This window comes from Passer domesticus, chromosome 1 (assembly GCF_036417665.1).
Source record: "Passer domesticus isolate bPasDom1 chromosome 1, bPasDom1.hap1, whole genome shotgun sequence".
Classification (NCBI taxonomy): domain Eukaryota; kingdom Metazoa; phylum Chordata; class Aves; order Passeriformes; family Passeridae; genus Passer; species Passer domesticus.
The window spans coordinates 151,535,191-151,599,453 of NC_087474.1; the positions used below are offsets into that span (position 1 = coordinate 151,535,191).

General features: G+C 40.9%; 2 long non-coding RNA genes across 3 annotated transcripts; both read right to left on the reverse strand.

The window, feature by feature from the left end:
* Window positions 1-4,811: 4,811 nt before the first annotated feature.
* Window positions 4,812-16,084, reverse strand: LOC135285037 (uncharacterized). The gene is made up of 3 exons (XR_010350054.1): window positions 16,028-16,084; window positions 9,241-13,877; window positions 4,812-6,488 (listed from the first exon to the last, which is right to left on the reverse strand). It is a non-coding gene; the product is annotated as an uncharacterized LOC135285037 (long non-coding RNA).
* A 19,159-nt stretch (window positions 16,085-35,243) lies between these two features.
* LOC135290003 (uncharacterized) lies at window positions 35,244-60,724 on the reverse strand. Of its 2 annotated transcripts, XR_010352766.1 has the most exons (7): window positions 60,587-60,724; window positions 45,751-45,839; window positions 44,131-44,204; window positions 42,682-42,792; window positions 38,940-39,061; window positions 37,340-37,437; window positions 35,244-36,057 (listed from the first exon to the last, which is right to left on the reverse strand). It is a non-coding gene; the product is annotated as an uncharacterized LOC135290003 (long non-coding RNA). The 2 variants fall into 2 exon arrangements; XR_010352764.1 differs by lacking the exon at window positions 42,682-42,792.
* Window positions 60,725-64,263: the final 3,539 nt, after the last annotated feature.

The following is a 64,263-nucleotide window of genomic DNA, read 5'->3' on the forward strand; positions in this document are numbered from 1 at the left end:
CACTCTCCCAAGAGAGTAAAGAGTTATAGGATGGAAGAGAACTGATCCAGGACCACAGCATTACTCCAGAGGACCTTCAGCCATTATTTCTTTCCCATGGGATCTCTGTATAACCTAGTCACAATAATTTTGTACCTGTGCCTCATTTCTACAATAACTATACTACTACATCACAAATTTCAGAGTGGAGGCATGGGAGAGGGGCTGACCACTAACCGTCCCAAATTGTGAGCTCCTAGGATTGTAATGCAAGAAGAGTCTCAATGAAAATTGCAAGTCAAACATATTTGAAATTTTATCTTTATTATTTTATTGCAAATAATTTTTTTTTTAATAAGACTTTTTTTCCCTACAGTTGTGTCACTAGACAAAACTAAAGTATGTACTCTGGCTTCTCTCCAGGGCTGATTACAAACCTGGATTTGCAATATAATTAAAAAATGAAATAATTACAAGGCTTAAACATGAAGAAAGGATTTTTAATGTTCCACACCCAGCTTTGCTCCTGATCCGTCAGTGACCTCAGGCAACAAACCAAAACCTGCTTAAACTCCATGGAAGCTTCACATCTGGAGGCATCAATTCAGTAGAAGTGTTCTTGTAAAGTCAGACTAAAGGTCCATCTAATCCAATGTTGTTCTTGAAAGCATGGTTGGACACCCAGGTGAAAGATGTTAGAACCCAGGAAGAATGTAAATTACATTTTGTTCTGTAAAGCTCAGTCTCTGCCTGCCTATGGTTCATGAACTTGCTCAGCAATGGAACTATCTTTGCATGTAATAACCCTCCATGCATCTTTCTTTCATAAATGTAGCTAATTATTTCAAAGCCTATGTAAACATTTGGCTCCCACAACCTCTTCTACCATTAAGCTTTTTAGGTGCTGCTAAAACAGAAGCCAATTCATAATTTTGATTACCCACATTGTCCAGTCTCTGCTTATTTTCCCATTCTAGGCTATGGTTTTAGTGATTGGAATACCAAAAATGCATTTTGTCCTCATGAAGCTGCCTACACCACACCGAATATTTTACTCTCTATTCCTCTCCTAAATATTTATAACATACATCTTTGGTTTCTAGTTAACATTAAGTTTATTTTTTTTCATAGAGCTCTTGGGTTTTTTTTCTCCCAAGTTCTTGATTATAATCCCAAGTTTTCATTCCTGATGAGCAATATCTACTCCACAGCCTGCTCTTCATAAGTTTTTCTCCGTATGTGTTACTTTATATTTGTTCTTTCTTGTTCAGTACCATGGGAGTTTTCCTAAATTCTTTATAAGGAGCTTTCATTTTACAGCATTCAATAGTTTGGTATCATGAACAAACTTTGTCATCTTACTATTTACATCCTTTCCTAAACCAGCTGTGAAGATACTGAACTGTGCATGCTGACTGAGAATGTCTGTGGGACACCAGTGGGGCTTTCCACCATTGACAAAACTGACAGCTTAATCCTTCCCTTTTTTCTTGTGCCTTTTAACCACTCTTTCATCTATGCAAGAACCTTTCCTTTTATCCTTTTGCAGCTCAGTTTCTTTAAAAGTCTTTGATGAGAAACCTTGTCAAGGGCCTTCTAGAAACCCAAGTATTGCCTGGATCTCCCTTGTCTATGTGGTTATTGACTTCTTCAAAGGATAGATTTATGATGCACAACTCCATAAATGCCACAGAGACTCTTCCTCAATAGATCATATTTACCCACATGCCTGCTAATGTTACACTTTATTATAGTTTCTATCATCTTACCTAGTGTGGATGTTTGCTTTAACGGGCTGTAGTTTCCTGCGTCTTCCACTTTCCTTTCCACTGACACCACAATAGTTTTATGCCCAAGGTTTGGCTAATAACCAGTGACAAGATGCCAGACAGAGTCACGGAATCACAGAGTATCTCTGGTTGGAAGGGATCCATAAAGATCATCAAGTTCAACTCCCTGCTCTTTTTGGTACTTAGAGCAGAGCAGATATATCTGGCCCACTCATTTCAGGTACCAAATTTGATCTTAGCTCAGAAAAATCTTTAAAACCTCAAAATTCTATTGAGACTAAGGAATACCTAATGAATAAAAATATTCCTCACATTCAACTCATTTTATTTCACTTGTCTCAGTAAGACAAAGACCAAGCCATTTTATGAGGAAAATCAAAACATCATGGGAAGGAAATCCTATTTTGAGGAGCAAAATTCACATTGATTAATGCAAACCCAGTTTTTAATGTGCTGAGCTCAAGCAAGAGACTGCAAGCCAGAGCAGCCAGAGCATGGCAAGCTCCTCTTGTTGTCGTGGGGTCAATGACATGTAGAGAAGGTGCAAATGTTGTAGGGAGGGTAATAATTTCTTAAAAGGACTACAGGACTCTTTTCCAGAAACCATCTTTCAGATGGCCTCAGCACTGAAAAAATTAGTCTTTCCTGACTTTGTTGACCATAGAAAGATTTGGAGCCAGTCCTAACAGTGCATAAACTGCACAGTATGACCAGAGAAATGTTGTCATTGTATTGCATGAACTGCACTTCCTAGAAATGTAACAGCACCTGCAGGAGTGTAAAGTCTGGCAGGTTTGGGATAAGCAGGAGAAAGAAGCACCAATATGATGAACTCCATTCCCTGTGATTGTCCCTAGATTTGAAAGGGATGACAGGCAGAAAAGACATTTCACTCCACTTCTACTCTGAGATGATTTGTAGGTACTATTCACTGTGCTATTGCTGTTTACTTTTACTCAAATGCCACTGATGGATACCCAGGGAAAGAAGCAGTTACAGTAACAGCTTTGCCTTCCAGCAGCATTTCAGCATCATTTATAAACCATCAAAACTCCATAAACCAGCTATTTTTACACTTGATTTTCAGTCTCTCCATACACTGCAAGAACAGAATAGTTACTGCAAATATACAAGCTGAGACTAGTCAAGCCAATGGATCAACAGAAAGTAATTTTTTTTTTTTTTCATAACAATGGCTTTTTTGGGTTTCTTCACAATGAAATACCAGTCTGCAAATTTTCAGGAAAGTTCCTCTCTTCAGAAAAAAATGGGGTGAGGAGTTATTTCCAAAGCGATTCATAGAACAATTGAGAATTATGAAAACTATTTTCTAAATGGATCTGCTTACAAATACTGATGAGAAGAGAACTACAAATCCAATGCCAGCTCACTCTATTGAAAATTAGACTGGGAGTGTATGTCTACAAGGCTGTTTCCTAGTGTGTTTAATGCATTTTGCTGCTTTCTGCTAAGACAGATAGCATACTAAACAGATCTGAGGCGTTCTTCACTGCAGCTCTGGAGCATTCTTTTTAATGGAGGGTATAATCTCATTACAAGCTCTGGTAATCATCTAGATTACAATCTTAATTACCAAAGTAGGTAAAATAGATAAAACATATTTCATCTGTCCCCTCCACCTCTTTTTTTTTTTTTTTTCAAGTTTCAGCAAATGAAGAGTGGAATTTTTTTCTCTCGCTCATGAGCTTTTAAGCACCAGAAAGGTTTCTTTGTCTTTGTTATCCTCCACACAGATTCTCCGTGAGATTACGTTTCAAATTTCAAATTTATGGTTATAAAGCCAGGTTCCTGTGACAATCCTCCATCAGGTACTGAGAGCTCTCAGCATCTCACAGGAGGTGTTCAACACCTTGTAGGATTCACTTCTCATTACACTGAGTCCTGGAGCACACCTCTTGGTGGTTCAAAAGGTAGAATCTCCTGAATAGAAATCTCATTAACTCCACCATCCCCCTAAGCCTGTAGTAACCTACACCACAGGCTATCTACATTTGCAAATAGCTGTATAAACACCCCTAAATCAGCCTCAAATCACTCTGGGAAGGAACATGATGTCTTCTTGCTAAACTTAGTTTATGTATGAGTAAATGAAGGCAGTGAGATGAGAGATGAGAAAGCCTTAATATGAAGGGACAAAGAAATCTTGGTGTCCCAGCAGTTTGCTGCTGCCATAGCCCTGTCCTTGAGAGGTCATGTATTTAAACAAGCATCCCAGGTCTTTATCTCACCCCAGCTGAGCTTCCAGCTGTGAACAGATGTGAAGTTGTGCCACATCAGCACAGAATGAAGTGTTCACTCAGAAAGAGGAGCTGCTGAGAAAATACAGGTTCCCAAGCCTATCAAACAGCAGGAGGAGAGGGTCTCTCTCCAGCCAAGCACTGCAGTTCTGCACAGTTTCTTCAAGACAGCGCTTCCCAAGCAGCTCAAATCCCAGAGCAAATGGTGCTACTGATGATCAGCACTAGAATCTGATTTCCAAAATAAGCTCTTGGGAGACATTTTATGTCTTTGTAATAGAGCTGCCCACTGTGAGCTACTCCATCAGAAGAAAGACCATCTGACAAGTTTTCTAAATCCTGTCATCAGACTGCTACAAAATGTACTTTAAATTAGCATTAGCCCAGACCATGATTTGCAGAGTATCTGGAAAGCTGTTGCCTCTTACAGTGACATGGATGGAAATTGACCCCTTGAAGCACCCTGGCTGAAGAGGCGCTCAGACAGAGAGGCCTTGGGATGACATTTGTTCCAGAGAAAAAAGGACACTCAAGTCAGCCACAATGAGTCCTCAACTTCCTTATTTTCCCCTGAGAAATGGCTTAGCTCTGTTTTCATACATAAGATTCAGCCATGGTCAGTGTTAAGAAACAGAACTGGGCAAAAACCCTCTTTGTTGGGTCCCATTCCTTAGAAGAACTGAGCTTCTGGAGTATTCTGTCCAGGGAAAGGGAAGTGTAGGGTAACCCATCTCTCCATTACCAGAATCATGAAAAATTTGTATTCTTTCTCCACTTCACATTTATGATAAAACACAAGTGGCTCAGCTCCATTCTCAGACTAACCCAGCATGTGAACAATACTTACATTTTGTCTGTAACCAGCTCATACAGAAATGTCTTTGGCCCTGATGTCCTACTCCAGAATATCATACAAAATCTGAACTCTGCATATTCACATTTGTGTTCCTTCTGGATTCATGGGTGCATTGGTTGAAATGCTGGTGTCAGCATAGTTAAGAGATCAGAGCAAACTTGATACACTTAAATACTGCTCACCAAAAATTACATGATATATGAGATCCATTTACAGCTTTTTCACTTGTTTCTTCTTGCTGCAGCTAAAGCTGGGATTTGCACATGTAAATGACAAGCTATTCTGCCGGGAAGGTGTACCTTTAGAATTATGTTTCAAAATTAAAAGGAAAGAAAAACAATGAAATGCCTTTCAGCAGACAGGAATAATATCTCCCTTTGTAATTAAAATTTAAACAAAAGTGCTTCTAAAATATATTTATTAAAGGGAACTCAATACTTTTCTTTGGTTCACACATCAGCATAGAAAAGTATTTAAAGTCTTAATAATGAATTGTATCTCACAATTAAAGCTTGCACCACATCATCACAAGTTTGACAATACTCCTGCACAACTTCAAAAGCAGATATTGTGGGTATATTTGAAGGGGAAAGACATAGATATGTTTTTCATAGGCAATAATTCTATTACATTTCCAAACTACAGTGGCAAGGGTTACAGAGACAGACATTAGGATGATTCTTACTTTTCTTTTAAGCTACTGCATGTATAAGTCACTATCTCTGAGGGACATTTATTGTTCGTACTCTCTCATTTAGCAACAGGACAGGAAAGTTGGTATATTTTACAAGTCTGGACTTAAACCATTTTTTTTGTTTGCCATACTACCGATAAACCAAATTTCAGAAAATTATTTCCATTTGTGATTCTTGTTTTTCACTCTGTGCTGGTTAGCCTGTCCTTCATGCAGCATATAAAGGTCACAAGAAGGTACAGGCTTTGCAGTGCTGCAGGCTCTACGAGCACGTTGTGAGAGCTCGGTCACTCCAAAGGGCTTTCAGGGCTGAGGAGCCTGTGCAGATCTGCTGTACCATCTGCCACTTTTCTTCTTGTAGATAACTATTTACCATGTGACTTCTTATTCTCAGGGACTTGACATAGCTGAGATCCCCAAGGAATTCTGAAAACTTTCCATGTGGAGGTCAGTATCTTCTTACTTTTGAGTCCCACAAACAAGACTGGAAATCGTGCCTTAAGGTGAATTATTGTTATCCACATCTGTCTAGTAAAGTGCTCCTAATGGTCCATTTCACCCTTGAATGTATTACTGGAATTTACTTTCAGTCTAAGGTCCAACTGTGCCTGTGACAGTCCCACAAACAGGGGACTAAATTGTCCCACTCCACCAAGAACTGCAGAATTCCATGTGCAGATTTTCAGGAGACTACACTTTGCTCTGGTGCCAGGAAACCTGCACAGAATGTGCACTTCCCCACTTAAGAATCACACAAAAAGGTTGTAGACCTGCCTTGCTCCTTTGTCTGTAGCACTGACATGATGTTCCCCCTCACAGTGTGCCCACAGGGTGGCTTGGATTGCAATTCTGCATCCAGGCTGGATGGAAGCTGAACACAAGGCACTGCCTCAACAAGCCTGCTCTTGGACCTGTGGATTCAAAGAATATGTAAAGCTGGAACAGCTCTGTGAGGTGACTCACTGAACTTCACAAGCTTTACAAAATGACTGGGGCAGGAATAGATGGAGATTGTGCCATTTATACACTAAAAAAAAGCATTTCTGCCATTTTAAATAATTAAAAGTCACCAGTCACTTAGCTTATCTACATTATCCCTAGGAAAGGTTTAGGAGCAAGCTGGAATACTTTTGTTGTGTATAACATAAAAAACTTGCACATGCATCCCAGTGCATATATATATATGTGTGTGTGTGTGTGTGTACATGCGTGTGCACCTGTGAATGAAGGGGGGATAAAAATTCAGCAAGAAATCTGCTTCATTTCTCATTCTGACATGATCCTCCTGAATTCAGATGCAATGCAAACAGGACTTACTGGGAAGCAGTGTCTAATAAAATGCTTGGATTAGTCTGTCAGTCAGAAGCTGCAAATCTCAGTCAGCACTAAAGATCAGTTCCTGCCAAAGGGCTTTTTTTCATACAGTAAATTCCAAAGAGATACAGCAGTCCTAAATAGATCTATTGCTTTCTAAGAATATAGTGCAGTGTGCCTGCTAGGCAACTTGCCTAGAAATTCTTTTCCAATGAAGTACTGGAAGACACAATTTCATTTGCTCTGATCTCTGTTCCTTGAGTGGCCACAGCTCCAGTGCACTGCTTCAGTTTCCCATATGAAGGCATTGTGCATCTAGAAATCATTTCATCTGAAGGCGGCATAGAGTCCAAGGGCTAAACTCTGCCACCCATAATCCACCATAAACCATTGAAAGTGGTCTTGTTAAAGATCAAATTACACCACTATTTGTGATTTAATTCAAACCCCACAGGTATCAGTGGGAAACACTAGCAGCAGTACATTTTTCTGGGGACTGGTCTGCAATGCGGAGAGAAGAGGCTATGGACCATTGTGTGCTCTTCTGCAGAAAAACTCAGGAAGGAGAGCACAAAAACCTAGATATGTTTGAGATAACTCCCCAAGGTTTTTTCCCAAACCATGAGGGTCAAGAGCAGAAACAAAATTTTCTTAGCATGGCACCATGCAGTAGCACAAGTCAGCATTGCATGTGAGACACTCTCTGTAAGACCTCCTGTGGGTTGGCTTGGGACCAGTTTCAGATCTGGACAACAGTTTTACAAAACCCCAAACACAGATGGTTCTGCACATCAGGAAAAGCAGAGGTTGCTCATCACGCATGTCGGGAAGTTCAGTCCTATCATGCCTTGCCATATCTCTCCACAGCTGCACCAAGCCCCAAGGACTCACAGTACTCATCAGTCTCCTTCTTTACAGCAGCAGCTACAAGACCCTGATGATATCTGAAACCGCCCAAATTCAATGCTTAAACCCAGAGACAACCATTATGACAATTATAGATTTTCAAAGCAAGGCAGCCAAGAGAAATACCACACACTGGATGCTCCTAGGGGGAGAAGTCACTCCCTGGAAAAGCAGTGATTTCTCCTAGGTGAGGCTGTCTGACACATGCACAGTGCTTAGAGAAAAATAAATCACAAGAAAGTGCTACTGTCGGTACCTCTGTCCTACCCTGCTGCCAAGACAGCTTCCTACCAGGATTGCAAAGTCACTTAAAAAGACTGAGAAACAAAAAGTAGAACTAAGAGTCTAACTCAGGTTTTAGCAGCTTTCACACCACCACTTTCACAAGTTTTCTTCTTTCCATTTCCCATTAATAGGATACACCCAAGACAATAGTTCCTAGTTTCTTAAGTGGAAAATCTCAAGAAAGATGAAAGCATAGATTGAAAAACCAATTCCAGCAGTCCAAAGTGTCTGAAAAAAGCTCCCTGGAATGCCTGCTTAGGAATTCCCCTTCCACTCCTGGGTGGCATGGTGCCAAGTAGTGCTGGAAGCTACAGCTTCTCATCAGCCACGAGAAGGGGCTTCAGATCGCACTCAAACAGCTATTTTTGCCCACAGGCAGACAGGTAAAAAGTAGAGCTGTGTTCTCAGTCTCTTAATTTATTCCAGGGAATTGCCCAGGTACTTTTGTTTTTTATCCTGAGCTACAGCCAGGACAGTCATATCTTTGCCATGACCTTTTTCCTCCAAATGAAATTTGTGTAGTGGTTATGACTGACGGGAGGGAAGAATTGTAATTCCACTGTGGTAGCTCATAAGAATAAGACATATCAGCTGACAAGTGACAATAATTCATATAGAACATCCTGGCTGGATACCACCCAGCTTACACTTTTTTGATTCCAATGCCAGAACCATCTTCATTTTATGCATTATCCTGACTTAGTGGAATGTCCAGCCAAATCACAGTAATGTGATCCTGGGGAATTATTCAATGCTGTGTAAAGTTCAAAACTCAGTGCCAAAAAGTAACGCCCCATAATATGTTAAACACACCACAAGCAATGTAAAAATACTGCTCTGACTTCAAGGAGGGCTGAGCCCCACAGACTTCTGAGGATAAAAACCACAGTCATCAATTGCAAGAATCAGTCTACAATAGCAAGCAAATATCCTTACATGCAGAGATCCTTACACAGCAGGCATCAGCGCTGCTCAGCTGGCAGGAGGCTCATGGCAGTGGTACATCTCCAGGGGAGTAGACTTGTAGTGAGGACTCATTAAAATGGCAGGCTAAGGTTTTGGGTTTTTGTGTTGCCAATCATCAGCTACCATTTAATGAGATGTTCATCCTTTTATATGCAGCCCACAGCCATGCCAGCTCCTAGTGGTATATCTTACCTGGTAGAGAACATCAGGACAAAAAATCAGCTTCCTCTTCATTACTGTCTCCTTTTGTTGGTGGTTTGGTTTGGTTTAGTTTGGTTTGGTTTGGTTTGACTTGGCTTTTTTTAGTGCTCAGAAAATTCCTCACAAGTTTGCAGGAATTCAAGATGCATGAGCCTGGCAGGATCAGATGGCTACTCAGTTCAGAAGGAGATGGTGAGAAAACAGTGCTACAAAGAGGAGAAATGGGTTTGTGGTCAAAGTGCTGGCCTGAGACTACAGACATCTGGATCCAGTTCCTCATCAGTGACTTCAGGCAAGTCCAGTGGGATAAGCTGACCTGTAAAAATTCATACCCACACTTGATCTGCCATGTCCTGGACTCTTCCTGCACCTCTCAGCTGGGCTTGTTCACTCAGCTGACACAGGATGCCCGTTCAGTCACTCTGCCTTTGAAATGAAGCTGCCACATGTCTGTGCATGAAGCACCTGTTTGCACCCAGGTTAGTCATAACCTCCATCTCCCGTCTTTCCAATGTCTCTACACAGTCCAGTTTCTCTTCCTTCCTCTACTTTGTAGTAAGATAAAAAGCTGGGAAGATGGGCAGATTTTCAGCACTTATCTGTCCCTTTAGGGGCCTAGTATTAGGGCACATGGTATCCCTAATATGGAATCCTATTCACTTGTGAGACTCTGCCATCAGCAGCCCATCTGGTTAACTTTCCAAAATCAGGGTGGGAGTCTTTTTTGCATTAGACCAGCAGTTGAGTCTAGCCTGGAATCTCTGTGGCCATTTTAACTCTGTAACCTTTCACAGCAGCTTGTTCCATTGCCTAATTGTTTGAGTAGCTGAAACACATCACTCACATATGTAGCTGGAATTTTCCTTTCTGCAGCTTAAATCAGTTTCTGCACTCCTTTTCTCTCTGGCTAATGAGAATAACTGGCCCCTGTTCTCTTTATCACATCATTTCATGTATTTGTAGACAGCTATTTTGCCTTCCTTTAGTCTTTGTAGACTGAACATGCCTGTCTCAGCTGCTTCTCATACATCTGAATTTTAAATATTTTATAATTTTTGTTATTGTCCTTTGAGGTTTCTTCAATTTGTTAGTGTCTTTTCTTAAAGAGCAGCATCCAAAACTGAATTCACTATGCCAGCTGAGACTTTCACCAGTGCCAAGTGGAGCAGAAAAGTGACCCTGCTTGTTTTATACATGATGTGCTCCTTCTTTATACAGTCCAGAATATTTCACAGTAAATATGAGAAGATATAGATGTGGAACAGCTAACAGGAAATGTCTATGAGACTTCAACAGGTGTTAAAACCAAAAAAGAGGATTGTTTGGGTGCACTTGAGAGGAAGGAGGAGACTAAGAATAATGGGATGAAATGAAATGGTAGGCTAGATATCAGCAAAAATATCATAGCAGTTCAAACTGTGGAAAACTCTCTCCCTGGAGAAGTGGTGCAGACTCCATAAGTTGAGTCATTGAGAACTAGACTAGACAAAGCATTGCAAACTATACAGCAAGATGACTTAATAAATTATTGGGATCAGGGCTAGATGGACTGATAAACTTGGCATTTCTAAATTTCTTCTTCTACAGCACTCTCAAATAACAGAACTAACCTTTTCGTATGTTAATATTCACTTTCTGTCCCCAGTAACACCTTCATGTGTTCTCTATTGACACATAAGTGTCAGCAACGCTAATTCAGAAGGGCTTTGAGAATTTCTGGAAAAGTTTGAGGGAATTTAACATTTTTCCTGTCTCTGTATCCATGGGCCCTATATACTTGCCAGGTTCCAGTCACAGTCAACTAAACAGTAACAGATCTCACATGGTGTAAATGGAGAAAGCCAACACATCCAGCAGAGAATATTATCCATGCCTAAACTGACAAACCTCTACCACCACCATTAGCACCATGACCTGCCAATGCAAGGACTCACAGTGGTGCAGAAACACCAGTGGCTGCTAGCCAGTGGCAGTAATCAGGGCAAATCCCCAGTCTAGACAAAGCTTTAGTTATCATGAGCAAAACTCTCCAATTTCTGGTTCTAGTTTTCCTTTCAGTAACACAATTTTAATAATGGTGGAGCTCCACAAGCTTCAACAGAATTGCTCCTGACTCACATTCTCCACAGACAAGCAGAATTTTCCCTTGTTGAGAAGGTCAACGTTAAGTGATATTTCTTTAATGCTCTGATGATTGAAGAACAATGTAAAGTCAAATTCTAAATACGACCTTTGTTCTTTTGCCTCTGGAGATCACAAATATAATGTCCAGTAACTTGGGGAAAACCAGTTGGAAGGTTGTGTGTCCACCATTGGATGTTCAGCATCTCTTTTTTCCTGGTGTCAGAGATGCTTGCCTCTAAGTCTTGTTATCTAGATTAGACAGTTTCAAGCTCAGATATTTTACCAAACTCAGAAAAAAGGCTAGAACAAATGTAAATTTCAGGTGAAAAAATGCAAATTGAAAGGGAGAAAGTTATTGATGTATGATATGATCTCTATATCTTAGAAGACAACAGCTGTGTACAGCTGTTCTTCATGGCCAGATCATTCCTAGTGGAAGTCTAGAACATACATTGACTTATAAAAAAATTTAATTTTCTATTAATTTTTAATATTGCTGTATCCAAATGGCTGATGCCATAGTAGCTTTCAGACCAGGTCTTTTACAACAGGGTGGTCCAATTTTGAAAGTCAGAACTTTTATAAAAGAATGGTTCCTGCTCCAGAGAGTCTACAGTCTAGAACTGGCAGATTAGTAAAAGGAAAACAAAGAACTATATTATACACTAAGATGAGCAGCATTATTTTAACATGGGGAATGTTTTTCCACCAACAAATGCTTCATAGATGCCAGAGTAAAGGAGAGTCTCAGGGGTGTGAACAAAGCATGACCTTGAAGAGCTCTGAAAAGCCAGCCTGAGGTTAAATGACAAATTATCACATAGAGAAGAGAGATCTGGTGTGCTTAGTTGTGTTAGTTGGTAAGTGCTGGAACCACTGGCTTAAAATGCCAAGTGGCTATTACATTACTGAGATTATAGTAATTTAGTTGGGGCTGTTGCATAACAGGCTAAGATGCCTAAATTTGGCGAAACTCTTGTCTGGCAGGAAATTGTCTACTTGTAAAAGCTGACCAGCTCAGTAGCAGGAGCCTGGAATGCATTTGCTGATCCAGTGCCAGCACGTCACTGCCAAAGCTCTCTAGGAAGGAGATGCCTGTCCTTCCCCTCTTCTCTGTCATAATGCTTGGCATCATTACTGGCAGGGTGCAGAGACACGTCAGTGACAGCAAAGCCAGGCAAGAGAGAAATGTAGGTTTTTGTGAGGACCAAAGAAGCATTGCCCCATCATTTGCTGAGCCAGCACAGCACCAAACCACCTGAGTCTGATAGAGGACCCCTTGCCTCATGGCTGGGTGTCCTGAAACCTCTGCATAAGTGGATCTTCACTAGTATTGGCATAGACTTTCAGCATTCAGAGTCTTCCAGCATTATAAAGAGTCAGCCAAAATAGAAGTCAATCTAAAGAAAGTTTTTATGGGTTGCTTTATTTTTCTGTGTTTGTGTTCTATACAATGTGTCACTCTGCCAGTATATTTTTGGGAGTCAAATCTACCTTAAACATTCTGGAACATATTAAACAGCCAGGATAAAAGTGCAGCATTTTACTCCTTAGTTTAAGTATTCATAGTGACACTTTTCAAAGTGTGAAGAACCTCATTTGTCTTTACTCTTTGTAGTCTACATGTAGTGTTTTCCTTTTCACTACAACGTCCACCTATGAAGTATTCCTTAGAAACCTAAGCAGTCCAAGTCTAGCAATAAAGTAGTAATACATGCCTTGTTTTCAGAGGCTTGCACAGAAATGCAATGAAGGAGCTAACTTCAGGCTTTGGTCTTTTTTACGCAGTCTTTGTAGTTAAACATAGAGCTCAAAACTGTTTTGAACTTGAACAGCACTGACTTGAATTAAACAAAAACAACTCAGCATTGTCTCCATTTGCAGAAGTTTGAACTTGATGACCCCAGGTGTCATTTATTTTTAGTCTAAAATACTCTGCTCTCACTCTTAGTTAGGCAAAAGTCTTGGAGATGCTGTCTGAACCACTGAGAAGTTCTACATATCATGATGATCTTTGACACCACCAGCTGTGCAAAGCACAGAGTACATGTAGCAAAATGTGTAAGACCCTTTGCTTCTTTTAACACTAAGAATACTTCATATTCATGTATTAATCTTGTAACCCGTGCTATAGGTACTCATGGTCTAAAAAAAGACAGGGTCTTGAGTTACAGTCCTTTTCATCACTCAAAGAGAGGACAAGTGGGTATTCCCTGACCCCATCTCTCAAAACACAAGGAAAACACACCGCATTTAAAGCTTCAAGCATTCATTATTCAAAGCATGAAGAAAATTATAATTTCCTGGTCTCTTAGCTTCTAGCAAATGCTTCATCTATGCATTCACTGCCAACATGCTGCCATCCTCCAGGTTCCTGTTTAAGATGGCACTTTGCTCAAGGAGAAACTTTGCTTTCAATTGAAGCATTGCAAAAATCCTTGTCGTTTCTAGATGTGGAAGTCACAAATTTTGTCAGCTTGAAGGATCTGCATCAGTCCTTTATTCTATTAGAAAGCATAACAAGCAAAACTGTTTAACACACACTGACAAGTTCTTATTATGTCTGCCTAAAAGATTTCAATTGAAATTCAATAACAAAAGTCTTTGTGCACTTGAATTCTATTGCCATTAATACTAGCTGATCGAGTGAAAACAAATGGGATACATCAAGCATACCACTAAACAGAGAAAACAGCAGCACAAACTAATGAATTTGGAGTTCTGCTTTATCAAACAAAAGTTTAAAAATTAAGAAAAATAATCAGATTTACTACAATCATGCCAAACTAAGCATTTTGTAATATAACTACAAAGTGCTGCAAAGTTTGTCAGAGCTTCTCCCCTGAAAGTCTCCAGGAATTTTAGAAGATTTCAAAGTGGTTTAGTTCAGATTTTGTTCAACCTTATTACCTGCCTTTAATAAATATGGACCAATATTCTTGCCTGAGGAGGTGGGGGCAGCAGTGGTTCTGCCTCTCGCTGCTGGAGGTGCCTCCTGCCCTCTTTCACTGTCAGCCCCTGGAGGAGTTTGGGGCTGCTCTTGCACCACTGCTTGGTGCCTTCACCTGTGTCCTGGGGAAAGGCAGGCTGGTAGACAGTCCCCAGAAATTTCTGACACACTTTTGCTCCTGCACAGCAGGGTGGCATTTCACTGGCTTAGAGGGATTTTCTGCCAGGGCTATTTTGCCTATTGAGATCAGAATCTTCTGCATTTACTTTCAGGTCTTTCACATGTACAACTACTGCTGGAAACTTGATTCTTAGCAAGTCATATATTTAGGAAATGAGTATTCCTACAATGTCTGACCATAGGCATTTAAAATTTCCAAAGATCATGTCCACTATGCACTTTTAGGACATTAGCTTGCTTGTCACAAAACAAACATTGAGAGGAAAATAATTATGTGTTGTTGTACAGAAAACATGTGTTTCTAGCACTGCATCTTTGACATCCTGAAGCCAAGGATATTAGTCTCAGCTTAAAAGAACACTTAGACCTGCTGCCCTCAAAGCTGGCAGAGCACATACTCCCTAATCAATAGAGAGCTCTCATGAAGGCCAGATGGAAATCAGACACAAATCAAGAGATGCAGGTAATGAATAAGCAGCTCATTATCCTTTAACACTTGTTTATTCAATGGTCTAATGTCATATACAAGTGGGAAAGCATCAGAAATTAAGGCAATTCTACTCCTCCTTAAGATGTCCAGAAGGAAAATTGTACTAATGGAATAATTATCCTTATGCCCCTATGGTGCCAGTAAATTTTCTGGTGTAAATCTTTATTCAGAAAGTCCTAAGGACTCCTCAACAAATTCTTCAGGCCAGAGAAAAGGATTCTGCTCTGCCAGACATGGGGGTTCAATGTGTGGAAAAATAGCTTGGCTGGCTGCAAACTGTGGACTTTGGGCTTGCCCCAGTTGTCAGTGGCCCCCACCTCACCTCCTTCCAGCAGCCAACACTGATTTGGCCTTTCTTACCTGTCCTTTCCTTCATCTCCTTTCTATTTTGGAACCTCATGTGACATTCCTGATTCCCCACATACATTCACAGTGCTCTGTCTTGTCTTCCCTTCCCCCTTCCTGCTCCATCAGGCAAATTCATTAGCAATTAAGCAGTGCCTCCTGGGATGTAAACCACCAGCCCTAAACACAAGATTGGCAGTAGTAAAAGGGCAGGTTTGGGCTCCTTCAATCCCTGCAATATCTTCTCTATCAATGAAGTACCAGAAGTGCTACCAGACCTCTCTCCCCAAAGATGGAGCTCAGTGCAGGATAACCCCACAGATGTGAAATTTGTTGGTGTACCAATCCCCACTAGGAAGGCTCCAAGTGTTCCTTAGGGAGCTGTGATCACCCTCCAGTTTGAGCACTGCTTTAAGCATAACAGAACTAATAATGGCTTTAACTTTTTTAAGGCACAGATGGACCTTCACAGTGAGCAAGTGAGGGTGCCATGGTGGCATCTCTCACCATACAGCTGGGGTCCTCGGTGAGATGCTAGAATTGTGGCAAAAATCAAAGAGACTGCCTTTTCCTGGACTAATTGGGTGCCTCTTTTTCTTCATCCCCAAGGAAGTGGAAGGAAAGGGTGTAGAAAGCTGTCTTGTTCAAACTGAAAAGGGACAGCAGGTAATAGTAAAGGTATTACTCACACCAAAGACGGCTTCAAGCATCAGCACTTTAGTTTCCAATATAACCTTTTATACCCTTCATCTTGCATGCATTACACCTGTGTGCCCTCTGTACCCTTTTGTGATTGGTCAATACACCTCAGTACACCTCAGCACTCCATGTCTCATTACCTTCCATACTGTTCACCTGTCCTGCACAGCCCATTGGGGATGAGATTCAGCTGCAGCCCCACTCCCAATCACCACAACCCTGTGCCTACAAGCAGGTACAACTGCTCTGAACCCTTACCTGAAATGGCAGAGGGTCCCTCATCCACTCCAGGAAAAGCCTCTGTTTCCCATCCATCCCATGATGTCTCGCAGCCAATTCACAGAGCCCTCACTCAGCACAACACCTCACAGCCCCTGTCCTGTGCTGCAGTAACTTTCATCAGAAATCTCACTTTGCTTCCTACCAGCTACAGCCTCAACTCCTCACCCTATATGGGCCATGTGTCTGAAGAGACATATGGGCTTTTCCCATGGAAAACCTGCAGTGTCTTTCTTCCCACACCAGCAGTGACCCCGTGGTTCTTCCTGGGAAGAGGCAGCAGCAGAACTACTGTGGTTTCTGTGTCACTCAGGGATGGCTTGCAGGGATAAATGTCTTTGTATTGTCCCAGTGTGCAGCACTGCACACTCAGTTCCTCCTTCAAAACACTGAGATTTCTATTAGATTGAGTCTGCAAATCTGTCTCTTCTACTGACCTGGCTTGTAACTGCAGCAAACATGTGAAATCATCTTCCTATTTCAAATTCACTTTGAAACCCTCTTTTAGTACACTGGCCACTTGAAGGGCAAAAGCTGGGGCACAAAGGACAAAGGAAAAAGCAAAGTTCATTATTGTGCTAGACAGCCAAAGGCCGCAGTGCTCTGCCAGTCACACAAGGATCTTGCCATGGTCTCTGGATGCTCCATCACCACTTGGCCCTCAGGTTGTTTTTGCCTCCTTTGGCCCTGTGCTACACTCATGTATGAGCTCAGCAAGCTCAAGCAGTGAACTCTCATAAAACACATAGCACCCCATGACAGCCCCCTCTGCTGCATACTCAGCCAGGGCTCTTCAAAGCCAGACTCAGGACTGTTGCCTTTTTAGCTTTGTCTTATGGTAGGGAAAGTAATCCAGTGGAAACTCTGCTTGGGGTCTCTGCATTCTCCATTTGTCAAGTCTTTTTTATTTTCAGGTCTTTGAAGAGCTCCAGAGGAAATTATACAGGTCTCTCACTCTGTTTCCAATGCCTTCTGCATCAGAGGAATTTGCCTTTAAAATAGACTTAGTAACTGCCAGCTTTCCTGCATTCCTTTATCCCTGAGATTATTTTCCTCTGAGACCTTACCAGTTCCCCAAGTCTGCTGAAGTCTACTTTTTTTGAGTCATTATCCATTTCAGCTGGACTAGCTTTTTCCCTTAGAATAATGAAGTTTATCATTTCATGCTTGCTTTCATCCAAATTACCACCCAATCTTTAGATTGTCAGGCTGTTAGTCTCTGCTAGTCAGAAACAGGCTTAAGGCAGCTGCTCCCTTGCCCGTTTCCTCACACCTTCTGAAACATCATCATCTTCACCACATCCAGGAACATAATAGATCATCTATATCTAGCTGTGTTGCTCTTGGTGGAGGTATCACAGCAATTATCACATCTTACTACCGAAAGAACTGTCCTACTGATGTCTCTTCCTATTGCTTGGGAAGAAAAAATAGCCACTTCCTGTACCAATGAGTTGATTAGAAATAAAAATCCCTGATTATTGTTCCTGGTTTTCTTCCTTTACCAGAAATGCTCATCCAATCTCTCTTCTGTTCTTTTCCAAGCACCAGAGCTTGGTACTCAGTGCCTCCCTTGTCCTCAGTTGCACCTCCTGCACAAATCTTCCAAACCATTCCTGAGTTCCCATAGTGTGCCCCACAAGACTGCCATAAAGGTTGAAATTCTGCCTCCATGTTATACAATATATTTTTTATTATTATTATTTTATTTTAGGAGTGAAATGGATAAAGTTTAATAGATTAAATAATGTAAAGAAAAATGGTAAGACTTAGAATCACAGAATATCCTGCACTGGAAGGGACCCACAAAGATCATTGAGTCCAGCTCCTGAAAGGATATAAGAAGGGCTTGCTCTCCGAAAAGTTGCATGTGGGGATAAAAGAAATACACAAAGTCAAAAAAAAACCCCCAAAACCAAAATACAAACCAAAACAAAACAACAACAATGACAACAACAAAATAAACAAAAACCAAAACCACAAAAAGCCCCCAACATCCTTAATTATGGCATGTAGATTGCTGAAAACCTGGAAATCCTGCATTGCAACAGGTAAACAAAAAGACTACATAGTTTCATGGATGGACCCCCACATACCGGTTTCTCCTGGCTTAACCCCAACATGACTGTGGAATCTCCTTGTATATTAGAGAGAAGGAGAAAGCTAAAGGGCTGCAGCTCCTCATTGACCATATGAGGAAAACCTCATTTTTTCATTACACATTTTTTCCCATGAAAGGGGAGAATGAAAGCTAACAGATGCTTTCTTCATGAAAACTCTATTTTCCTTAGTGTTTCTTTTCAGAAGTCAAGCGTGCAATTCCTTCTGGCCAGACAGACCTTTCACGTGCAATATAAATCTCCTGCATCTCTTGGAAGAGGATTTGGAAGCCTTCCGGGCAGGGAAAATATCTACAGCAGTTCCCACTGGATTAAAATTACTTCTATTCTCCACTTCAATAGATTAAAGTGATCTGCACAGTCTGTATAGGTTTTATAGGTTTCTATAGGTTTTCTAGATGCCACTGCTTTCATGGCCTTATAGAGATGCTCACTTTTCCTGTGAGCATTTCTGGCCCTGCGTCTTCACACATATTTGATCTTCCTCTCCTGTGCTCCACCCCAGAAATGGCTGCATTGTGCCGGGTGCTGACTGTAGTTACGTGTGAAGTACTTGATCTCTTAGGATAAAAGGTGCAATTTGAATGCAAAACACTCTGAAAGCTTCCCACTTCTAATGGTTTTGCTTTCCCACGCTGGAAAATATCTCGGATGTTCATTTCAATTTTTATTTTGTTTCCACTTTTGTGGTCCTTACTAAACTGAGGAATGCATATCGTTTGGGTGAGGGGAAGGGCTGAGTCTCAATCCAGACTCCCATCTGCCAGATAACTTCTGGTCTGAGTAATGGTACCAACCAAATTCCAAATTCGGAATTAGCCTAGCCTTAGAGGGCCATCCAAAGATTGCCATGCAACCTTTGTAGTGTGTAGGGCTAGAAGAAATATCTGCAAGTTGAGTGGTCCCACCCCTTAGCCTCAGAAAAAAATTAACCCTCTCTTTGACTATTGTTTCCTATCCATCCTGCCTGTTTGCTACCCAACAGTATTCTTTAACTGGGTTTATAGGTCACTAGCAGATGATAACCAAGATAGCCAAGTCCATATTCACAGCACTCCGCCCTTTGCACACACTGCTTGAGTTTGCTATAGACATTTGGTACTCTGGGATGACTTAGCAAATATCCAGACAAACCACCCAGAGTGCAGCAAGAACCATACCATCTTGGAATTTAGGAGTGGTATTCTCCAATTTAGTGTTCCTACTGAAACCACTCTAAACCATGTGCCTCTCCTCACTGCCCCCTCCCATATGGCAGGCTTGAGAGGAGACTTGGAGACAGAAGAGGTAAAAATAACAGGTTGAGACAAGAACAAATTTTCTAGAAACAGCAATGAGATAAGAAAATAAACAGTACGGTCAACAATACTGTCATGTACAAGAAATAAATTATTCACTTGTGGGTTGTCAACCCCACCAACACCCAATCACTCACTCATCAGGCTACCCCAAACACAAAGGGACCCTTTCTCCCATTTCTGGAAAATGATGTGATGTGATACAGAATAATCCAGGTTCCCTGGCTACTCCCCACTCCTGGCTAATGCAAAAATTGACCCTGTCCTATCTGGCACCAGGACAGGCTAGCATTGCCACCCTCAAGGAGACATGACAGTAGACACCACTGTCATTTGGAAATGATCCTTGCAGATACTCAGCAATTGAAACAGCCTGCATGAAACAGCTCTTTTACCATGGGGACAGTGGTGGGATCTCCCTGTGCAGCCCCAAACAGTGTTGGTCTGCCAGCAGAGACACCAAGCATGGCCATGCCCAGCACCCACTGTCCTCGTGCCTGCACAGGGCTCCCTCTACTCAGGAGCACTCTCAGCAGCCAGGTTTTGGATTCTGTCTCAGATTGCTTGGTGCATAATGATCTTTAATCACAAGCAGCCAAAGCCACTCTCAGATTATTTCATTTGCCTGCCTGTAGCTCCACAGTAAAATACATATGTTATCATCGTCGTTTTCTCATTTTGTTCCATTGCAAGAGTCTCAGATGGGGCTGGGTTCCCTGGGCTTTGATGTGTGTTTTTTTAAACTGCATGAGAACTATATTTAGTTTCAGTTCACTTGCAGTGTCAGGCTTCCCTGTCGTGGCCCTCTGCCTTTACCTTGGCAGTGTTACAAGATCCAATTATGGCTTAAAAATCTGGCTGTGGAGAAGCAAAACTGCTGGCTTTTTCTTCATTACTAAACAAGGACCTTCTGTTGTCCACAACACGTGCCTGACGTGAAACCATTTAGGGGGCCCTCGAAGAGGCAGTTCTGCTGCTGTCCTGCCTTCATGATCTCTTGAAGTCCTCAAAGTCTTAAAGACTTTCCTGCTATAAAAGCCCACAAAGTCTTTGGTGTAAAAACAGAGCTCAGTCCCCCTTTGCTGATCTCTTCTTTCACTTCCAGTCTGACCTGTCAGACAGAAATCCTACTTTACTTAAAAAAAAAAAAAAAAAAAAAGGATGGAAGTGGGAACACTCATTTGAAGCCAAATGACCTATTACAGACACATCCACTTACCCTATGGGCTGAATTGTAGTACTCTGCCTTGAAGCCAATACAACAAACCAACATTTCTCAGGGAATATGAAAGGAGGGGGTTTTATTCCCTTGGTTTTCCAGTACCATTTACAGTAGCTTTTATGTTACTCTGGTTAACAGTCAGCTTCTGGCTAACACATATTAGATTCATCCGCAAAACAAAACATTTTCTTTTCTGACATTGGATGTGAATAATATGTTTGTTTTAAAATGACTGTCTCATTAATATGTTTCATTGAATTATACACCCTATAAAGAAATATTGTCCCATTATTAATATATACTATAGCAATATCCAAGAAAAACTTCTGGAGGAAATAATACAGTGAAAAGCCAGCTCTGTCTGCACTTTACATCTTTTTTTTTTTTTTTCTTGTGCAATGCTTTATGTTTCCTTGAACATAAAGGAGATATTGTCAGCCCACCACAGTTTTAAGAATTTTACTTTCCATGTCAAAAGAAAAACAAGAGAATTTGTGCTACTTTCTTCTCAAAAATGGGTTTGGGGTACTTTAAGTTATGACTATATTTCTCTGATTGAAATCCACTACTAATATCTTGCAATAAAAACTTTTGTTGTTTACTTGACACATAATTGTCACAGAAGAAGCTCCTAAGTGACACTGACCTCCAAAGACATTACAAAGTCACACATTAACAGCCCTGTTTAGGACCAAGAACAAGCCATGATCCTGATGTTGTCTTCCTCAAGGTGGCTGTCCCCAGGTCACCTCCACCAGATAAGTGGAGCAGCACTCCCTGGTCACCTCACCATCAGAGGACACAAGGATGCTGGGGATATCAGGATACCCCCCAGCTCACCCAGGCCTGGCTTACATACAGAAATTGCCAGCCCTTAATGCTTTGAGTGCTTTATGCTGATTTAGCTTAATTTGGGAACAAACTCAATTAAGCTGAATCAATGTTAGATACTAAAGGGGTTGTACTGACTAAACTAAATTAATTTAGAAACCTATTTAGTTAAATTGTAACAATTTGCGTATGCAGACAGACTTCCATTTAGCACACACTATCATTGGCTTTATTTGAAAGAATAAAACCCTTTGCAGAAGATGCCTCTTTCTACACTTGCACAAGGCACTGCATCTTAAAGGCAGATGTCTCTACACATATGGGCTTATATGTGCACACATACACACGTCATTTCTTACAGACTCCTCCCTCAGTCAAATTTTCCCACATTTTGCCTAATATCCAGCAAAGGTGACTCAGCCCAAGTCCTTGACATTTTAAAAAAATATATGGTAAAATTTATGTTCATGCTCGTGAACACAGAGTGGTTTTATTTTGAGTTGGACTTCACAAGTAAGGCATCAGCAGCCTGGAGAAGGGGAGACAGAGGGAAGATCTCAGCTGTCTACAGCTTCCTCCCGGGGGAAAAGGAAGGGGCAGACACTGATCCCTTCTCTGTGGTGACCAGTGACAGGATCCCAGGGAATGTCATGAAGATGTTTCAGGGGAAGTTTAGGTTGGATATTAGGAAAAGCACTGGATAACACTCTCAGGCACATAGTATGATTCTTGGGACTGTATTGAGCAGAGCCAGAAGTTGGACTCAATTATCTTTATGGTTCCCTTCAAATTCAGGATATTCTATGTTCTGTGCTTCTATGATCTTCAGAAGACCTATTTTCTCTTATTTCCACATCTCTTTTCCTCCAGCACAGCTGAAGGTGCATGCCCACCATAACAGGGCTGTGGCGTCTGTGATCCCCCAGCTGCTCTGCTCTCTGATGGAGGATGCCCCAGTGGGCCCAAGACAGGACAGGGACCTCAGCCCTCCCAGCACCTCAGCTCAGGACAGGGAGCAGCCAAGGGCAAATTCACTTAGATTAGTCCCTGCTGTATTGGCTTGCACTGCCACTTTATGCTGCTTTTGTATTTGAGGTGGGGTCAGGAGCTTCTCTTCACCACTTCCCAGCCTCTGGTTACAGGACAAGGAACAAAGGTGTGTTCCCCCACATCAGATGGGGCTGGTGGGGAAGAGGAGGAGCAGCATTCTGTCAGCCCTAGCAGCATTTCCAGGGCAGATATGGGGACTGACAAGATTTCTATTGTCATGAAACCACATCCAGCTCTCTTTCTGCATTGGCCATTCACACAAATACAGTAGATCTCAAGTCCTCTTTAAATGGATAATTTTTTTCCTTCATGCCATGCCCATGCCAAATACACAGGGCATTGCAGAACCCATCTACCTGTACTATGAAGTCACAGCAGTTTCCTAAAGCAGAGAATTGTTCTGGTGGCATAGTGGTCAATGCATCATCCCTTCATCTTCCTCAAAAGATGTCTCCCTAAAAGAAGTTCTAACCAAATAAGTTTAAATATAAGTCCCAGACTTTCTTTTTGTTTCCTGTTTTATAGCACAGGGAAACTAAAAAGAAACACAGGAAACATGGTCCAGGCTCTCTTCGTATTCTGCTGTGGCAGAAGCCTGGGCAAGCATCCCTCCATCACTCGTGCTGCCTCCCATGTCGCACACTTTGATACAGCTGGGTGCTGATAAAATTGCAGTTTGCAGAAGCAATATCCCTTCCCTTTCTCTGTGATTTCGCCTTCCCAAGGATTAAAGTGGTTTCTCTGAAGGAACCTCAGTACATATCGCAACACCAAAGCTCAGCAAGGACAGAAACTTCCTTTGTTGTGCAAAGTTATGACAGGAAATAACACTGGGTTGGACTGATAAGCCTTTCACATTCACCTGCTGTGTATCAAATGTTTGGAAAAGGTGTGTAGCAGGACATTCGAAGTCAACCATTCACTGCCAAGGCTTTATAGCAGCTTTGTAGATGGCAGGCTTCTGGATGCAAATAAATGTATATCTCTTCCACAAAGTAAGTTTGAAAAGTGTATTGATAATGCCTCTGTAACATGACTGCCTGACTGACATTAGTATTACAGCTGCATCCATTGCTGCCAAAAACAAGCCTACGACGAAACAAACACCACTTTATTTTTAATACCATGGCAGTTCTGTGCTGAAATATTTTTTTGGATTGCCAGACACCAGCACTTGTGATCAGATCCTGTTGGATCACAGAGGTTTCCAAGTTCCCCGTCAGTGTTTACATAGTGTGAGCGTCTGTTGTATTTCATATGGGATTAAGTGTAATCAAAATTCATGTTACCCTTTGCAAGCAAGCATCAGAGGAAGGCATGCATATTTCAGCTAATTAATTAACAGGATGAATGTGTTAACGTGAGCCTCTTGAGACTCGGGTTAATAACCCACTAAGGGTCGTATTTGCAAGCGGCAAAGCTTCTGTGGCTATACAGTGAGCCATAAATTATGGGTGAGGCCATTTTCTTTTCCAGTCCTGACTATCTAGATTCGGGGGGTTGTTGTGACTCTGCTTTCACAGAAGGGTGAGGTTTGGTGGGTTTTTTCCCTTGTTTTACTCCTAACTCTTTCTGTGTAACCCATCAAAACTCTCTGAATGGCACTGATCGCAGTGTGAGGAAACACAAGTTTCTCTTTTCCACCCACCCACAGGAGACACGATGGCTGTGTTGCCTTCATTATCTAATGCTTCCCTGGTGTTTCTAAGACAGGGACTTAAATTTGTAAGCATCACACCAGCCAAGCCCATGTCACTGCAAGGAAAGAGTAAAATGTTGTGTTGTTCAGAGCCATTCCCTTTGCAGAGGCCTTTGCCAGCTGAAGACCAACCCTGTTGGAGATCACTTTCCCACCTCTGCTGCAGTGAGTCTGTGAGCACATTAACCTACAGAGACAGGATAGTCTGGCCTGTTGCTTGATAAAAGTCTCTCCCCACATCTCCTACAAGATAAACTGTGGAATTGGGAACAAGCTGAGCTGAAGGAACCCACCTTAGCATTCCAGGACCCACTTCCCAGCTGGGCACACTAAACTTAAAGCCAAAAATTAGATTCAGCTACAAAATTCAGATGAGAAGGTAAGAACCACTGTATCACCTCTCCACACTCCCTGTTCTACAGAATATTTTACAGATCTTCAAGATTTTGTAAAGCCCCTGCTAGCCAAAACTTTGTGTGTCTCTAGAGACAAGCTGGTGAAAGCCAAGCATGAGATCACAACAGACTCCACTCTGCTTTCCTTCACACAGCCCACAGCATGAACACATGGAAAAAAGCCAAGACCTTCTGCAAAAAGCAAGGAGCCTGCACATCCTTTCTAACACATTTTAATTACAAAGGTGGCACAAAATAAATCCTGAAAGGGCAACATGCAGCTGACAGAATGGGGAGCTGGTTTTCCTTGGCAGTGGTAGGTTAGCAGTTGGAGTCAATGACCTTGGAGGTCTTTGATGATTCTGTGACTTTATTTTCCTGCCCCCTTATTCTTGGGGGTGTCTGTCACAGGTGAGGTGCACAGGTTGCCCACAGAGCCCCCCCACACACACAAGGGCAGGGGGCAAGGGGAGGCCAGACAGCTGGGAGAAGGGAGTCAGGACCTTTGTAGGGAATCTGGCTCATCAGTTGTCTTCAAGGAAGAGAAAAGCTGGAAAATGGAGAAAATAGAAAATCTTGGATAGGGACTGCAGTGCTGCCCTCCTCTCCCCCAAAGAGCACAGTAGACACAGAGCTGAGCCATGAGCTTGAGCCACATCCCTCTCTGGACTGATGGGTTTGAAGTTACAGCTGCCTGGCAGTTTGTCCTGCAGTGGGGTTGGAAGGGCCAGGCGTGTTCCCCACTGGGCTGGCTCATGGGCAGGGATCTCAGGCAGGGATCAGTGAAACTCTCTGCTGAAGGAATCTCACAGCTCCACACCAGGTGAGCTGTGAAACAGGACTGCCTTATCACCACCTCCCTCTGCGGAAATCCTCCAGGCTCGCACACACCCTGGCTGTGTGGGAGATGGGGTATTTGGAATGTCGAGTTTCTCAGGCTTCTCCCTCCTCCAGCCCAGCTCTTTCCACCAGAAAGTCCTCATTATTTGGGGAAGTTGCAAATCCATGGTGTAACCTCTTCAATGACAACACAGGGGGAGGGAACAGCCTCTAATAAAACAGGAAGCTCCAACATATAATCTGAGGTGTTCATTTCAATTAGGGATGAGCTTCATTACTCCTCAAGTTTTATAGCTACTTAGTTCTCAGCTCCTATGAAGGGTGAGACTACACAGGAGGTGTCTGAAAAGTCTGATGGAAAGAGTGGGTGAAATTGCACAGTGCATTCACCAATGAAGTGCCCAGGGTCAGGGTTTATTTGAACAGGTCTCCGGCTACATCCAAGACGTTTATGGATCTTGCCCTGAGGAACAGAGCAAGTTAAAATGCTACTGAACACATCTTTCCCACACCATTTAATTCCTTCTTAGTCCTGTTTGGTGTTGGTGAGTTAATGGCCTAATCACTTGTAATAAAATGTCCCAGCTTAAGCACCAAGGAGAGTGGGAAATCATACTGCTCATCACTGCTGAACTGGCATTTCTCCGTATAAACAGGAGCATGATGGGTTACAAAGACATGCCTGAGTTGAAAATTGAGGAAAATCAGAGCTTAATCCTCTCATTTACCTACACTTGAGCTATAAGAGCAAAGATGTTTATCTGCCACGGAGTGGCACGCAGATACACATCTGCCCCGCGAGGTCATGGACAGGTCATGGACAGCTCCCCATTCTTCTCTAGGAGTGGGGGGAGTCTGAAGATGCAGGGCATAGGTAATCAAACCAATTCAAATATTGTCATTAAATTCCATGGTTACTATTCCTCCCTTTCATGCTCATCATCACTTCTGGAACAGTTTATATTTGCAATTCACTGGATCAGCTGTCTGTCAAGCTACTCCCACCTGGCGTGGGGAGAGGATCCAGGCAGGACCCAGCAGTAGATGCTTGTCCTCATCCCACCAGAATCCCATCAGACCTCAAAGAAACAGGCACTGTTGAGGTGCCCCTCCAACGAAGCAAGCTCAAGACCTTTAACCAAACAACTTCCCATGGTTCCAAACACATGGTTTTCCAGCTGCAGCCTGGACAAGCTACAAACTCCTGACTAGTTTCTCAAAAGGCTTCTTTTAGTGAGCTCTACCTCCCTGAACACTTTAGTAAGTTGCTAGATATCCAGAAGCCTTGGTAGGCAGGTCATCAACTCATCATCAGTCTCTTCCCATATCCTTCCCATTGCCACCCCTTCAGATCTAGCAGTGGAGTTGTACAAGAGATGCTCCCTGCAGCTCCCAGGGTTGCCTCATCTGCTCACATCTGTAGGCATGTGCTGTCAGCAAATGATTGTAGTTTTTTGTCACTGCCCCAACTGCACAGTGCAGTCCCTTCCTTCACCAGTTCTAGTGCTCACTTTATCCTTCTGGAGAGCTGAGTCGGCTCATTCAATTAGCAAAAGATTCATGCGTGTGTGTGATTAGCACCTGAGCCTAGCACAAGAGGAACAGCAGGAGTGTCTGGCCATGTTAGTGGTAAAAGTGGGTCTGTCTTCACTTGGGAAGGGTAAACTGGTAAAAAACCTCACCATCCCACTGGTATAGACCAACCTTAAACTACCTCTTCCAAAACCATGCCATTCAGAAACCCAGTCAATCAAGACATAAATAAAGATATAAATGTTGCTTACATCATTAAGTTTAAGCACTCTCCCCATTTGGTGAGGAGGGAAGCTTAGGGTAGGAAGGGACTCCATAAGCAGTTATTTCAGGAGGTATAGGGTGGGAGTACCCAGAGTAGTAAGGAGAATCATGGCAGGCAGACAGGGACGATAACCTCTTACCCTGGCTCAGTTCTATCTGGAATAACATGCCTGATCACAGCCTGAGACCACAAATGAAGAGATAGAGGTATGAGTTAACCTACCCCACACATCGGTCATTGCACCCAGCCACACTCTGCTGCAAGAACACCTCTGAGAAACCATTATAGCCATGCTGCAGCTGTGGCTTTGTAGGCTTGAATTTGTAATTGCAGGCTCAGCATTCACTCTGAAAGTGGCCTGTTGTATCTAATTACAAACAGAGCCCTGCCTAACAGTCACGAGCGAGGTGCCAGCCAAAGCTACGCAGTGAGGTTATTGTTAGAGTGGAGAACAAGGGGTGTTGCAAAGAAAAGACCTTGGCAGCCCCCGTGGATGGCTACAGAGGCACACAAGGGCATACACAAGGCTGCAAATAATCACACTTACTACAATAGTCCAGTTTCACTGAGCTGCCACTGCACTGGCAGAGGCTTTACAAGCAAATCAGACCTTTGCCACACTTTCAAGTCAGCACAGAAAGTATGCTCCTCTTTCTGCTATATTTTTCCACTTGTTGCCATGATGAGGAAGAAGCTTAGATTTTCACCACCAACTGATTAAAGGAGGGTACAGGGACAGCTCCCACCTCCTCTGCCTATCAGTTAATTAGCACACAGGAGTGTGCTGTCAATAAAGGGTTTTCTTCCCTTTGATTGGACTCTCAGAAGCAAATTCTGAATATAGATTTCTTACCTGAAAGAAATTAGAAAGTATAGCCACAGATGCCCTATGTCACAGAGTACCTGTTTGCAAGTGACAGAGGAACAGAGGGACTGTTTCTGCCTACCCAAATTTTCAGGCACATGGGTGATAAAGAAAGCCAGAAAAAGAGAACCTTCCATCTATTTCATAGTTGGCTGTGAAAAGTGAGCACCATGCTAATGGCCAGTACAGGTTCAATGGAACAAGGTTCCAAAGATCACAACTGCTTTTAGAAAGAGCCAAACATGTGATTCAGTAGCTCTGGCAAAACTCCAGGCACATAATTTCCATATGACCCTCCACTATCTTAGTGTCATCAGCTTGATAAGACATTCAGAGCTGTCTTGAAGTGCCACAGCAGAATGTGTGAAAGCGCTTTCTTTCACCCTGGAAATAAAATGTTTTTGTGACTAATGACGGCATTTTGTTAATAAATAAATAAATAAATAAATAAATAAATACATACATACATACATAAATAAATAATTAAGTGTGCCACCACCCTTTACGTGGACACACGTGTGTCCTGCTGCCTGGATGGGCCCTTGCTGTCATTAATGGAATTCTGTGCACCCATGAAAGGCTTCCCACACAGATTGGATTCCTTGACGTGAGCCTAAATGTAACATAAACTGCATGCAGATATAGGGCTCACCATTTGTAAAGCTGCCTGGAAGGGCAATGCATCATACTACATAGTCTAATTCTGGTTGTTCTCTCCATCAGTGCGCTTTAATTAATCCCAGTGGAGTTAAATCACTGTGAGTATGTTAAACTTTTTTTACCTAGTTGACCTGATAAACAGACTTGGATGTCCATCACTAAACTTAATGGACACTTTTATGCTTCCAAAATATGCAAGGGGTACCCAGTTACAGGTGTGTATACATGTTGTTGAACCCTAGCCCCAGCCAGCAACTAAGTACCACACAGCCACACACTTAGCCCTGTCCTTTCCTCCCACCCCCAGTGAGAGAGGGAGGAGAATCTGAAAGAGGTAATATCCATTGGTTGAGATAAGAACAGTTTAATAAGTGAAATAAAGTTGTCAGTAGCAATAATAATGAAAATTATGATGATTAGAATAATAATAATTGTAAATAAAAGTAAAAAGCTTGGAATAAAATCCAAGAAAGGCAAGTGATACACAATACAATTGCTCTTTACCACTGACCAATGTTCAGCCCAATCCCAAGCACCAATCAACCTCTCCTGACCAATTCCCCCCATTTTATACATGGAGCATGACATTCTGGGGCGTGGAATATCCCTTTGGCTAGTTCAGGTCACCTGTCCTGGCCATACTCCCTCCTGGCTTCTGGTGCACCTCATCCACTGGCAGAGGCCAGAGACTGAGAAGTCCTTGGCTCAGGGTAAGCACTGCTTAGCAACAACCAAAACATCAGTGTGTTATCAACTTTATTCTCATACAGGACCCAAAACACACCAGCTACTAAGATTAAAATTAACTCTATACCAACTGAAACCAGGACACATGCCATGAAATGCAAGCTTGGTTATTATCAAGGTAACATCTGCAGATTTTGTGCCCCAGAGTCCTCTTAAGCTGAGTAAGGCACAACCAAGAATCAGTTCCCACGCTGAACAGCTAATGTAATATTAATTCTAAATGGACAGAGGGCAGATTTATCAGATATAGAAAATACCAAGAGACAATTGAACAAATAGTGGTCTGAGGAATAGGAGACCTAGCTCATCAGCTGTTTAATGCTCCCATGATGAACAAACCCAAAAAAATTAATGTCTTCAGAAGGATAATTGTCCTGCCCTACACATGGTGTGCACATCCATAAATAAGTAAAGTCATCCATAACTAAGACAATGGTGCTTAATGGCAGGTGTCACTTGCTAAGTCAGAGAAAATCCAGGTGGGCATGGCCAAAGCTCCAAGAAGAGCTACAGCTGCACAAACAGTTGGCCAGGTGGAGCCTGCAGATTTCTGCAGAAGATTATGCAATCTTGTTGTAAATGTTTTGGAAACACTGTTCATTCTTTTTTCTGTTCACTCAGCAGGGATTACTGGCATAGTAACTTCATCTATCATTTGCACAAGGAGATAAGAGCAAGGAAGGTGTAGGGCAGATCAAGCATCTCTCCTTTCCCTGTTCTCACACTTCCTCCACTGCAATTTTAAAAGGTGTACAGTTCAGCTAATGTGAGCACCTCTTATCTGGTTAATACGAGCTAGGAGAATATTGAACTAGTTTATTGCTTCCTGCAGCTGTACCACCTGAAGCTCAGATCTATCTCATCAAATATCATAAATGGCTGTAACAATGGACAGACATGGTCCTGCCTTGCAGAAAGGCACATCTAGAGAATGTAAAACAAGCATGGGGGGCTCTATAGTTGGAGGTCTCTGTAGATGGAGGCATTTACTGCCACCTTTCAGAAGTCACAAGATCAAACATCCAACAGGGACATTGGGCTCATATCCTGGGTGAAGAAGTGTGCTCAGCAGCTTGAGGGAGGTGTTTCTCTTCCTCTGCTTTGCACTTGTGAGACCCCATCTGCAGTACTGTGGCCACCTCTGGGGGCTCCAGCATAAGAATAATATGGAGCAGTTGGAGTGAACCCAGAGGAGGCCACACAGGTGATCAGAGCCCTGAACACCTCTCCTAAAGGGTCTGGGGCCATTCAGTCTTGGGGAGGGAAGGCTACAGGGAATCCCCCTTGCATCCTTCCAGTACCTAAAGGGGGCTACAAGAGAACTGGAGAAAACGTGTAATGATAAGACAAGGGAGAAAAGCTTCACACTGAAAGAGAGAAGATTTAGATTAGATATAAGGAAGAAATTCCTTCCTGTGAGATACTGGAACAGGCTGCCCAGAGAAGCTGAGGATGCTTCATCCCTGGAAATGCTCAAGGCCAGGTTGGATGAGGCTTTGGGAAGTCTGGTCTAGTGAGAGGTGTCCCTGCCCATGCCAGGGGAGTGGGAATGAGATGATCTTTAAGGTCCCTTCCAATCCAAACCATTCTATGATTCTATGACATAAGCAGACTGCTCATTACAAAAATGTTTTAGTGAGTTTGGCCCATATATCACCAGCTAAGGTAGGGAAGATTTTCACATTTATTCAAGGAAATTTTTGTAGAAACACATATCAGGCCTTTGAGTGTCTTCACCGGTCCTGATAAATATTTAATTCTTCTTAGTTTAAATCTTAGTTGAATAGAGCTAAGAGGATACCTGCAAGGTACATGAGGACCCTAACTTTACCTAATTTTCAATTGCCTAATTAACAATTCCTAAATTCACTATATAGTCAAGGAAGAGAAGGAGTCAAGAGGGAGATGCTGCTAACCAAAGTTTCCCGCTTGGCTTTGTGCCCTGATGTAATTTGATTAAACTGACATCTTCCCCAGTCTCTGAGACGTGAGGGGCCTTTGCCTTGGAGAAGGTGACTGTGTTCATCTCAAATGCCCAATTTGTGAGAGTGTCAGTTCTGGTAAAGGCCACTGCAACCCATTATGCTACATGCAATACAAGTGTAAAGTACCAAAAATGCAAAGTGTGATTAGTTGTCTAATTGCTTATTGACAAACCTCTAAACCTTCCACAGTGATGATAAAAAGCATACGGTGAACAGCGTTTTCAAAAAACCCAGCTATATTTTCTTGAACAGCACGGTGTCTACACATTATCTGGTTGATTCCATCCCCCATCCCCAGAGGCTCTTCTTTGAGGGTGTTGAGGAACCCATAGTGCATGAACCACTGGCAATATTTACTAAGAGACTGGTTGCAACTGAGCAACTTATATGTCTGATTCTCGTTATTAAATATTCCAAACTTTCATTGAGATTATTAGAACCTATTTAATGGCTCATTGAACTTAGAAACCATACAATTTTCCCATCAGCCATTTCCATCTAAATATTTATGATACCAGTTCATATGAGAAATAACAAAAGACAAAAAGAATTAGGAAGAGGGTGGGATTTCCTCAGATGCCTGGGAGCAAGATCTCTCCGTAACTCTAGCATAAACCAGTGGTGCAACTTAAAGGAAGCTAACTGAGAGACACAAAGCAAATCTGATGATGATGAAAGGAGAACCTGGTCATGTCTTTAAGGGAGTCTGCATAAATTTGGATACAAGGCTCTTTTCCATGATTAAAGAGAATATTTGTAATTACTCATTTCATTTTCTTTGGGTGTGGTAAGGAGTTTTCCACTCGAATTACTGCCTGGTATAAACTGGTGTATCTATTTCATTCTAGAATATAAGTCAAAATTCCAACATATTTTCCATCAGCATACTAAAAGCACAGCTGTGGCAGAGGAAAAAATCATTATGATTTCTTCTTTGGATGGAGTATTGATGGAATTATGAGAAAGACATAAGTTGTGATAGCTTGGTAACAAATCAATGCAACCTGTATCTTCAGATCCTCTAAACTTCCTGTATTTCTACATACTCTGGGGTCTGAGTTATCAACAGAGAAGAAACAATGAAGACAGAGCTGTTCTTTTTATCTAATTATCAGAAAGGACAATCCCACTGCCAGAATTCTTCAGTCCAGGTTGTCCGGATGTAATTCTGTACGAGCCAGAAGGCACAAATAAAGTCAGTGCGGGGCAGAACCCTCAGAAGAAAGTGAAGAAGACACAGGTGGTCAGGGCAGACACCTCCATCTTGCCTCTGCCCCGTGCATGTGAAAACAGACATGCTTGAGTCCAGTTGCAACAACGCGGCACCGAGCCCGAGTGAGATGCCTTGTCACTAGAGAGGAATTTTTAGCCCAGGCTAATACTACGATGCTTCCAGACAGGATCTGGCTTGCATCCAGCTGGCTTGCAGTACTGGGAAAAAGTACATGAAAACTTTCTGACCCATCCACAAAGAAGCACTGATGTTCAAGGGCATAATCTTCAAAATTGCTGCCTCATTGTACAAACACCTCTAGTTTTCAGCTTAAGGTTGTGTAGGCTTCTAATGTTCTGCTTGAGGGCTCTGTAGGAGTGTTGCATAATACCAAGAAGAGCGAAACTTGGCTCCTAGCTGACTCCTAAACCTGATCAGGAATGTCAAATCCAGCTGGTTTTTATTTTGGAAGAAAGTGATAGTGTGCACAACCTACTACTATCAGAAAGGTGAATCAACAACAAATAAAAATTATGTGAGTTTCAGTGTTCCCTTGTCTTTTTTTTTCCTTATAGGATAAAAGGCTTGAGCAGAATAGAGAGCAATTCCCCTAGACTGCTGTGAAAGCTGATGTGGGACTGGTTTTGTGCAATATACATAAGTATGACTGGGAATCTAAATATAGGAGTGACAAATCACTAGGCCTGGGAATTCTCCACTGACGTAGCCATTGTGATGCTAAAGAAGAGCATGGCTCCAGCTAAATTAGGTCATGAGATATTAGCACCTTTCTCTTTATGTTCCTTTTTCATAAGGAAATAAAATAACACAGGACCCACAGATAATAAGATTATAAGGCCAGTAATTCGAAAGACAAATAATGGAAGAACTGAAGTCATGTAAGTACCTCCTCATACCATCCACACATATATTTAAAGGACACTCCTTTTCCAGGAAGTTTAATCCCCAAAATTATTTCTCAGGAATCCCGTCATGGCAATGCAAGAAATAAAAAATATCCAACTGTCTTCTCCTCCCTTCTGGTAGAATTTGCTGCTCCCAGAGTAAAACCACTGGGAAATGCACCTGTTTACATGTAAAACATAGCAGATTTAGTAGGAGCTGTTTTAAACCAAAATGCCATGTCTTGCAGAAAACAGCAGGATATAAGCACTCATTTCTGCTGCTAATTCTCACCAAGCTGGGGAGGTGTAGAGTGTCTAGTGGCAGTCAGCAGCTTAAGTGACTCCGGGGTACACAGTGACGCGTTGCGCTTGTCTGAGCGCCCCAAGTGAGTAAGATTCTGGGCATGAGGAAACCTGATCTTTTCAGAGAGGAGCCTCAGGCAGGGGAAGGTGGACTAGCAAACTAGGGTACAGCGTGTTCCCTGACCTACACTCTGCATTAATATTGCCAGCTAAAGAACATTAGCAATTAGCTGCCTAAAAGCTCCGAAATTATTTGCTGCATGCATGCAGCACTGGAAGAAAGAAGCCCATCCCACTTCCCCACTTGGCACGAACTCTCTGATATCACAGGATGGCACCCTGGTAGCTCAGTTGAGCCAGCACCACTCTAGTTATTCCCCCTGTGAGCAAGTGTACCAGAGTGTGCACTGTGAGGACAGGGGTTTCAAGCTTGAGTGTGGAACTTGGTCTGCACTCCAAGGGAAGTCTATAGACCCTACACTGACATCAGAAGAAAGACTGTGATGTCAGAATACAAAGTGTCTCTCTGTGAAACAAGTTCTTCTCTTTTACACCCAAAATTCTCAACTCCATAATCAGGATGACATCACATTAACTCAGGATAGGGCCTGTTTCTGTTAAGGTTCCCCTCTGTCCATCATGTGTTGCCAAATCGCCCTTTTTCTCAATTAACTAAATAATGAAGAATTTGCCACAATCTGCTTTCTTTTTGAAATACAACAAAGCTGAAGCAACAACTTTATCTTTCCTTTTTTGCCTATGACAAATGACAAACTTGAGTAATAATCTATAGTATAAATAAAAGCAGGGTATCATAAGCAGCATACTGAGTAACTACTGGTTTTCATGCTTTCTCTTTATTAGATAGTAAATTAGATATAAAACTATTTAGTTGAAAGATAATAAGGTTTATGCAACTAATAAGTACGTCTTGTAAGGAATATTGCTGACTTCATTGTCTGTGTTAAGTCAATATCTACTTGTTAAACCCCTGACTCTCCCCTGGGTCTCCTGTAACCTAGGAAGAATGATTGGACTTTAAAGTACCTCCTCCTCTCCAGTACATTTTGAAAATAGAGAGATTTAACATAACAAAACACAAGAACATAAAAACAGCTACACTAGGTTAGACTAGAAGTCTGTGGAGTCCTAGATCCAGTTCCTGGCAGGGGCTAAGAACAGGTAGAAGAAAAAAAGAGAGGACAAATTGTGCATATGGGAATGCCTTCTCTGAGCAGTCCTGCAGCCTGAAGATTTTTACCTCAGGAATTTCCAGACTGAAAATAATGACATATTGTTCCGAACTGCTCCAGCACTTCTGGTCCTCATTTCTTTGTTATGGTGGCACTGCCTCGTCATGTTCCAGACCACCTCTGCTCAATCTTGGACATACACATGACAAGACACCAGAAAACTGAGCACCTAGCCAGATGAGAGATTAGAGATGAGATCCAGGATCACCTGAAGACCTGGAAGCAGAACATCTCCTGACTCCCTGTTCCATGTCAGTGTAGTCCTTCCCAGCACCCTCACCCTCTCCATGCTTTTGCAGGAGCTGCTCAGCAAACACACATGGTCATTTTCTCTTCTAAAGCCTCTCTGGTACTTGACACCTTCAAGACAAACACAATAAATCTCTACTGACAGATACAGTGAGCAGTGCTTATTCCTTGTACAGATCCACTGAAATCTAGGCAAAGCATTACCGACATTGATGGAATTTCCCCTTCTGCTTGCTGAGTGGAGGAACAGACAGAGCCCAGCTTTGCTACAAGAAGTTAATTTCTTGACACCTAACTCCTGATGCTTTCTGGGGAGAGAATAAGAGAAAAACACATCTATCACAAGAAAGGAAAGACACAATTTTCTGTATTCTTGTATGAACACCTGTGCCGGAGCAGAAAAACGGGGAAAGCAGGAGATACAAGTGACTAAAACCCTCCAAATACTGCATTCCATGACATACACCTGCACAGGGTTGTATATGTTTGTGTCAAAATCCAAAAAGTGGCCACAGCTTAACCTATTGCATTTTCTCTCCTATCACAGATTAATATTCAAGTTGTGGTTGTTCCAGTCCTTTTGCCTCTCTGACAGCTTTGGAAAGTGCCAGAGTTTGCATTGTGCCACAGTAGCATTCCTTAGTGGATCACAGCAAACAGCACTCTGATTTCAAATGTGATTAGGCATTCAAATGAGATAAAAACTTTAAAGAGTTTGGAGGCTATACGTTACAACTGGAAACTAGAAAGTACCTTATCTACCTCTTTCCAAGTTCTTCCTCCTGATGTAAGATTTTTCCAGGCATTTTAGGATCAAACAGATTGGAAGTAAAATGGTGAGTATAATTTCTGCTGTTTTCAACTTTCCTTTTTCTTTCTTTTCTAGGATATACTATATAGACTACTATTGATAATAATAATATAATTTTAAAGCATAACACAGCATTATATGAGATAAAATTGTGAAAAATCACAGGAAGCATAAACACACAGCAGTGATAGTTATTGCATGATGTTTCAGTGTACAGCAGAGAGCACTGTTTGTATCTCTGTTAGATTCAGTTTCCTTGCTGCCATTGAGGAGTTTGCTTAACAGCACCAGTTAAGACCCCCAGCCTTCAAAATCTCTGTTCCCGTTTGCAGAAGAAGGAGAAGGGGAGGAAGATCAGCATGGAGCTTAAGTGAGAGGCACGCATGTAAGTTCTCTGGGATGTAATTTTTGGGGGTGTGAAAAATGCTGGAAAGATAAAGGAAAAATATATACATCATATATACATCAGCAAATGAGCTCCATCTTTTCAGCTGACAAGCATTGGAATTAAGAAGGAATAATGGAAAGCAAAATAGAACAGGACTTTCACCCATCTTTTCCTACATTTTCAGAAAATAGACCTTATGAGAAAAAATTGTCATGCACAGGAGACAGCTTCACTCTCTGAGCAGGCTGGCTGTGATGAGACAAGCCATGGTGCCACTTGCCTGAATGCACAAGTGTGACCAGAGCCCTCTCACAGCGTCCTTGTTGGTAAATCAGGACCTCGAAGCACATTCTGCACCCTAGGGTGTCACTAGGTTACTACTAACACTTACTTGTATCGGGGTAAGTTCCCAAAGGTCTGCCTTTCCAGGTCAAGGACCTCATTGTGTTTGGCATAGTAGAGAGAAAATCTGTTCCTGAAGAGCTGACACTTTAAACAGAAAGCGGCAGTGAGAACCCAAACTGAAATTCAGGAGATATTTCATTTCTTTATCAAACCGTTTGACTGTGAGAAAAACAGAACTGAAAAAAATATATACTCAGAGATATACTATAAATAATTTAATTCATCATGAAGTGTTTGTGTTTCAGCTATCCTTAGATGTGGGTCTTTCAGCAACCACTAAAAATAGGAGTCTACTTCAAAAACAAATCTGTTAACACCTGAAGGCTGTAATTTGCCCTAATGCAATCACTTAGATTAGTAAATTTTTTCATTTCATTGTGTTGGTTTATATTCATTTTTTGGAGCTAAATTGGCCATGAATGATGAAGATATTTTAATTTGATTTCATTCCAGAGGTAAATGGACCAACACGGCATCATTCTGTTTGTCACTGTACACAGTGCTATAGTGCTGCAGAAACAAATACTAGGAGAGCACTGGGATTTTTAAGCTTGATAAAATGCTGGCCTGAGAAGTACATGTCTGTGTCAATCCTGGAGCTCAAGAGAGGCTTGGCTTTAGTGTGACATTTCATGTGCACCACTAACACAGGCTCCTTACTACTCACTGGATAAAATCTATTCAAATGCATCAACTTCACAAACGTTTTTATTAAAGCTCAGGCATGGACAAATTCAAAGGTTAACTCTGTCCTCCAGGCATAGGGAGACAGGGAATAGCATCATCTAATCGCGCTGCAATTCCTGAGGATCAAGCAGTTCAGCTGTTTCAGAAAATGTAGCATCTCTACTGAAAATTCAGAGATGCTTAAAGGGAAACTCTTAAAGGTGTAGAGTGCAGTATTTGTATTGAAATATTACTTGGTCCAGCTTGAATAGAACTGCATTACTTACGCTTCTTCCCTTTCTTTAAAATTTCCTCACCAGAGAGATCCCTAACGTGTGGCTTCCATGCCATGAAGATAACCAGAATGGGTAAAAGTCTACCATGGTAATAAGTGACTCAGCTGGAATGTATTTACCAGAACCAAACACATATTTTCTATTTTTAAGATTTGCAATGTGTCACCGACATGCTAAGACCAACATCTCCGGTTTTCAGTGAGATACTGAGGAAAGACGTCATTGCTTGTCCTTCTTTGTCTAAAAACTAAAACATATCCAATGGCTCTGAATATGATTCTTTTGTTTTTCACCAGCAAACACAACTGCCATGGCACAATTTTCCAAGCCAGTTCTCCCCTCCTGTGGAAATCACCACCTGCCTTGCCAAGTTCACTCCACGAGGGTGATCTCGGCTCTATGACTTTTTCATCAGCAAGCAAGGAGACTTGCATCCCAAAAGTCCCATCCAGAATTTTACTTTCCTTACCTTTTTCACCCACACATCCCATGCAGACATCAGAAAACACTATTTACAGCAGGTGGTGGTAAGTGTCAAGTCACTCACCAGGCACACTCTCTACCAATTTGTTTCAGAAAAGAGCAGGTTTAACATTAAGAGCACTGCATTTTAAAGCCAGATACCTCACATTAGACTTCTGAATAGATGGGTTGGCCCTCAGGCTTTCTGCATACCAATTTCCTATCAGCAGGTTACATTTTTGCAGGATATAATTCATGGAGTAGATGTCTCAGATAATGTGGTCCTGAGTAAGCAACAAAGACAAAAGAGCATAAAACACATATAAATCTCTTAGCAAATTTGTTCAGCTTCTTGTCATAAACATGCTTCTTTAAAGCTCAATTTCTATTTCATTCTCTTCTTTGGGGTGAAGTCTGGATTTATATTTAATTAATTTCTTTCTAGCAAAATTTTGTATTGATATAACCTTTCATTTTGTTGGATGTGATATGAGTTTGGGTGTTTTGGCCTTCCTTTGCAGTCATGTATTACAGCAGAGTTAAACTAAATACTAAACTTAGCAAATTTTCTCCATCAACATTCCAGACATGATTTCAAATAAGATAGCAAATTGTTGGTAAGAAAAATTTAATTTATGTTATTGGCAGTACAATATTTCTTGAAGAATCAAACACAGCCTGAGTAGAAACTTGTATTTACCCCTGGGAATATCAAAATACAGACCTGCATCTGTTTCTACAGTGTCACAATGTTTCCTATATTTTAAAATAATACAAATAAATTAAATATAATTTTGAGTAAGAATACTCTAGATGTTGTAAGAGAAACTTTTGAGGTCTCAGTATCTTCAAGCACTGCTAAATGCACATAAGGATGTGAAATTGCCAAGGAAGGATAATGATACTTCTCTCTTCAGTAAATGGTGTTGAGATCTTGTGATGAAAAGCACTAGATAAGTGAGGTACTATCTGTGCCACCAGTCAAATCAGACAGCCTTGTGCACAGTCTGTTTATTTTTATAGTGAAGTATATTATACTGTCAAAAGGACACTTCATCATCTATAATAAATATTCATCTACATGTGTCATGCACTTGAGCTGCATGAAAGTTGAATTCAGAGCAGAGAAATGAATAAGAAACTTGTGAGACAAATGTCACCTTTCAGTGCTGTTTTTGTGGATAAATTGCAGATGGATATAAACAAAGTCAATTATTTCATACAAGTGTTCCTTGACTCAACATAAGTGTTCCTTATGCCTAGACTAAAATCCTAAACCTCATCATTTACCTTTTGTCAGAGAATGCCAAGAATAAACAATATGAAGTTCCACTAACTGAGGATGATTATGTACAGTAACACACAAACATTATTAGATTTATTTTCCCAGAAACAAAGGTCACATGCTGTGGTGTTGAACAAATTCTCACCGATGCTTACTAAACAACTCCATTAACTACTAAAGAAATATTTTTATTAACACTAGCAGAGAAGGTAGGATATAAATTGAATTTCCACATGCAGTTAACACACAGTAGTGCCTCTGAATCATAACAAAATATCATTTCCATGACCTCAATCACACAAGGGAAAGCAAATTTAAAGCAATCTTTGACTTTGCTGCACTTTGAGTTTGGATTTGCTGGTTTGTTTGTTTTTTTTTTTTATATATGGGCATATATTCTAATTAATTTACTGTTATCCTTAATTTTCCTAGGAAATAAAATATTTTTCCTGGAATAGTCTTTTATTCAGTTTTAAACTCTATGACTTGCTCATGGCTATGCAACTGCTGCTTTCCATGAGCAACATGAAAACACTAAATGCAAGAAATGTATTTTGTAATATACTCAAAGAAGTCCTATGTTCTGTCTTCTGCAGATAAAACAAAACAAAATAAAATTGTCCTGAAGAAGTAGTTTTACAATTCAATAACTTCTGAGTGTTAATTCTAAAAATGTGTTTTATGCTAATAGGAAGCCATGGACGGTGGTGTTAGGGCACTGTTATCTCCATTACAAAACATTACATTTAAAAGTTATGTATAACCATTCAGGTCATAATTTGGATTTTTTTTCTCCTTCCCATTAGAAGTTTGATGTAGTTTTAGCAGTAAAGCATGGACAGTATCTGGAGGCTCAGCCATATGGCTGAATGCAATCATGCTGTGGCTGCTCAGCGAGCTGCGGGTGCCCTCCTGTCCAAGCAGAGATAACCACCCTCACATCACACCTGGTCCTCACAGCCCCAGTCACCAGGCTACACTTTCATTCACCTCAGGTAAGGCAGCTCAGTTTGCTTCGTCTTACAGCCAAGGCACCAGGAAAACAAGGCAGGGTCACTGTTCGACCACCTTCACATTTGCCCCTCGGCCCAAAAGTTTCTTTTTCATTCTGTGTCTAACAGCATAACCCAAAAATCCAACAAACCAAACTGTATCACAGGGCTCTGGGCTTTAAATTTTCCTTTCTTTCCAAGTATGCAAGGAGCCTGTTCTGCCAGCACTTACTGACTCCAGTGGTAAATGTGTTGCTTGTTCTGCCCTGGGGGCTGCAGGTTGCTGCTCCCTGAGTGTTTGCAGAGGGATCTGAACCTCGGCCTGACTTGTGCTTCTGCACCAAGAGCCAGCCAGCTCTGCCTGCATTTAGTGAATTGCACCTTAATGAGATATAGGAGAATAAACAGAGGTGCTGTTCCCTTGAAAGCCACTACATCTGAAAACTGGCAGGCTGCAGTACATTACACCACCAACCACAGGGTCATAATATCTAAATACATTGTATACAGAAAATAGTTACCGAAAAGTAAGTATAGTCAGCATTTGTAATAAATTATAGCTAATAAATAGTGAAAGCATTACTTTGTAGGATGTAGGATTTTGCGTCTTCCACTATTTAGTAATTTATCATGTGAAATCCACTGACCTTTCCAAGCTTTCCTTTTTCCCTTTCTGTTTTGGTGAAACAGGAGTGTTAATTATGCTTTCGCTTTTTTTATTGAGCAACATTAGCATACAAATAGGCCATCAATAAGCAATTACAATCTCCATCTCCGAAAGAAGAGAACTACAATATTAAGTGTGGCTACTCACCCAAACACACAAGTCCTTTTTAAAAAAGACAGAGCAACTCACAATTGAATAAAACAGGAATGCACAGGAAAAACAGACAATGATAGATGGATAAATATCAGGCTAGCTCTCAGGCAAAGAATTCAAAAAGGTCCTTCTTATTCATCAGACAAACATAAGACTGAAAATAACCCTTGTTTTCCCCATACTGCCCTGCCACTGGCTCCAGAGATTAAAAATCTGTTCAGATCTCATGCTGGTAACATTTATGAATTTTACTCAAGTGGAAGCTATCAGTTGTGTCAAATGGCACTGACTTATGTCTTTAGCAGCATTTGACTTATTGCCAGTGAAACACTAAATCTGCTTGCTTCTTTTTTATAGTGGGGGACCTATACGAGAGAAAGGATGAATTTCTTATATTTGACACTCTTAGGGTAGGTTTGTGCTAAAGATGAATAATAAAATAATCAACACAATATTTTTTTCTGTAAGTGCAATACATTGCTGCTGTGCCTTTCATCCGAGGCCTGGTTTAAAGCTGAACCTACAGTGATTTAAGTAAATATCTTATTTTTAACCTTTTTATTTGAATCAGTTTCACTTCATACTAATGACCTAAAATTGACTTTGAATGCAAATAGGGGTAAATTAATTTTTAAGTGCCCACACAAGATATTTCCACATTTTTGTGTAGGCTATTTGATCTTAAAATCAGTTGTATCTAATGTCAATCAGCCAACTCATTTATAGAAGTCACTGACCTTCAGCTGAGATGCTATAAATAACCAGATTTTGATTCACAGACCATTGGAAAAAATGTAAATAGCTTACTTTAAAACCGTATTTGATGGAAGGATAGCCTCTCACACCATTATGTCCTGATCTGTTGCAAGCATCATGTCTGAAGCAGTTTGTACATATTCTGTTTGGAGAGTACGTGCTCTATGGCAAAATGTAAACACCTTGAATTAATGAAACCAAAGCCTACTGAAGAAAAAGCTGCTTACAGCTTTCATGAAAGTGATCTTGACCTCCCGCCCTATGTTTTTTTTCCATTAAAATGATAAATACATTTTTGAAAACTGCATGACACTGGTTGTCTAGGTCTTCTTTTGTTTAGAACTTCAGCAGACAAGTTCAGCCAAATCAGCTGCCTTGCCAGCTGTAGAGACAATTCCCTTGGCTTCCCACCTTTCCAGCCAGCAGCAAATACCATCTCTGTCATGGAGACAGAACCACTCAGCAGACACCACAATTTGCAACCTACCATCTCAGTTTAGCCAAATAACAGATTAAGTTGTGAATTTCATCTGTCAATGTTGCCGATGCTCACTCCACTTTTCCATCTCCCTTGTGAAGGTGTTATCTTCTCAGTTGCCCAGGAGGATTCTAAGATATTCATTAATAACAGCATTCCCTTAATACAGATTAACCATCCCCCTCTTCACCAGGTTTCCTCCAGTGCAGGCAAGATATGAGCTGCTAAAATCCAAGCTGCTGTTGGATGATTTCTCTGGTTTTAAAATACAACTAGAGAGTGATAAATATATTTTAACTCTACTATTCTCTCCAGTTCTTGTAAAATCTCAATTTTTTCCTCAGGCATTTTAGTGCTTTACCACTGAAACTTTGCATGGCATTTCCTGGTGTCTTTTTCTGGTGCTGCTAGTACATGGAATTAAGACACTGTCGAGGACCACACAGAAAAAAAAAAAAAATGATACTTTGATATGAGAAGTGAAAAGTGTAAGGAGAAGACTCGAGGAAAAATGTTCAGAGAAGCGGTTTTAGGGTGCAGTCCCATGAGCTGGGGTGAGCCAACCTGACAACTCACTGTCAACATCTTGGTGTGACACTGTGGTTCTCCTCCCTCTCCCACCTTCCCTCTCCTCCCTATGCCACTTGTCCTTCTCCTGTTCTTATCTTGGTTGGCTCTGATGTCTTTGAGCCACTCCTTTCACCAATTCACTTCACTAACCCAGCACAAACTATGCTGTAGCTTGGGAGGAAAAGATCAGACAGTAGTTTCTGCAGGATTAGTGAATCCACAGGAAGAAGACTCAAGGACCAAAGTCAGTGAGACAGAGCAATCACAGAACCTTAGGTTGAAAAGGATCTTTGAGATCATCAAGTCCAAACATGAATCTTGAGGCTGCAACCTAGAGAAGGGGAGGGACACCCACCTTTCACAGAAATGAAAAGGCACCTGAAACCAAAGTTTAAGCCAATTTCATCAAGCATGGTAGGACATTTCCAACCATTCTCAAGGAGTTTGCTGACCTGTTCACAGGATCCTTGCTCTTGATTTGATTGTCCAAGTGATTCTGTCCAGGGAATGGTGCAGACTGGGGAATCTGCCATTGGAAAGGAACATTTCATACACAGACTTCCCTCTTGTTACCTTCATGATATCAGAAAGTAGCTAGAGAATAAAGCTATAAAAAGGGTCTCAAATTCTCAAAAAGGCAGTAACTTATTCTATGAGTTGACTTTTCAAGCCCAAGTTTCCAATCTCTTATTTTGGATTTCTGAACACTAAACATGTTATAACATGAAGTGTGAAATTTCACATTTGTGTGTTGCAATTTTGTCTATTTAAAAATAAGGATATTTCCTTTAATCTCTTATATATCCAAAATAGAAAATATAATCAAAATCATATTTATTTATGAAAAGAAATTGACAGAAAACCTTTTTTCTAGAAAATGTGGGTTCTCCCTCTAATTAAATAAATGTTAAAGCTTGTTACACCTCTCTTTATAACACTGCACAAGCATATGCCATTGCAAAGCTTTTAAATTATAATTTTGCAAGGTAATATTGCAACTCATTTTCAAGATATTTCAAATCAGCAGCCCAGCCCAAAGGCATCCATTCCAATTGTTCTCTGATTCTAGAATTGCTGAATGTTCACACCTAATCATAAACACAGACTGCAGAACCACAGCTGTTATTAAAATGGAGATAAGATAAATTTTAATTAACTGGTTGTATGTCTGTAAATAAATAAACTAATCCTATCTCCCTGAATTGCAAGTGACAGCTTTGCATCAACCTGAGGAGAAAAGATTCCTTTTTTTTTAATTTCTAATTGGTGGTTACAAATCTCAGTAATAGAAAACATAGAGTTTGAAAACAATAGATTTAACAGTTCTTTTAAATTTATCTTGATAATTTAATCCAAGAATGGAGTTAATGCACATTCTTATGCCTGTCTTTCTAAAACTGAGACACAAGTTGGACTAATAAGTGACAATGTATTCAGTTCTTGTGCTCTATGTGGCAAATCTATCACTGGGGCAGGTCCACTAACTTTAATGTTCCCCCAATTTGCCTGAGAAATAAAGTAAAACTGAAAAGTTAAGATCACAGCTCTGATGCTGTCTTGGCTTTGCTGATGACCACTTTCAGATACCTGTCACAAGCATCATTATTTTCTTGCAGTTTGGGTATTCTGACATGATCTATGTCTGTGGTTAAAAATCTTGCCAGTCTTCAATAAATGTCTATATATTACACCTCTATAAATACAGAATTCCACATCAATATTGCTAGCAGGCTATCCTAGGATTATTTCAGTTACATTTTTATGCCTCTTATTGCTAAGTCAGTAAAGGGAAAAATATTCCTTTAATTTTCTTTTAAGTTGACTAAAACTTACCGGTTCTGTGGTGTCTCAGCAACTTCACTTAAAATCACCAATTCAATTCACACAACCCTCTGAAAAAACAGCTGATGATGTCAATTTCTTGATCTTGTGTTTGGTCAACGTGCAGTTGACCATGTTAAGTCAAGAGTTATAACTTGACATTGCTCATCCTCACACAAGTCAAGAACTGGAAATGCGGATTCTATCTGATTAATTCGCTGGTATTTCTGAGATGACTAATGGTTACTCACCAAACAGAAATCTTATATTACCAGATCATTTTTGATGATCTGCAATGGAGGAAGAAATGGGGTCATTTCTAGAAGTGAGGCTCACCAGTCTGTAATTAAGATAGAAGAGAGAAAACAAAAGAGGAAGACTTTCAGGCAAAACTTAATGTATCAACAGAAATTTTATGGGTTTTATTTCCCCAAAATTTTCAAACAGAAAAACATCATTCCTCATGCTATGTCTTTGAATGCGATGTAGGTAATCTGATATTCCTTAAATTACCAAAATGATTATATAAATAGATTTTTCCAGGAAAGACAAAAGTACTGGCCAAATGTTAATCACAATATTGAAACAAGATTAGACAGCAGTGAATATTTGTATTTTTTAAGATAGGAAGTTCTAATCTTACACAGATAATTTCACTCAGGATTTTTTAATTGCTAAAGTGAAAGGCTGAGGTGTAATTTTGGCTTTATAACTCACTGGGTATTTAATGACAGCAAGGAAAGAAAAGTTGCCAAGATTTCCAGTGAGAGGCAGTTTAAAATATTTGTCTTTATTACATGCTTAATCATAATCTTTACAGTTTCTACAAAATAGTCGAGTGATTCCACAAATTAACAAAATAATAACATGATGGGGAAAGGAGGGAGAAACAGTACATTAGTAGGGAATTCTTACTAAAGTGATATTCAGCCACCTTTGTTTGTCATATATACATGTACAGGAGAAAAATTTTCCTAGATTAAGTCTGAAAAAGTTACTACAATAATCCCAAGGACACAATTAGCCTGCTCAGTCTAAACAAAAAAAAAATTACTGAGTGTCTCTCCCTCTTTTCCATCAGCAAAAGAGACATTAAAATAAAACTGAATTGGGAAAAAAAGTGAAGTATTGAATAAAACCAAAGGAGATATATTTAAAAAAAAAATCCAAGTATATATTTTAAAGAGCTGTTTGGATGAAAGACTTGAGATAAAGCTACTTATTCCTTCTCAGTTTCTCCCCCTCTTTCCTGTTTGGCTTCACTATAAAGCAATAAACACCATCTGGTTTTGGAATTTTCTGCTGCTTTGCCTATGGTGCTTCTTCTACAAAATTTCCCTTGGGCCAAAATTTGCTGAGCAACCTTATCTTCCCAGAAGTTAGTGGTTTTAGGAGGGATTCAGCACCTCAAAATCTCAAATTCCTATCAAGCCTTTCTGCCTGCTGACGTGTGCCAGGATCTCATTGACTTGCCCTCCTCTCAGACGGCTGTGCAAAGGATCTCACTTGTTCCACAGCATTTTAGACCAAGGACAAGCACCTCCAGAGGACTTTAGACCAAGGATAAGTGCCTCCAGAGCTCGGATCTACATCCACCATTTCTTTCTTTTCTCTTTCCCTCCTCTCATTTCCAAATGAAGCAGGTACGGTTGAATTTCACAGGTTTTCCCCCTCCATGAGAAGGGGAGTTACTTTTCCAGAGTTCTCACAAATTGCTGCCCTCACCCCCTGGCTGAGAACAGACACAGAGTTGAACCTCTGTGGCCAGCACTGTACCTGACACCAAATCCTCTCTGAAATCAGGATGTCCCCGTTTCCAAGTGACAACGTGCTCCTGCCATCCACCTGCAGCACACCCAGAGAGACTGAGGCTGTGAGGAGGAGACTCTGCCTTCCTGGTCTCAGGAAAACTGTCCCCTGCTTGTCTGATCTGAGCCTGCTCATCCAGGAGCTACAAGCACCTGACATCAGATACAGAGTGAGCAGAAGGGAATCATACAGCTGGAGGCACCAGCAGCAGGACATCCCTTTTTAGCAGAGTGCGGCTACTTTCATAATAAGTAACACAAAATTTTACTGTAGGTAGTGTGTCGTCTGCAAAATATTTTTTGGGGGATAGCACATCCCAGAAGTACTTTGTAGGATATCATCTAACTGGAGATTTTCCTTCTATCTTAACCTCAATAGAGCATTTGCAGAGTAAAATGAGCTAGAGCTACCCTTCCCACAAGGTAGCACAGACCCCCCTCAGTCCTGGAATAAATGTTAGACTAGTATCTGTGTTGCCTTTATCTAATACATGAATCAACTCAAATGATCTGGCAATCAGTTAATTTTGGAAGAAAAATTCTCATCTGCACATGCCCTCAGCAAAGATCAGGTTTCTTTTTTTGTCTGATCTCTCTCTCTCTGATCTTTAAACTCCTCCACGAGAAAGTGTATCACCCTTTAGCTGTTCCCCATACACAGCCTGCTGCTGGCATGCAACCAGTAAAACTCCAACCCATAACAACATCAAGAACAATTGCTGTTCCTGCTATCACAGGAATCCTGTTCAACTTTTGGGGTGGGTGGCTCAATCACAACCTTTACAACAGATCACCCGACCAAGAAAAAATTCCTTTTTGGAGCTACAGATGAGAAATCATAAAAGAATGAAAAATGCCACCCAAACATCTTTGAGGAATTATTTTCCTTATGTGGAGATTTACTTCTAATAGAAAATACTTTACTTGTTAAAGAAAGTACTTCTTACTGTGGCCTTATATCTTTAAAACATTTCTAATACATATTGAACCTTCCTCACATGCATTGGGTTTAATACATTATGAGCTGTGGAAAACTATAAGGATACTTAAACATCAAACAAGCTGTTAATTTTGTCATTATGAAAATTAATAGTTTGTAGATTGTTTCCTGGAACAGCTTCTCCTGGGGAAGCTGAATACAGTGTTTGAAAAGTGTTTAAAAAAATTGAAACAAATAAAATTAAACAACAAATCAGTAAAATAAACAAACAAAGAAACAAAAAAACCCCAAAACAAACAAAAAAAACCCACCACAAATTGTTACTCACTGAGTGACCAAAGCAACAAGTCCCTGATTATCACCCCAGACATCTAAACATGTACTGAACAGACACAAACATTTTTAAAATCCACAAACAGAAGAAAAAAAAGAAACAAAACAAAATTCTGGAGCTAGAATTCACAAAAGCTGATGTGTATCTACCAGAGTATGTGTCTGTATCTGGGCAGGTCACCTGAAGATGCCTTTACACGCAGCAAAGAATTAGACAAACAAATTAATGAAGATGGTGACACAATTTACCTCATTAGTTTCCTCCATTCTTAATTGCATCTTTCCAGTTCTATTAACTGCTTTGATTATAACTCCCTTGGCTACATTTGATGTTCCTGATGTGGAGATCTAAAAATCACGGACCTCACCCGATCTGATAGATGTTCTTAGCTCTTCAGCACTAGAGGACCTTCACTGTGGTCTAAACATAATGAAGTTCACTTTCACATCTTTATTTAATCTGAACCTTTCCCACACTGGAATATTTTATTGAAATCCTCAGTTGAGAGCTCTTCTAATCCATGCTTAACAATTTGAGAAACAGAGTGTACATATCTTTAAATATTATTCATGTCAGTGTGGCTAAGTAAGATTCATATGCCTGAGAATTCTTTATTAAAAATGTGATTTAACGACACATGACACATAGTGACATGCCAGCTCATCCACCACACTAAGCCATAAATCACCTGTTTGAAAATGAACCAGAAAAGCACAGGAAGAGTTTACTTGCAAGTACCCAGTGGCTCAGGAAATAAAAATGCCATGCTGGCAGAGCATGGGTACATTTAAGAGATGAAATTATTTGCTTCTATCCCATAGTTTAGGTATAAGACAGCTGAAGAGAACAAAAACAAACACAGAAACAAAGAACCCAAACCACTTTTAAGACGCCATGTGTATATCACAAAGATGATTGTCCAGAAACCTTCCTGCTGCCCTGTGATGGGCCTGTCCAGCTGATCCTGGCAAAAGAGGCAATGGCCACTCCACCTCAACCTGCCTGTGAGTGAGCTCTGAATTCTGCAGAGAACAAGTGGGAATGATCAGAGGGCTGGGCTATCTGCACAGGGATCAACCTCCTCACCTCCTCACCTCTGCCTCCTGCTTTTGGTTCAATACAAACTTTGTCTCCCTTCTCAGGGCATAAGCTGTGCCTTTCTTTATCAGCATGATGTTAGTGACCCTGGTGAGCAACTCCCTTGATGGTGCACACTAAACATTGCATAAGAGAGCAATAAATCACGGTGCTGTTTAACGGTGAGCACAGGTTTTCCATCCATACACACCAGAAGGAAAAGTGCAGGAAAAAATAACAACACAAATAGACACAAATAAAACTGAAAATTCAGACGTTGGATATTCAGGACTTGCCACCTGGGTCAAATTAAGCCTTTCCACAAATTTCCTGTGCCCATTTAGGTGTGTGGCCAAGCCTCTTTGTACCTTTTCCTGCTCTTCTCACCAGCAAAGCAGAGCAGCACTTCCCTATCTAAGGCTCAATACATCAAAGATTGTGATATACCCACATATTTTGGCAATAAAGTTGTAGCAGTATCTCAGGTAGATAAAATCTCCTCCAAACAAAATACTGGATTCCTTTAAAAGAATAACTTTTTTTCAGTTCAATCAAGCTAAAAGAACAATGTTCATTATACAAACAGGTTTTCTGATGTAATTACCAAGGTTTCAAAGTCCCCTCCTGTACTTAGCACTCAGGGTTATGGAACTTGTTGCCAAGCAATTACCCCTTAGATTTGCTTTAATCCATGCCGATCATTTCCCAGAGTTGATCATTACTGCAGACTTTAATTGCCTTTGTTGGCTTGTATGTTGCTGGGGTTCAAACAGAGCAGATTAACAGGAGGCTGCCAGCCACAAAACCCTTTGGAAAAAAGGCGGGAAGATGACTTAAGAAGTTTACAGTGTACTTTATTTCAAGAACTTCCCAGAAATTGTGGTTCACACCTATATTAACCTCAGAAAAGGTCTGCAGGAGCTATATCCTGATCTCACTGCTATCAGTTTTACAGTGGTACCAGCTATCTGTGTTGTGTGGAGTTGCAGGCAGGAAAGTCAGGAAGAAATTGGAAAAAGAATGACTGAATTAAGCAGAAAGAAGGATAAGAATATTTTCTGTGGGTAGTGCAGTATTAAAGACAACCGAGATACCCCACGCATGTAAATCCCAAGCCCAGGTCAATAGGACAGATTGTCCCACACTATCACTGCTGAGTGGTTTGGGTTTGCAGGTCACTGGGAAAGAAGGACACTCTCATTCCTACTCGAAAGACGCAAGATGGTTCCCATCCCTTCAGATCACATCATTTATCTAAAGGAAGCTGCCAGCTGCAGCAGGAAGCTGGATGGAGTCAGTGATAAAAGAGATCTTTTCCTCCAATAACATGGTTTATCTATTAAGTGAAGCTGCTTTTAGAAGAGGTTCAGTATGTTTGCAACATCCCCCCTGATAATGAGGTTAATGCACTTGATGCAGCTGATACTGGGGAGCATTCATCAGGACCATCTTCATTTAAACACCAGGTACATTTGCAGCCATTCAATACTTTGCCATCTAACCCAGACCCACAAATATTTCTGGTTTTCAGTTTATTTCCCACATAAGCATAAAAACTCTTTCTATATTTGCTACTTTTAGCACAGATTCAGACTAATACAAAAAAGACGGAAATTTTGTCCACACCATACATTTTTCTTCCCTCCCACATCATCGTTATCTCTTTTCTTTTGTAGCTCAGTAACACCTAAAAGCTTTGGCAGCACACCAGGGGTTGCACCAGCTCTTGACATTGTACATCTAGCTGGCAGTCTCAGGTTCAGAGCGGTATCACAAATCCAAAGAAAAGTAGGGACAATGCATATGTATGCTTGGAAATGAGCAAATCTGGGAAGAAGGAAGTGAAGGAAACCCAACATCACATAAAAATATGATGAGCAATAGCTGGATTTATGGAAAGTTAGTGGTGATAGAGCATCAGAGGGTGACAAGGTTATGTTTGTGTAGGTTATGTATGTGGCAGGAACACGTTGCTACAGACACCAAACAATCATCAGACATAGTGCATGTTTACACACAGCTGTGCCATGACAAGAATAGAATTTATAGGGAGAGAGAGAAAGAAAAAGAGCTAATTGCATGGGACTATGATATTGCAGTGCATGACCAATACTGGGAGCCCATTGTGCAATAGTAATCCTTATATCTTTGGGACAAATGTTTTAGCATGGCCTGTTGTTATAGGACAAAGGGTAGTGATTTTAAACTGCAGGAGGGTTGATTTAGACAAGCTGTAAGGAAGATTTTTTTTTTATTTTTTTTTTAATGAGGGGGTAAAGCACTGGAACAGGTTACCCAGAGAATTGATAGATACTCCACCCCTGGAAACATATAAGGTCAGATTGGATGCGGCTCTGAGCAACCCGACGGCAGGGGGTTGGACTAAATAATCTTTAAAAGTCTCTTCCAACCCAAATTATTTTATGATTCTATGTTCTGGACTCATGAAGAATACTTTCTTAAAAATCCCAGTAGAGGTACCCACCATGATCTCAGGATAAAGGCCTGGAGTGAGAGGCACATTCTTACAGTTCCTTTGAAAGCAGCCTGAGGTGCTCTGCATGGGGAGAGGCCCTACGAGCCAGGGCTCCAAAGTCCTTTTCTTTCCTCCTTCCTTGTCCAGATAAACAGATATTCTCTATCTGTGAGAACAAACAGCCTTGCTCAACGAGAAGGTGCAATTTTGATACTCCCAGAACAACTGACAATATTTAGCATGTAGTTGCTACATTGAAAATTATTTAAACTGAGTAAAATGGGAAATGAAAAAATAAGTATTTGCATACTTTCATTTGCTGTTTTTGGAAAAAATAAGGCTTTGCACACTTTAATTTGCTGTTTTGGGAGAAAAACCAAAAGAATATGGTAAAAAGGAAATTTGAGAAATGCAAATTAATTGGAGTGGAGATGGGCTGGAATGCAATAGTATAAATGTGAGGTCCCACAGCTGGGAATAAACACCACTAGTATTTGTCATGAATAAGGAAAGAGAAACAAAATATTTTGTGTATACAGTCAACAAAGAACAATAGGTAACCATTATGATATAATTGTGAAGAGGAATAATGCAGTCCTAAACTGTTATGAGATGTGACATTTCAAGGAAAAAATGAAGAGGGGTTAAAGCCAGCATGCCAAAAAGTGAAAATATGTGTGCAATTCCAGCCACACATTTTCAAAGCTAATTAAAATGGGAATGGACAGGAAAACAGATACATTTTTTGCTCATTCCAATAAAACAGATTGTCGGGAATATAACTTGTTTTTCCTTATGACTGTAGGTCTCAGCTATGGAGTAAAAAAAAGACAAACTGAAAGACTTTTTTGACTCAAGAGGGAAACAAGTACACACCAGCCATAAATGCAGTCAGATTGCAAATTGAAAGAAAGCATCTATCTATCTATCTGAGAAATTAATCTCTAGGAAAACACCAATACATAAACAGAATTATTGTGGAACTTGGTAAGCTTACTAAATACATTTTTATTGTATACTTGCCTCCAACAGAATAGGAACAGATTTACTAAACCAGGAGATGACTTTCCACTGTATGTCTAAAACAGAATTCTCCCTTTGTAGAAGATGCAAAATTCACAATATAAATATCCTTGAGTCTACAATCTGAACATTTACAAGAGTTTTAAATAATTTTAAGATTCTAAAGTTTCAGCCATGGCTCATAACTTTTATATCACATATCTGCTTGGCTCTTAGGTTTTTAGATGTACTTTAAAGAGACATTTTTTCCTTTTGTGGTTTTTTTTTTTGTTTTTTTTTTTTTTTTTTTTTTTTTTTTTTTTTTTTTTTTTTGCTGTGGGATCTTCCAAACACCAGATTAAAAGCATCTGCATCAAACCCATCTTGGACATCACTGCCAACATTTAGTCCTTCCTTTGCCACAGAACAGGGTTTTGTTGGGTTCCCTCAGCTTGACAGAGTTTTTACATCTGGGAACACAAACCAAGAAAAGCTTAGGGAAAATATAACAAGAAATAATAATACTCATTCTGGCTGGAGGAAAGTGCCAGAACTTGCTGCAGAAAATGACTGGTTTAGTGCTTATGTAGGATTTTCCTGCCCAATTTAGAAGGACAACCCTTAGAAAAAGTTGAGATGAGAAATATTTCCGTAGAAGGAAAGCTACAAGTTAACAGAGTAGGAAAGACAGAGGCAGCTGTTCTGCAGGGCACAGGTCAGATTTTTCTCTTCAATCAATATGCATCAATGAATTGGAAACAAATTGCTGAAGCTGTGCTGGCCAGGATGCACACAGCTCAGGGCTCACCCACGTGTGGGGCCTGCCCTGACCCCGTGTTGATCTGGTGCCACCCAAGGTTGTTTCAGTGGATTTAAAGTCAAGGTGAGCATTCACAGGAAACTGGGAAATTCACATTTGGATTGGACCCCTCCAAATCACCTTCACTTGCTATTCTGTTAAACCCAGATCTTCTCAGAAGACTAACCTGAAGGTCCTGATGCATATAGTCGTATTTAAGGACAGGAGACAGAGATGCCACTTATCTTCCTTTGCTTCAAAGCATATCAACATGAACACCAGTACTCCTGGAGCTGATTTCTGCACCTTGTGACACAGCTGTGGGTGAAGTTTTCCCATGTCTGAGGTGTCTACAGGACCCCTCTCCAGGGTGAATGCTCTACTTCTCCCACAGATGAAGGCATGTACAGGATAAATTTCTTTAATGTAACCAACAATTTTCACTACACTTAGAAGGACCTAGTTATGTTTACAGTTTTGCTCCCTTCCACTATGACCAGAGTCAGCAAACGGGTCCAAATGCACCATTATAAGACATAAGGATACACTTAAGCAGTACATTGGAACATATGTCTCTTTTTCTTTGAAAACAAGGCTAGGAAGCCTGTTCTAAAATCTAGAAAATAAGTTAAAGTACAGAAGAATAATTACTTTTCTTTTCAATCCTTGGGATACAAAGAGCTTTGCTTCCATTTCATGAACTTCTCAGCTAGCTGATGGACACAGGATTAATAACTGCACTCACAGAAGCAGCAAGGTTTGGATTCATCCCATCTCATGCAGGCTAAAGACTTGATCTGTACTTAGTGGAGATGGAAAAAGTCAGAATTGCCTCCCCATGACACTTTCCTCTCTATGCTGGTGGCAGAGAAAGCCCAGAATTATTTTGATCCTCATAACTTCAAGTGCTGACTCTGGCTGGAGCACTGTGTTCATCCCACCACAACATTTCCACTGACACAAATTGTTCTGGAATTGCTGCAAAAGCCTCTGAGAAAAAAGTGAATGTAGGGCCAGGCCATAACTGCTGCAGAGAGCTCCGACTCAGAAATGTAGGGGGGATGGTGAAAAGGTTTGTGCTTCAGGAAGTCTAAACAAGGGTGGCAACTGCATCATTTGTGCTGATGATAACAGTTTGCCTCTTTTACAGCTATTGCATAAAGAAAATATCTACTGCCCACTTTGCAGTGATTTGCCATTTTTACTGTGCCAAAGCAAGGTTTTATAAGTGTCTCTGTCTTTGCACATTAAATCCAGGGTGTGTAGGACAAAAAGAATGTGGGGCTGGTAAAAAAAAAAAAGAAAAAAACCAACTCATAGGATTTCTTAAGGAAATTTTTCATTGTGTGGCAGAGAAAAGAAAACCAAAGGGTCTTTTATCTGTAAAAGGACAGAATTTGAGAAGCAAATTTTAGGCAGAAAAGTCTAATGTTTTTTCTACTTCCTTTGGCCTCAGGAAATGGAGAATCACTTTAAAGATTAATTGTGAGAGAACCCTTGAATTTCTTTTCCCATTTCAATTAAAATGGGTGCTCACTCATAGGTATTTCAAATAAAAGCAACACTTTTGAGCAGCACTCAGTCAAAGAAATCAAGGGTTGGCTCAAAGAAGAAGGTTAACCAATAGATAGAGTGCTAGGACAGAATTTACAAAACCTATTGCAGAACAGGGAGTTGAATACAAGCTTCCTATGTGACCTTAAATTACATGGCCTTTCTCTACCCTGTCTTTGTTTTTCACGTGTACTTGAGGTGTTCCCATAGACCATAGTAAAAGTCCATAGCATTCCCATAGTCCATTGTAAAAGCAGGGACTGAACAGAGACATGGATTAAACAAAGCAAACTTCAAAACCAAGTGCGAAACCAGCTTGGTGGAGATGAGGATAAATAAGTGGAAAAATAAGTGAATTATTTCAAGTTTCAGGTGCTGTTATAAATATTTTGCACCAGTCTTTGAACGAGCACCCTGCCTTGCACAGGGAAATTGTTTGTGGGGCCAGGCATTATCTAACAGGAGAAGGTGGATGAGGAAAGTTTCTTGGGGAAAATGAAGTCAAGGGCATGAAATCAGAGGAGACAAAATCCAAGGTGCCTTGTCAGATCTCAGCTGTCAGGTTTGAAGTTGAACTGTGCATATGCAAAGACCTATGCATCTCTGCACCATCAAAGTCTACTGAATCAAATTCACCACCTTTGCATTTCACAAATACTTTAATCCAACAAATGTCATACTTGATTGCATATGCCTGTAACCTTCTTTAGCTAGAAATCTGTGACTTCGTTCCAGTTAATCTATCTTTTTTCCTTCCTAAAATTGGTGTTTTCCTTCCTAAAATTGTGCCAGCCCCTCCCTGGCACAATTCTATGTGTTTTAGTCATATGCTCCAGTATGAATGAGATGTTTGATATGTTAATCATAAAAGAACCATCCCTCCAGAAAAAAATATCATTATCTGACACTGCACAAAGCATATGTCAAATTGCCCTTAAGTTTGAGTCATTTAAAGCTTTTAATTTCTGAATGAAATTGTAAAAATTAAAGCTTTGCTCCCATCTCAAGCTTTGTTAATCACACAGTTAAAAATCAGACGAACAAATGTCATCAACAAACACAGCTCCAGCTGATCACAATTTCCACCTTCATGCAGTGACAGAACAGGTTTCTTCATTTCAACAGGACACAAGAATGGAAATTCTTTGAAAATGTTATAAATAGCACTTCTACTTAATCTGTCTTAATCTTGCTTTATTTTAGTAATCTACTGTTTACTCCTCCTTGCACTGGCAAATCAGGAGTTCAAAGTACATGTACAGGAGTTCAAAATAATGTTATTTACATTATTTTTAAACATCACTGATTTAAAAAGCTTCTCCTCCCTAATATACATTTAATAAATCCATTTTTCCATCAACAGCCTTTACTTTGGCCTCTGTTTGAGACACCACCCCTGCTCTGATGTAACACACTGCTCTCACACGTTTATTTCCAGCTCTCTCAGGCAATGGCAGGGAGTGCTTTAGGAAGACAGACATTCAGATCCCTACATTTGAGCTCATTTTCTGATTTCTTGCTATCAGTATCCCATAATCCTGCTTCATCTCCTGCTTTTGCTACCCATTGCCAAATCACAGCTAATTGCAGGGCCTGACCACAGAGCCTCATCTGCCCAGATGGATTCCTGCACCTCTCGGGAGCCGGGCACCTCTGTTTTGCTCCCCGCTGCTGTGGAGGTTTTTCACAGCCCTGCAAAAGCCAGATGAGGGCTGATGTGGATGAGCTCTTATTCTGTTCAACAGTGAGACCTCAGGCATGCTCACTAATACTCTGAAACAGCAAATGCATTTTCCAAAATAATATTGCATTAGGTCTGCAGATTGCACTGATGCCACCAATACTTTCATCACTGAGTATTAAGAAGTCTTTTTTTCCTTTAATCTTCGAAGATACAACTTTCCATCTGATAAAAATCAGCAACGTATGTTGATAAGCACATCATCAGCTACGCCTTTAGATTAGGTTATATTTGATTTAGCATTATTAATTATTCTGCTTTCCAGTGAGTAATCAGCCAAGTGATTGCCTACCCAAGCCATAGCAGAACCTCCACACATATTGTGTAACCTACAACTGTGGTAACCTGAAGGATTCCTCACAGTATAAAGATCTGGATAGAAAACTTGATGAGCTATGTAGGAATTTCTTCAATAGCTACAGACATCTGTAAGCCAACATCTGGGCACCACGTGCAGGTTTAGGATGTACAAGAGCCAAAGCAGAAAGAAGATTGCATTGTCCTGAATGCACTTTAACTTCAGTAGCCTTCATCCCTTCTGGGCTATAAAATGTTTGAGCTGAAGTACAGAGTAGGGCAGAAGAACCGAAAGGTGAGCACAAGAAGACAGAATCCTTGCTAATATAAAGAGATGCATCAAAGCAAAAAGACAAGAAGCTGTGGCAAAAGGAACTACAAAACTATTGCCAACCAACCCTGCAGTGAGGAGAGTTTTATAAGAACACAAAGACAGAAAATATTTCTCCATAAATCTAAGCCACACAGGCCCATTAAAAGATTAAGCCTAGCATCTTGGATGACATTCTCCATTAAACCACATGCTACACTCTTGGGCTGAGGATAAGAGCTTAGGTTTAACCAAAGCTTACCTTGCAAAAATGCATACTGATTTGAAAATGTCAATAAATGTAAGATCCAGTACTTTCCTTCAGGACTCTACCCCAGACTAAAACAAAATTTTAAAAATACCCAAAGGAAAACAAAATAAACAAAAAACACAAATAAAACCCAGAATGAAACAAAATAAGTAAGCTATTTTAGTGGCAAAATTTTCATTCAGTTCAGAGCCCTTGTTTCTGATTAAGTCTTTCTGTGATAGACTGAGCAGAGTTCAACAACTGGTATTTTCTATACTGAAAATATTTCTGTTTCACAGTGAAGTCATCCCTGTGTCTTTCTTGCTATATTAGGCAGATGATTCTCCTTAGGTACTTATTCCTTATTTCTGCTTAGAAGAAAGAGTTTGCTAACTAGATTGAAATTACAGCTCATGATTACAGTTTGTCCCTAAAAGTGAGTAAATTAAACAAGTTAATCAGTAAAACTCACAATTTTTTAAAAGATGAAAAGTGACAAAGAAGAGACAAATTCTGATAAAAGTATCCACAAAGACATATAATGGGAAGTTTCCTTGGTGGTGGTCTGTTACTTAACTATTAGATGCCCACATGTGCCATCAGGATAGGACACTGGCTGGGCAAACAAAAGGGACTAAACAGCCACACAAGCCTGTGGGTTTGTAGCATTCACTGTGTGTGTGTTTCATACACATTTACTGCTTGAGAGCAACAATGATTTTCTCAGTGTTGGTAATAACTGAATGGTTCCAGAGGGAAGATTCCAAAGCTGCAGTGACTATGAAGAAACTCAACAGGATCTTACTTAAATATCCACAGGTTGAACCTCAGTTATTAAAGTCAGTGGTCTCTGTAAAAAGATCAGAGTACAGAACAGAGGCCAAGTTATTGATGGAAATTTATTTACCTATAGATCAGATCTAATCGTTTGGCTCCCCTGCACTAGTGGCCAAATTCTAGTGGCCTCTCCACCAGAACCACACATGACTTTAGAAAGCAAACAAGGTAAAACCACATCTTCAGCTGCTGTAAATCAAAATTTATGATAAATACCTTCATTTCAAAGATGGCTGGAGCAGTTACTGCTCACAGAGATTGCCAGCCCTGCCACTGGGGCAGCCCAGCAGAATTACCCACAGGCACTGCAGTACACAGAAAGACATGTGAAAGTAAACTTCAGGTTGTGCTTTGAGCTTTGTAGGTCAAGATCAGCTTCATCAGCATTTGGGCAAGATGCTGACCACCAGGAGAGAAATGGGGAGGACAGCTGGATGCAATAACTTCCTCAGTCATCTCAGTTCCATCTACCTGTACTCATGAGTGACCTCCTCCCTTCAGTGACAAGCACAAATATCTTCAATGACATTTTTAGTTGAAGAGCAGGTGCCTGAGAACAATTGTTTAACCTTTATTTATCTATTATTGTAGTTAGCTGAATGCTGAATTTGCAAGCCTAGCTCATCTCCTGAACAACCTTTGTGCTTATTTTGAGCAAAGCACTGTATTGTTCTAACCAATATTTATCCTTTTGTTCACAAGATCATTTCATTTACTAAAACAAGCACAAGGACATGGTATCCTTTTTAGCCTCACTAAATATCAACATTTGCTAAGCTTCAACAGATAATCACACACAAAAAATAAAAACCATTAAGGAATGCATTGATAGCCAAAGGATCATTTCTAGATTTACTTAGTCAACACACAGGAACATGGAGACACTCCCCTTTTCATTAACTGAGGAGCCAGCTTGGAGATGGCACAGGGAGTTTCACAACACTTCCTTTCTGACAGATGAAAGGCTGCAGATTATTCAGTAGTGAAGGTGAGCCAGGGGAAGACAGGAACATCCAGGATGACAAGGCTGTCCACACCCACTAGCAATTTTTAACCAGAGGACCGAGGTACAAGCAAATATGTGCAAGCTACATCTGTAAAACTATTTCTTTTAGATGTTCAAGGACAAGACTGCAAAGGCTGCAGAGGAAAATTTGCTAGGAGCTCATTTGATTACAGTTTGGTGGCTCATTTGAAAAGCCACCACCAAAGGGCTGACATTTCAACAGAGATGTGGAATGGGGCTGGCCCAAGTACTTTCAGCTGGAGTGGAGTCAAGACCCTGCACATTTAAGGAAAAGTTTCTTGAGGTATTTGAGGACATTGAGTTTTTCTGTGTCTCCAATGCTGTGTGAGACATTAAGCACTATATTCTTTACTTGGAAAAAAACATTCATTTCATGGCAAAAATGAATGTACAGTCAAAAATGCCTTCACTCCACCACACACATTCCTCCCACTCCCTCATGCTAACCAGCAGGACTACAAGCAGGAACATATGCTCTTCCTTTCTCCCCCATCCGTCTTTCCCTCCTCTGGTGACAGAAGGTACCTACACTGGCAGCTCTGGAGCAGTAAGTTTCACAGACATGCTTGGCTCATACCACAAGTGGTTAACCAAGACATCAATAAACTACTCAGCAGAGGACTCCAGGGACTTACCTCCTCCGAGTTCTCCCTTGTGGCTGGATTCCAGCAATGTGAAGCCAGCTTCTGGCTCCAGGTCCGCTAGGAGATGGCTGGAGCCCTGCACCCCATTCCCTGGCTCCCTGCAGGCTGCACACAGAGGTTTTGGCTCAGGGGCCCCAGCACATGTTGCCTCCTCCTCGTTTGCTTTGGCCACTCTCAGACAGCTGGCCTGAATCTTCCCTTGTCACTGCTGCAATAATGGTTTGAAGAGCCCAGGGTCAAGGCAGGCCAGGAGACCTGGATGGCTCTGGCTGGAATAATAAGGGATTTGTTCAGCCAACAACAGGCAGCAGGTTTGACTCTTTTCCCAGGACCAGGGACATAGTAGAAAAGGTCTGAGGTTTTGACTACAGGGCTACAGGAGGCAATTCAAAGCCTCTTCCTGTAGATGCACATTTTATGGGCCAAAACAAGTCCATATAAAAGGAGTTTCTGCTAGAAACATTTCTTCCAGGTCTCCAAGCAGAATAAACAAAGCAGCACTTCTGTGAGAGGATAAGGACATGCTTACAACAGTTTGGGTCAATTTTGCAGCACTGCCAGAGGTCCCAGAGCCCTGCAGGAGTCTGGCACACTGCAAAATCTCCTTGGGCAAACCCAGTCACCAGTCAATCCCAAAAGAACAAGGCAGGGGTTGTGCAGCAGTGGGGTCAGGGTCACATCATGGAACCAGGGGAGCCCCTACCCTCTGGGCTGGACTCCAGTGTGCATCCAGTCCCTTTGGAGACCTCTGAATGCAGAGGTCACTCACTGAACTGAAGTGCTGGGCATCTCTGAACAGAGAGCTAACCCAGCTCCCAGGGAAGCCTCCTCCTAGAAAGTCAAGTAAGGTTTCAGTAGCCAGAGTGGAAATGTGATAAACTTGACCTTGAAACAAGATGCCATTTCCCTGGGGGTAAGAATGATTAAACACCGAGACAGTTTGCCAAGTGAGAGGAGGAATCACTTAGATCCTTTACAACAAGATTAAATCTCTTTATCAAACCTATGACTTAATCCCATTTCTGGGGAGAAGTTCTACAGTCTAAGTGAGCCAGAGGGGAAAGGGGAGTGAAATTTGCTAATCACTGCCTCCTTCTTAACCTGGAGTCCATGTGTCTCTGAACATACCATAACTAACGACAGTCATGGTGCAAGAAGATCAGAAAGATTTATTCCTTCCTACAGCACATGCTGCTTAAAAAGAAAAAAAAAAAAAAAGAAAAAAAAAGAAAAAAGGAAACAGGTGAGGATAATATTGAAGGACCTATGGATTTCTGATTCCTCTAATCATATATGTGAGATTTCAGAAGTCAGATAATTTGACTAGTAGCATCAGAAGACACTCTTCCATCAAGTCTCCTATGGATGTGAAGCTACCCTTGAGTGCACATAATCTGGTTTCCAAGCACTGCATCTCCTAATCCTGATACAATTGCTAGCCCAGTAAAGTACACTGGCCCTCTAGGGCCCACTGCAAGAATGAGGTTAGGTCACTCTGCTGCCAGTGTCTGGGATGAGACATGAGGTGAGCAAGTGAGAGACTCTCCCAGATAATTCATGAGACTTGACAAGTCTAAATGTAGCCAAGTAGGTTTTAGACCTTCCATTGACTGCCTTCCAGCAAGCTGATTTCCATCAGAGGTGACACAGCCAATCTCTTCTCCCCTATGCCCTTTAGGGAAGAGAAGTAGAAATGGAGCTTGGTCTACAGTGTAGTTCATGTCATGGCTAACAGCTCCTACTGCTTTTGGCCTCTCTGTCCCATGCCTGGCCTTCTTTACCAAAAACACATTAGCTCACATATTAAAGGAGACTGAAAATAAAGACAGAAGAGGAAAATTACACATTTCCTAGTCAGTAATCCCTGCAAGAATTATTCTTTTTCAGACAGTGTAAAATTTTCTAAAACTCTAAATTTTGTAGCTATTTGTTTGTGGCATTGCTACAGCGTTCGTACCAGCACTAATCTCACTATGTATGGTTCACAGATTTTAAGGTCAGATGTTTGGGATCATCCAGGCAGTATAACGCAAACTGCTGAATTTCTGACAGAATTTCACCCACATCAATCCCGTACATTCACTTCAGCAGATTGCTTGGGAAACACCTTCTTTGAGCTCAGTGTGATCTCTGATTTATATACAGATGGCTTCTTTCTATTGCCTTTGAAAACGATGGCTACGGTTAGAGGAAAACAGGAGACAACAACAACAAAACCATCTCCATCAATGCAACTCCCCACTCCAGAAAGTTAGTGAGGAATTCTGAATAATTTGCACTAGAGACAGTCATATTTTCTGCAGACTGCCATGAAGTGGAAAATACCAGGTGACAGCTCCATACTGGAGATGCTTCAGCACTCAGTGGGCTTATATAAAAAGCCATAATACATATAAAGGTCTAATGTGCCTTCAAAATTACCTCATCTTTTATTTAGAGATTATTTTACCCTTGTCTTCCTTTATCGTTCTTTATATGAGTGAAGTGGAGAGGCTGGGCAAAATTGAGGCAATTTAGGTTACTAAGTGGAACTAGAGTTCATGGTCAAAGTTAGGTTCAGGAAGAAGAATTCCTTGTCACCACCCCCACAGCCATCCCACCTCTGCTTTGCAGTCAGCTCTGTTTAAATGCCTTTTCCCAGCTCTAGCCCCCACCTTCTGCTTGGTGATAAGGCTGTCTAGTGAAAGAGGAAAACACAAACAGAAATCCATGGAGGGCAGCTGGATGAGGGATAAAAATAGCAGCAGGACTTTTTGTAGTGGCATCCTTTGTACCATTAGAGTGAAAATTCTGGCAGCATTTCTATTTCATGGGATTGGTATCTGCAAGGGGGGAAACACATATATGTCCTTCTCCAAGGGAGAAAAAAAAAATAAAAATAAGGCAATAGGCTGAGTTTTGGCCATGTCAGTGACAGGGTTAGAAAACAGCTAGAACTGCTGAAATACTACACCCAGGAAAACAGTGGAAAACCCCTCCTGGAGCACAGGGTGATGGAGGATGCAGGAGAGAAGTCCCAGCTCCAACCTGATTGGCAGCCTGAGCTCACACTGTTGTCTCTATATTTTTGTTGTCTCCCCTCCACCCCTTACCTATTTTGAGGCTCTTTGGAACAGGCTGCCTCTATCTGTGTAGCACGTGGAAGACTGGTTATGATCTCTAGGCTCTACTGTAACATAAATAGTGAGACTCCAGTTGGCTCCAAGGTCCACATGTCTCACCAACTACTAACAAGTTTAAAGTTCTTACTTGGGGGGAAAAAAAAGGAAAAGGAGCTATTATTTTGAAAATTATTAGCAGCAGCAAATCTGCAGCTTATATTTTCCCATTTAAAACAGAAATAGTGCTGAAGAGCAAGATGAAGTATTCAAGGAAAGAAATGCCAATATTAGTTTTTCTTTCTCTCCAGAAAATTCTTGGTATCTCTCCTATTCTTGCTGGTATAAATTACCCCTAAACCTATTTGGATTAAGACAACATTTGCACGGAGATTTGTTGTCTCCTAATGGTCTGCTGTAGCCTTCTAGTGAAGCTGCTAACACTGGGTATCTTCCAAGACCAGATCCCAGACCCTCGTCTGCAATCCTCACTCTGCTCCAGTGAGAATACAATTTCTATTGTATTCTGTTCCTCTGAAGGTCTTCTCCAGCAACTGTTATAATGTATTC